At 38.7% G+C, this 56,451-nt stretch overlaps 8 protein-coding genes across 9 annotated transcripts; 2 read left to right on the top strand and 6 right to left on the bottom strand.

Annotated features, from left to right (window-relative positions):
* Window positions 1-12,527: 12,527 nt before the first annotated feature.
* LOC114529892 lies at window positions 12,528-20,366 on the bottom strand. Its single transcript, XM_028551466.1, has 4 exons — window positions 20,198-20,366; window positions 16,383-16,751; window positions 13,577-14,470; window positions 12,528-13,281 (listed from the first exon to the last, which is right to left on the bottom strand). The coding sequence occupies exons 2-4, from the start codon at window positions 16,741-16,743 to the stop codon at window positions 12,968-12,970; spliced, it is 1,569 nt and encodes a 522-aa protein (XP_028407267.1). The 5' UTR covers window positions 16,744-16,751; window positions 20,198-20,366; the 3' UTR covers window positions 12,528-12,967.
* On the top strand, window positions 20,007-26,878 carry LOC114529893. The gene is made up of 6 exons (XM_028551467.1): window positions 20,007-20,211; window positions 21,793-22,500; window positions 23,506-23,709; window positions 24,539-24,767; window positions 25,288-25,310; window positions 25,920-26,878. Exons 1-6 carry the CDS (start codon window positions 20,134-20,136, stop codon window positions 26,199-26,201), a joined length of 1,524 nt encoding a protein of 507 aa, XP_028407268.1. The 5' UTR covers window positions 20,007-20,133; the 3' UTR covers window positions 26,202-26,878.
* A 2,730-nt stretch (window positions 26,879-29,608) lies between these two features.
* On the top strand, window positions 29,609-36,866 carry LOC114529891. Of its 2 annotated transcripts, none has more exons than XM_028551464.1 (5): window positions 29,609-29,872; window positions 32,215-32,940; window positions 33,789-34,158; window positions 34,591-34,643; window positions 35,520-36,866. In XM_028551464.1, exons 1-5 carry the CDS (start codon window positions 29,795-29,797, stop codon window positions 35,865-35,867), a joined length of 1,575 nt encoding a protein of 524 aa, XP_028407265.1. In that variant the 5' UTR covers window positions 29,609-29,794; the 3' UTR covers window positions 35,868-36,866. The 2 variants fall into 2 exon arrangements, with proteins under 2 accessions (XP_028407265.1, XP_028407264.1); XM_028551463.1 differs by having other exon boundaries at window positions 33,789-34,224.
* LOC114529890 lies at window positions 36,803-41,485 on the bottom strand. Its single transcript, XM_028551462.1, has 3 exons — window positions 40,124-41,485; window positions 38,426-39,585; window positions 36,803-37,920 (listed from the first exon to the last, which is right to left on the bottom strand). The coding sequence occupies exons 1-3, from the start codon at window positions 40,774-40,776 to the stop codon at window positions 37,241-37,243; spliced, it is 2,493 nt and encodes an 830-aa protein (XP_028407263.1). The 5' UTR covers window positions 40,777-41,485; the 3' UTR covers window positions 36,803-37,240.
* Window positions 41,486-41,698: 213 nt separating this feature from the next.
* On the bottom strand, window positions 41,699-44,910 carry LOC114529975. The gene is made up of 2 exons (XM_028551551.1): window positions 44,226-44,910; window positions 41,699-43,966 (listed from the first exon to the last, which is right to left on the bottom strand). The coding sequence occupies exons 1-2, from the start codon at window positions 44,581-44,583 to the stop codon at window positions 42,654-42,656; spliced, it is 1,671 nt and encodes a 556-aa protein (XP_028407352.1). The 5' UTR covers window positions 44,584-44,910; the 3' UTR covers window positions 41,699-42,653.
* Window positions 44,911-45,415: 505 nt separating this feature from the next.
* On the bottom strand, window positions 45,416-47,972 carry LOC114529989. Its single transcript, XM_028551564.1, has 2 exons — window positions 47,528-47,972; window positions 45,416-47,161 (listed from the first exon to the last, which is right to left on the bottom strand). Exons 1-2 carry the CDS (start codon window positions 47,883-47,885, stop codon window positions 45,861-45,863), a joined length of 1,659 nt encoding a protein of 552 aa, XP_028407365.1. The 5' UTR covers window positions 47,886-47,972; the 3' UTR covers window positions 45,416-45,860.
* A 534-nt stretch (window positions 47,973-48,506) lies between these two features.
* Window positions 48,507-52,068, bottom strand: LOC114529990. Its single transcript, XM_028551565.1, has 2 exons — window positions 51,796-52,068; window positions 48,507-50,606 (listed from the first exon to the last, which is right to left on the bottom strand). Exons 1-2 carry the CDS (start codon window positions 51,953-51,955, stop codon window positions 49,240-49,242), a joined length of 1,527 nt encoding a protein of 508 aa, XP_028407366.1. The 5' UTR covers window positions 51,956-52,068; the 3' UTR covers window positions 48,507-49,239.
* A 370-nt stretch (window positions 52,069-52,438) lies between these two features.
* LOC114529988 lies at window positions 52,439-56,118 on the bottom strand. Its single transcript, XM_028551563.1, has 2 exons — window positions 55,738-56,118; window positions 52,439-54,689 (listed from the first exon to the last, which is right to left on the bottom strand). The coding sequence occupies exons 1-2, from the start codon at window positions 56,084-56,086 to the stop codon at window positions 53,326-53,328; spliced, it is 1,713 nt and encodes a 570-aa protein (XP_028407364.1). The 5' UTR covers window positions 56,087-56,118; the 3' UTR covers window positions 52,439-53,325.
* Between the last annotated feature and the right edge of the window lie 333 nt (window positions 56,119-56,451).

Here is a 56,451-nt window from a genome sequence, read left to right as displayed (position 1 = left end):
GACATTTAGAAACGTCGTGTAGAGGTCCAGTAAGAAACATCTCTTATTGATCCAGTGTTACTACAGGAGGAAACCTAAACTAAACTAACTTTATTTTTACTGGATAGCTCTATCAGTTCTAAACTGTTCTTTCTTGAAGTCCAGTAAGAATCATCTCTTATATTGATCTAATGTTACTACATAAGGAAACCTAAACTAAACTAACTTTATATTTTGTTTAATTAAGTTATAGTTCTTTTAGTTTTGCACTGCTGTATTGATCCATTGAAGTCTGTGAGCATCTACTCGACCTTTTTATATTGATGGGACATAAAAAAGTTTGTTGAAAGACTACACCGTTCGCATGTACAATTTGTGAAGTGCATGTAAATTTATCAAAGTTTGGATGGTAACTAAAATGGGAAAGGCCACTAACTGTTCTTCCTGCAACAATTTAGAAACGTATAAGTTTTAAAATTTACCAGAAAAGGCCCTTTGTCATTGAATTTGTCCGAGATTAGCAGTGACTGGCTGACTACTTAGTTAACATAAAAAATCGAAGGAAACAAACTTATAAGTAATTTGTGAAAATAAATCCGGATTTTTCGCCGTGCATCAATCAACAAGACGGCTCCCAGTGGACCAAGTGAGTGACAGATTTTGTCTTTCTTCGATGAAAAGACTGCTCGATAAAATAACAAGAAAATTCGTGCTCTGGCGGCGCTCTGGCGAAATTTTAACAGCGCCTTTAAAGTAAAAATTAGGCTTGTGTGGCAAAGTAATTGTTTTATTTGTGTATACGTGACAGATATTTATGCCTGTACGTAGCTGTGTAAACAAACTTTATAGTGCCCCATGGCACCCCATTTGCACTTTTCGCACGGCATAATTCAGTTTAGGTTTCGTACGAATATAATTTGGACCATGCATCTATATTTAGGTTTTCCAATGTTCATCATTCTCAATATTATCCGTACCAAAACTGAAATTAAACACGGATAAAATTTATATGGGTGATATTTGACTAGGGTTTTGCTCGGATGCATAACCATTCCTAAATATAGCCACGCAAATAGCACAAACTGTTGTATATATATAACGATGCTTCTCAACAGGACTATAAGTATAATCTCATTTACGTAAAAGTGTTTAATTAATGAAGTTGCCAAACAGTCCGAATATAATATCACTAATCATCTTGAATTATCCGGCTAAAACTGTTCAAGGAAACGAGTACTAATAGAACAAACAGCTATACGTGCGTCAGAGCATTCATATATTATTGATATAAATCTGTCTTGGGAAGCAAACTTTCCGGAATTCTTGAAAGAGGAAACCGTGTTCGAATTTTTCTATAAGCTTTGGTATATGACATTGACAAAACATGTAACGGAAGTTTGAAGTCTGCATGTTTTTACACGTTCTAAATTTTTAAGACTCAAGATCGATGCTCGATTTAATTGTGGTTTATTGGCTTCAGTAATGTAATATAACTTAAGCGCCTACGTCAAAGCCAAGGTTTACGGCTTACTGAGAGTTTAAGGCTTTGCATGCATACAAAGAAGAAACTATAGCTATTAAATTAGCTGTAAACACATCCTATTTAGGACACATTGCAAAAAATTGCATTGATCAACTTTAGTGATCTTCACTGCATACATGTAAGCTGATTCTCGTCTGTGATTTATGGGATTAATTTCTCCAATTTTCGCACTATTTATAGGCTTCCTGTCAATGATGGTAAATATTGTATTGTTTGCCGTTTGATGGTTTTTATATTATTTTTGATATATACAAAGTACTCCGATAATTGTCAATCATGTGCCTTCGTCTTTAGTGCAGGTATTTTATATATGTTTCCATTCAATAGTGATAAAGCAATCTCTTAGAAGAAAGACAGGCCTTTAGGCAAATGTAATAAACGAGTAAAGGCACATCACGATAAGTTGTATGCAATTATCATTCTGACGAATGCTAAAGAGAGCCTATGCCACAATCTTCATTCAATTCTGTTCAGGTTGGAATTTAAAGTGTCACGTTTGTACGTGCATGTTCATACGTTCACATACGCCAGGGTAAGAATCTTTTACGACAAATCACACAGTGTAAATGGGCCTTAACGAATAAAAACTAGCGTAAAGAAAAAAGGTTTGCAACCACAAAGACTTTAAAATTGGCGATTTCATAAGCCAAAAGACCGTGGCTGGCGAGTATGTAGCATTAGCTACTTAAAGCAGGCAATCGTGTGAGTATAAATTTAGATGAAGTGCATGGTGACCATGACTCAACCTCACAAGCCTGGCTCTCTTGTGGGCCGTGGAGCGGGAGTAAAAGAGCCTGGATTGCGAGGTTGACCGTGACTCAGCCAAAGCTCGAAAAAAGTTAGATTTACGGTAATACGTGCTTGAACACACATGAAAACGAGCATGGGAACTGTTTTTCGGATCGATTTTCCTCGGAAATTATCGTGGGAAAAGATTCGCGCGTATCAAGAAATAGGATGAATTTCGAAACGTCATAGGAAGTTGACTCCGAAAAACAACATCTTGCGAACCCAGGATATGAGTTATTCAAAACAAGGCGACAATTTGCTGTGATATTTAGACTTTATTTCAGTGTCATTCTAAAACCAATGATGTTGATTGATTTGAGAATTAGTCGATATATCACCGCAAATTGTTGTCTTGTTTTATACAACTCCTGTCTTGACTTGTCACGCATGGTTGTTTTTGTAAAGAAGGTTTCTTCGAAGCGATATTTCATTCAAGTGTAGGCTGACAAAGGTACTTTTAAACGTCATGTACACGTACGGCAGTTTTCAAAAAACATCGTGCTCGATGATTTTGCTTCTGTTTGCTATGCGTTCTTTTGTGAAGTGCGTTCCACCCGTAAGAACTCAAAAACGTGCGTGGAACGCAGAGCTCACCTGCGATGCAAAAAAAGCCGACTTTTAAAGTATCATGGAAAGAAAGCTTTGCGGAAAGTCGAAACATTCCAATTCCACAAAGATTATAATTGCCTTCAAGATTGTGGTTATTCTATCTTGCTAACAGATCACCGCACGCATTCAAATCGAACGTTTCCGTCCAAATTCGTCACACGTCACGCCACTGCGCGAGGTCCTGTTTGCAAAGATGCAAAGGCACTTGAAAGTCTACCAAAAGGCGCGCCCTTCGGCAAACGCCTTTGAGTAGACCGTCCTGAATGAGTGTTCGTGGGCTTAAATATTTTTTATGTACGTCAATGAAAACTTATAGCAATCACAGACAGTCCCGAACTCTGCGCGCGATAGTCATCTACAGCAATGAGCAATCAAGGAAATTAGCGTTTACATTAAATGCGCGCAAACGTGTTGATTTACATTAAATGCGCCATAAATGAGATATTTAAAATGCTTAGGTATTTCAATACATTCGCACCTGTATATTCGATGCTTGTATAATGCACATGCTTATTTGAATGTATCGCGTTCATTGAAATTTGCGCAAATCATGGAGGCGTACATCTGCAATTTGTTATCGAGCGCTTTTCTCCCGGCTGTAGATTGACACATGCGCGCGGACACAATCACCTGATTTGCTTAAAGCGCGCGTGCTCTAATTATTTTCTGGACATTTGGTCTTAATTAGTAGCATTAGTTTATCACGAAATTCACTTGCGGAAATAGACGACACATTTGCAATATGGACACGTTTGAATTACGCTGTCATGCAACTGTTTGTTCGTCTCGCCGAGAGAACTGTCCACAGCAGATAATATCTTATTGTCTCTTGTTTGGAAACGTGGATTCCTACCGTGTTACCAAAAGGGGAACCTTCCTTAATTCGATATGCGCAAATTCCATTTGATGACACTTTGCAAAAACACGATAGCTATCGTGAAAAATGCTTAGATAGATGTTTTTGAAAACGAAAGCGCCATGAAGCCATCTCATTCCTTTTGTTTGAAAATGCGAAACGTTTTTGCCGGTTAACGAGTCGAAATGGAAGACCCTAAATTAATACCTTATGCTTAATAACTTTGAAAAGTAAATCTCAGCGATTGACCTTTTCTTGACTTCACCCCGACACTCTATACTTTATTGAATTACAAGTGCACGTCTATAAATGCACATATATATTGTTTTGAAATACGAAGCGTTTTTAATTCAGTCCAACGTAATAAGCTAAATCTCTGTATAAAAGTCTCAATACACTGGACGCCATGTTTTAGCTATAATGTCATAATTTACTCCTTATTCATAACTTTTACAGTTTCACATTGCGCTAAGTAACATCGGCATAATAACGGTAAAATTGTTATATTTAAACTACAGTATAAATCTTTCCTAGGCAAATGGTCTGTGAAATAAACGCTGTCTTGTGCTGTACATTCCAAGACTATATTTATATTTACGATTTACGAACGTGCCATCTCGAAAGCGTCCATATTATATCTTACAATACAAGGTAAAACTCGCATATCTTTCGACCATAAATCGGCAAGATGGCATAGATTCAAAGGACTTATTTTTTAACGAAGTGCCTCTTTATGTTTTTATCAACGGAATTTGAAGCACGTTTTAACTGTCGGTGAATTGAGTCAACACAAAAATTTTGTAAAAAATTCAACTAAAAAAGGACAGTCAGTCATAACATTTTTCACTTTTAAGCCATTCACATTTCGACTGTATTTTTAGCCATCTTCAGAATAGATAGTAATCTATCCTGAATTAATCTATGTTAAAGATGACTTTAAAATACAGCCTAAACTTTAGATCGTTTAAAACTTCAAAAAATGTTACTTGGCATTACTGTCCTTCAGTAGCTATATATTCTCTTGAAATAGCGGTTCCCGCGATTATAAATGTATAATTCACGGCGTTTATTTATTTGCCGTATTTACACACTACGGAAATTGACTTATATTTGAGCTGAAGAAAACTTTTAATGAGAGCAAATGTGTCATTTTGGGGCGGGATTTTACATCGTTATCGTCGTTATGGAGAACAATTTGCTCGATTCAATTCATCTGGGGGTTCTTTATGTGTAAATACGTAACATTGGTTCTCATATTCGAGTTTTACCCATCTGAAATATTTTAATAAGTTTATACAGAAATATGTATCAAAGTACCAAAACAGTGATAGGGTAATTAGCTATCAGTTCAAACTAAATAATTTACACCACGTACCTAACTGCTTTGCTATAACACGGATTATTTGATTAAGCTCGTACAGTCCACTATAGTCCAAGTGTACCGTTAATATCTAAGAGTGAAATTACCTCATTCGGCCGTTAACAGTTTCAAGGAAGACGATCTTTCTCGAGCAAGCAAACTAAAGTCATCGGCGTCATCTTCGTCGAGATTCGAGCTTTGAAAACATCCCCACTCTGCTCCGTTTGCTTTCCCCCAGGGTAGTTGAATCTTCGGCAGGCTTTGGCTTCGATTTCGGTTCATCTCTTTCTGTAAAAGCACCTTCGCCAAAGGCAATTTAAAGCTCGTACCATTCTGCGCAAACAACGTTGTCGATTCTTTATCTCGGATGGACAATCGTTCGGGATAGCGTGTTGGGTTCTCGTTATTGACATTGTTATTGTTCTCGGATTCGATACAGGTGTTCCTCTCGCACGGCAACACAATTCCGCACGCAAACTCACCGAATCCATTATTGTTCGAATCAATTTCATCGTGCGCGTCGATTTCCCCGGCAGAATTGTAGTTCTCGTCTTGTTCGAGTTCGGCTGCTCCCACTTGATATCGATTAGCGCTGTGCTCCTTTTTCAGCGCCGAGCTGATCAGACCGTTTCCCCAGCCTGCGCGGTCAACTCGCTTGGCTTGAAACAGATCCGAACGTACTTTGAAAGCCTCGTGCATCGCAAGGCATATGTCGTTGGCCTGTGACGGGCCATCGCAATGAACGACGTGCGTGCGAAACGCACCGGATTGCGAATCTTTCACGACGAACGCAAACGCGCTGAGGTTTTCGTCGCTTGTGTTGCAGAAGGTAATGTTGACCGTTTGGGATTTAAGTATGACGGCGTGCTCGTTGCTCGCGTACAACGATACGCAATTCGCGCTAATGAAAAGCTCCCGTTTCGCGAGGCTTTTCACTGAGTTCCTCGTACTGTACCGGTTGTATATTTCACGCACGGCCTGGTCCGTACAACCCTTGCCTTTCCCCTGAAGGATCTCGTTCGAGCCGAGGTAGCGAACCTGAAAACTTCTGCCGGCTAAAATTTTGTCCTTCTCATCGCATTCCTGGCCCGTAAGACGTACATGACCTCCTTTTGGCATTTTTTGATCCGACCCTCTGCGCTGTTCATGCAAAGCTTCTACTCGATATCTGTCCGCTAACTGCGCTTTGGCTTCAATTTATGCCAAGTGTTCGTAAACAAAAAACGGAAGTTGCGCTAATATTTGCTGAAGTGGGCGGATAAAAGGACAGCCGAAGATCTGGAGTGTTGTACGCGCGGACTCCGGCTAGAACGTGCGCATAAACTCTGAATATTTCCCCCGTTCACTTTTAGGCAAGAAATTGTTAGGCTGGCTATATTTCACTCACACAATTCACCATTTTGTAGATAATCTTTCCAGTTTCCAGCAACAGTTTTTTAACAACCTTTTTTTCGAATTTCCTTGCTTGTAGACCAGTTCTAGATCTTTTGCTGATTGGAGGTCCAGTAAGGATCAACTCGTATTGATTCAGTGTAACTACAGGAGGAAATCTAAACTAAACTAGCTTTATCTATCATTTCTAAACTGTTCTTCCTGGAGGTCCAGTAAGGATCATATTTTATTCATCCAGTGTTACTACATGAGGAAACCTAAACTAAACTAACTTAATTTATACTGGATAGCTCTATCAGTTCTAAACTGTTCTCTTCAGAGTCCAGTAAATACCCGGTTATACTGGATAGTTCTATCGATCAATTCTCAACTTCACTTCGTAGAGGGTCCGATATCCCTTAATGATCTAGTGTTACTACCGGAGGAAACTCTCGTTGTGCTAGTCAGATATTCCTCTATCAGTTCCAAACAGTTCTCTCAAGCCTGATTATCTCATGTTGAAATATTTTTGACTATATATAGGATGAAACCTCTAATCCTATAAACTGTATTTATATTCTTATCTGAACTAACTATGTATGCACATGCAACTCTATCAGTTTAAAACTGTTCTCTCAAGGGGTCCAGAAAGCATTAAGCTGGCGTGTTACAGTTAGATAAAGCGTCACATCTGGTATTTAAAAGCCTGGTATGCGGAATATTAATCGGGGCGCCAGGGCTCCGGAACTCAGGAGAGAAGTCCAGTCTTTTCTTCGTGCGTATCACGTTTTTACCCGCGTGTTTACGTACTGTCAATCAACGTTGGTCGTACGCAAGGGGGTTGCCCTTTCGAAAAGCTCCTCCTATATTGTTGTCCTATTTTCTGACGGTCGTATAATGACCCACCCATTCTTAAAGATAATCGTAAAACTATTTTGTTCCCTGTTTCCTTTTCAGCAACATCCTGCATGATATTAAAGTTATTTAAACTCTGCCAATAAGATTAATGTTTCTGGGAAGTTTATCCAAGATATTACGCAAATATACACCACATAATATTCACTGCAGTTTCGTTTACACCAGTAGAGTTAGGTTTTATCCCGAACATCGTTGTGTCAATTGGGTTAGATCGTACTGTGTTATGTGTCCTTTGGTTTTGTTTTTTTTTCTATCCCTATTATCTGCGTCCAGATTTAAATTAGTCTCGTCATTTCACAAAAACTATACTAAAGAAACTTGTGTTTTCATTGTGGTCATTTGTACTGGACTATGGACATATTTGACCGAATTAATTTAAACATCGAATTGAAACTTCAATGATTGAGTTACAATTACAAGTTTTTACTTAACAAGCGAGTACGTTGGACTTGCTACTTTGCCATGGGCAAATTATAATCTGAGAACAATCGTTGCCAATAGCGACGATTAAAGTGCAATGGTCAGTGTTTTTTTTTGCACACGAGTCGTCTAAATGTTTCTATTGCAAACATTGACATTTTACAAGAGAGTAGCCAACGTTTCGGTTTACATCGAGACAATAAACAATGAGATTTGGCTATGATATTTATCTGGTTGAGAAATATCGATTGCGTGCATGTTATAACCTATACTATCCCGAAAAAGAATTTTTACTTTGGCTTTATACTTAGAGCTTTAGATGTGTTTCAAGGCTCTATATATGGTTGAAAATCAATATTTATAGATCTTAGATTTTATATATACAGTTAATCATGAATTTTTAAGGCCGAAACTGTTCAAGTGCGATCTATAGCTCTTTATTCAATAGATATGCAGACAGTTGATACGCAATGTCTGAATTTTTTTTCGGATGAAATAATGGGGAGAGACCTAAAATTATACGCCTCTGCGATTCTTAAAATATACGAAATTCTTCATAGCTTCGTGACCTAAAATATCTTTCATATTTGTCTTATGAAAGCGTTGGAGGTGAATCTTTTCAAAGTGTTCTTGCAAATATCTTTCAACTTTCAGGGCGTTCATCTAATGGCGTTCAGGAAACGGCGAATCGTCTATATATGAACTCAATGCCCGATGATATTCGGTGAACAAAATGATTGATTTCATCACGAGATACGCTGAAATGAAATCTACCAGCTTTTCTTAATTATTTACATTGTCTTATTTTGACAAAACTAATACGCTGATAAGTTTTGCAGAGGTCAGCTGGGCAAAACAACAGATTTGATTCAAGATCTACCTGCATTTCTTTGAACAGAAAAAAAACTGCCAGGGGGCTTGATTCTACGTACGAAGGACCCAAGCGACAAACATATCCGTGACTAGGCGGTGCTATTACGCAAATGCATCAAGGGCCAGATTTTTTCAATGATTTTCCGCGTTGTTGACGCAAGTCACGAGATCACCTGACCGCGCACGGATATTGTTACAATTGATTGCAGAAATGTTGCTAAGATCAACAGATTATTCTTAAAATAATACAGTCCTTGTGGATACTACTACATGTCTGCACTAAACTGCACTGGATGCAGCCGATGCGGTGCCGGCTTTCAAAACTCGTCGCATTTATAGATAAACGGTTCAATTTAACTACGACAAATTGTATTGTTTCCAATTTGAATTGCCAAACATATGCGACCAATCAACCATGGCCATGGAAGCACGTTTCAACTCAGAGTGTCCAGACTGTGTCTGCCACTATATCCTTCCAAATTGATTTGGTCATAAAAATATCGGTTTAGGGAATAAATTCATGCAGGGATAATCCTATAGTGGGTGCTCCATCTGGTTTTGCCGCTTATCCAGGTAGAAGACGGGGCCGACGGGTGCTGTTTTATCACGTCGCTTATATCAGCATTAGTTGAACAATAGGATAAGGTCGTTGATAAGGTCGCGAGATTAACGAGTCAATCGGCGAGAAATTGAACTTTCTAGAATTTGGTAAATCACATGAGACTCACTCCCCAGTTCTGGTGTTTACATTATTTTACTTTTTTTTTGCTTTGTTTGCAAATTTGCCGAATGGAGAGTTGAACTGTAGCATGGCGCAACCCCATCTTTGTATTTAACCAGGAGGAAGAGGATGCATGGGGAAACGATTGGCTTACGTTTTGAAAATTGTCTTGCAATGTAGAATATTCTCAGCAATCTTTGGGTCGATATCGCGTATAAAGTTACTTCTGTAACTGAGAGAAACGTACGAACTTCAAAAGCTGGTGCATGGTGAAGAACCATCCAGACACTCAACCATCCAGACCTGACTTTGACAATCAACCATCAAATATCGAGAAAAACTGAAAAGTTCACTTCGTTATTTTGCAACGTACTTATGCTTTATTCCTAGAGTTCGCTTTTACAAAAATCTTCCCATCCCTCCACTCTGCATCGTTCCGGCGTTCCGCCTCTTAATCCATTGAAAACCACCCATGTCATTGACGTATTTCGCCCGTGAAACACGTCAAAACAATCGCGAGCTCAAGAGTTATCGAATCTAAGATTAGGATGTAGCTTGAGGAAAAATATCCACCCAAACAGCTTCACTAGCGTGGAATAAAAATTATAATCTGTACAATTGGTAAATAAAGTTAGGGCTGGCTTGTCTCATCAGTTGAATACCGTGAACAAGTTATTTTAACCGATGTAAAAAAATAATTTGTAAACGATTTGTCTTAATTTTCTCTATGTAAATTATTAATCATTGCTGACTTACATCAACCCATTGACTAGTTCACGACATTTACTATAAAATGAAAGCTGCCCTAACAGATGCACCTAAAACAAAGTAAACTCGTGTTTCTAACAGTATATAGCTTAATTTTCGATGAAAATACATATTTAATGAATAAAATCCAGGTTCAGTCATTCACAAGATGTATGCGAGTAATTTTAAACTAAAACGTCTTTCGAACAACCGACTCCCCATCAAAGAGTGGAAATATATCATTTGAACTTTAAATTATTGATTTCCGTTTCATGGTGAGAAAATGCATCCCTGACCTCAAACCACATTCAAATTAGATCATGCTTTTACGATAAGATATAAGATATATAAAATGAGATTGTTTTACGAACCTTTTGCAGTTACAAACAGCTAAATTATGTGGTTATCTACACATAGTCTTGTTTACGTTTTGTGATCACGGTTGAAATTATGTTTAGGTAGATTCTTGAAAAGTTATAAGTTTTATCAGGGTTGAATAGCGCAGGTGTATCATGGTTTTAATTCCCCAAAAGAATACCTACGGTTTGATAATGTAAAACCGAACCATAAATTCTCGTACAGGATATCTTTTATTCAAACACGGAAACTCAAAAACCACACAATAAACGGTTTATCATATCCAATCATCAAAATATCGTTTGTTGACAGATTTTTTCTAAAAAACAACGGGTAAACCTATTATTAAATTAAAGAGATGACTATGCTGTCTGCTAATTTGCATGTTTCGCGCATTATGTTCAACCAATCACAGATGATCCTGACTGACACGTGATCTATCTCACCTTTGACACCGCAAACTCGTGGAAGCAGAAGATGGCTTGTTGCAAAGTTATGGAACTGAGAATTTTTGTGATTGAAAAGTTGAATTTCTTCCGCGAATTGGCCAACTGGGTTTGAATCAACCGATGCAATAGCTTAGGTGAGTTTTAAACTTCAACTACTTGAAGTTTCACGTCGCTTATTTAACAAATAACAGACTAAAATCGTGTTTATTTTCCGACCTTAGAATGTCCTGGATGTTACAAAACAATGTCGCCCGTGAGATTGTTCGAAAAGAAATGCTTGTACGAGATTCAAATATGTTCATCGCTGCTCCAAAGGTAAATTTACAGTTTTAAACTTGTTTGCACTTTCTTATCAAATAGCCTGAGTTATAATACACTTAAAAGTAGAGACGGGCTGTTGATTTGTGCAAAGCATGGAACGGTTTTCGTATTTTCCTCAAGGGGGTGCCAAAAATTCAAGGGAAGATGCACATTTCATTCGAAATATTTAGATTTTAAAATGTATTCACATTCATTTTGGACCTTTGAAAATGGTTCATCTCGACAATTGATCAAATTTTTCTCTGCCTTTTTACAATGAAATATTAAGTCATGAGAAAACATAATTTTGATCTTTTATAAAGTATTCAGCTTGTAATAAATGTTTCTTCGACCATTAGCTTTTATTGAGTGGGTCAGGGTTGCAATTTTCACCCTTGCACTGCACCTTTGGCCAGATGAATGGCCCCTTGTGACCATTTATTGGCACCAAAATTTCCAATAAACATCTTGTGAAGTTTTTATATTCTGCATTTGTGCAGAAAAATTGAAACATGCAATTTTGAAATTTGCGGTTCATGTTATTTGAGAGGTGACGACTGTATTGAAGAGGTGTCGCCTGTACTTGAGATGTGTCCCCATTGGGGAGATGTCCCTATTTGAGAGGTGTCGGTATTGGGGGGATGTCTCTATTTGAGAGGTGTCTGTATTGGAGAGGTGTCCCCACAGGGGAGATGTCCCTATTTAAGAGGTGTCCGTATTGGGGAGATGTCCCTATTAGGGAGGTGTCCCTATTAGGGAGGTGTTGCCTGTATTGAAGAGGTGTCCCCTTTGGGGAGATATCCCTATTTGAGAGGTGTCCATATTGGGGAGATGTCCCTATTAGGGAGGTGTCCCTATTTCAGAGGTGTCGCTTGTATTGAAGAGGTGTCCCTTTTGGGAAGATATCCCTATTTGAGAGGTGTCCATATTGGGGAGATGTCCCAATTGGGGCAGTTACCCTCTTGGGGAGATGTTCCTATTGGGAGATGTTCCTATTTAAGAGGTGTCTCCATTGGGGAGATTACTCTATTAGGGAGTTGTCCCCATTGGGGAAATGTTGCTATTTTTGAGAGGTGTCCATATTGGGGGGATGTCCCTATTAGAGAGGTCACCCTATTGGAGAGGTAGCCATATTAGAGGGTTGCCCCTAAGATGAAACAGATAGAACCTGATGCAAACTGAAACTCTAACCATTAAAAGACAAGTTACCCGTTGCATAAATACATCAATGGGCATTCCAATTCATTAATTTTGGTTTCGACAATAGTTGCTCAATCCATTGTATTATTAAATCAGTTAGGTATTCATGTAATGAGACTTTTATAACTTTATCATAGAGTTGGCCACATTGAGAAGGTGGCCTTTGAAGACATGTTTAATATACCACAAAAGTCTGTGCCCAGCATAGGCCAGGCTTCAGCATAGTTTTTTATAATTTGAACGCACTTAAGCACCCAGACGAGGGTCATACATAGTGTAAAAAGTACAGTTTTGACCTGGGCATTCATTATGTGTTAACTCTACCCTGGCTGTGGCCTGGCTATGGCCAGAGATAAGGTCCTATAATCAATATTTGATGTACCCTCAAAGGGTTCAACTGTTTCTATAAATTAATTTTCACTTCACCTAAATCTATTCTCTGCGACAAAAACATGATCTATTTTGCCATTGTTCACTAAACCCTGGGTCTCCATCCTTCCAGATATTTCTTCAGTTTCATGCAGTGCAACTTGTTCATTCCAAAATCAGCCATCAGAATGTCATTGTCCAGACACATCAGCATCTCACCGTCAATCTTCTCTGACTCAAACTTAACAATATATCTGTCCATACCCAATTCTTTCAAAATCTCGCACACTTGTTTCACAGAGTGCTGCGAGATGTCGACACGTTTTGAAGCAGTACCGCTGTCCACTCCGGACACCTCGATTTTCGCAATTTCGCTATCGTCGCTCTGAGAGGAAAGACTGCTGCTGTCGGTCTTGATTTCTGATTGTTTTAAAAAAGATGATTAAACAGCTGTTTATACATGAGATTTTTGCTGCGATTTTCAGATTCCTTCTTTTGATAGATGTGAACGAGTGGGCAGTTACAAATGCTCTGAGGTATATGAGCTCTTATTTGAACATACGTAACTAATTCACTCGTTCGCATCCATCAAAAGAAGAAAACCATGTTTATATGCCCTCACGTATTAAAAAAAAGTAATACAATTCTCTGTCGGCTTATCCCCATGGAAAAGCCCACAGTTAAAAACAAGTTTTCCAAGCATTAAGAAACCTACCTTCACCATCTTTTTTGATGTTGTTCACCAATCTCTGTGGCTTCATCGGGGGTGTCATCCTCCCTTTTGATTGGCACCTCACCTTCTCTTGTACCCAGTCTTCATTCTCGTAGTCATGCGACTTGCTCGCCTCAGGCCCTTCGCTCACGACCGCTCCATTGGTGCCAACCGCTTTGTCGTCGCTTGCGTCTGGAGCATGCGTATCAGGTTTGAGCTCTTTGTCCGTCGGTACGGGATTGCTCTCTACGGGCTTTTTAACTTCCGAGTACGTGTGAAGGCCTTCAAATGTTTCCAAACCCGTCTCCGGGACATTTGCGAACATCGATGGATCGATCAGTTCTCTGTAAGGATATTCACGTACAGAATTCCTTGGTCGAAAAGCGCTTACGGTGTCGATGAGGATCAGGTGGTTTAAATCCATCCCGCGGTTCAATGCCTGGCAAATCTTCGCGTAGGCCACAGTGTTTTGCAACATTCCCTCGCAAACGGCCAATCTGATGTCGATCTCACGAGGAAAGGTCACCACAGTTCGGCGTCCATCTTGGCTGATAGTGGACGCGATAATAATGTCTTCGGTGTAAGAATTTTCCAGATAGATCGCGCCTAACGACGAGTTGAAAAACGAATCGGCCGAACGATTCTGTTTGCCCACGAGTGGCGGATCGACGAACTGAACATACAAGGGCATCGGAAACTGCGTTGGGATCTCGGCGAGAAAGTACTCCTTTCCATCAGTCAGAGGTTGAAAGCCCGCCACACAATCTTTCGGCAATTCGATAGTCTGACCATTTTGGTTGACGCAGATCAATTTCTCTTCTTTCTTATCGAAACTTTTCAATTGCAATTTATCGCCGACGTTCAGAATTTCTTCATCTGTTGTCGCGCTGTAATATCCTTGAAAAAACAACAACAAACATTTTGCTTATCCTCTGAGATTTCATCAATTTTGAATCATCTGATTTTCGTAGATAATGGGGTATAGGTGCCATATTCAGTGTATTGAGAGATCAGTAGCTGGATAGGGCCAGACTTGATATAACCTGCCCGGGATGGGATAGTGCACATAGCGCTCACAATAGACATGATTTTCTCTGTGGTATAAAAACTTCCTGAATTTGTTCTCGGGCAATGAAAAGCATCCCATAAACAATAGATTTCATCGCCTGCCTCGTTTCCAAGCTATTGTTTGTGTGCACTAAAGCATGTTCGGAAAGTGTCTATTCTAAACTATTTTTCTCGGAAGACATTACTGATAAAAAACTCTGTCATTCCTTATTCTTGACCTGCAAGTTAAGCCGCATTAGGGGCAGGATGGGTGTACTAATTTCCTGTTTTAAAGTTGACCTTATATAGGTCAAAAACGTTTGCTATTTGTACCACAGAATTTTTTGCCAAACCGTTTTACATCAGCGCTGCTAGAGTTGTATGAAATCCGCATCGACTTTTGACGTAGTTAAACCTCGTAGTTCACTTCACAATACACGAATCTGATCGTTCATACCTCTCACTCATAGAAGAGCTGAAATAACTTACCCTTAATAGAACTAACTCTTAGAGTGATTGACAGATACATTAGAATAACGACAGCCAATGACGTAGCATAGCCATCGAGCATGATCTCTTTTATTTTTTTTATTTTTTTACACTTTTTAACGGCAGACAAGTTAAGAAAATTCTCGTATGTGATTATACAAAAAACGCCAAACAGCACGCTATTCAGTTATACACTATATTTTGGTCTACGTACACTAAACCAAACCAACGATTTCAAGCAATATGTAGATGTACTTTGAGGGTCATACAGGGGTATCTTCAAGACACGTGATTGAATCGTGTAATTCAGGTGAAACTTGATATTAAAATGAAGTGTTGATGACGCATGTTTTACATAAGGCACGTGAAGATTCCTAACCAGTTATTCCCCGTGATTTCACCGTTATTTTCAAAGGCTAAAACCTGTCTTCGGCAGGTTTTCATATGCAAATATATCATCCGCGGTTTTAATCGCGATTTTCTTCTTTCCACGGATGCAAACGAACGAACAATTAAAAATGCTTGGGGTGAAAGTCGAAGCTATCGAAGGAAGAAAATCCATCCTTACAAAATCGCAAAAGAATCGCCGAATTTCTTTAATTAATAGACCTTATGCATAACGACATAACAAGCCATGAATTCCTGCAATCAAGTCAAGCGCCTGCAGAGAATTCTGGTCTCAGTAATCACGGCGGGAAATTTTGAAGTTTGAATTTTTCGCAGTGACTACTAAAACCAGAATTCCCTGCAGGCGTCACGGCTTGAGAAGTCATTATGCATGCATGCATAAGGTCTATATAAACGAAAATTATGATGTGATATTTTTTGATAATTTCCTTTCATTGGTTATATTTCTTGTCGTGCTTTCCGGTCGTCTTGGCTGGATATCTGATATAGGTAGTTGGATGCCATAGATTTATTACTGCTGGTTAATTCACTTGTAAGAAATATTGTGTCATGAATTTGTGATACATCAGGAAATTATCAAGAGCGCGTTTTGGCAACCGTTTGACAATCGTAATTTGCACATCTCTTGTATGTAAATAAAACCGCGCTAAAACTCATGTCACGTGTATTGTCTGTGCAATTAAATGGTTTTACTGTCCACTTATGATTAATACTGCCCACGACAGAGCCTATATGTAAAGTAGGTAATTGATGTCGTATTTCAATTTTTTCTACATACATATACACACATTCATTCAAGGAGTCCGCAGATGTTTCATACTTAATGCACCTCGTAACTTTCTATGTAAAATATATTAATCAATACCTTGTGATATGCGCACAAAACGAGGAAATGCTGAGTTGAGCTCTTCGACGCTTTCATAAACATCTTTCAAGTTAGATGGCCGAACTTCGACTTTGTTCTGGCATTGCAAAGGGATATTCACTTCTTTGCCGCGATAATCTCGCCCGACTACTTTATCCGTGGATTTGATACAATGCAGGGAGAGTATTTGATCGGCGCCAAGACTCGAATCCTCATCGTCGCCATAATAGCCTTCGATTACTTTAACAACTTGCGGTAGTGTGAATTTCCGTAGAAAGTCTGAGACTTTAAACGATGTTGTGCTCCACTCTAGTTTGTGAAACTCGAAATCCCTCGTCTCGTTTGAGTCGTTCGTCGACATAACTTGCGCTGGAATGTCAAATTGTGAATTATTCAAACCACACAACGTTACGCCCTTTGGATTTGAAAATTTGTAACCTAATCCTCGCTGAATCATTGTTTACCTATACTACAGTTCCGGTGTGAAGTAGATTATGTTTCTTTCGATTTTCCTTATGCGCGAGGAAAGCTCTTGAACCGTTTTAAAGTTCTGTTTATATACGAAATAAGCAGCTATGTGCTAAGCGAAAGTCTGCAAGGTCGACGCAGGTGAACGCAAAATCAGTCGGACAAATTTGGCATTTTCAACCGAGCGATTTTTAATTATATTTACTTGCTTAATCAACCTACCTATACCTATAGAATGATGTTTGAGCCTATACACCTCAATGCCAAAAATGGCATCTATATTTGAAGAAATATATGCCTTTAGATTTTCTATGAACCGCAACAACAATATCGAATTCGCCGTGACAATTTTAACACGCCAAAGCTACGCCTTTTGTGCCGTTGCAAAACAGCAAAGTTTATAAAAAATATGGCTTGAAATGTTGGCTAAAATCGCAACAATTCACGGTGAGTGAGGTATTGTTTTTTACGGTATAATTAAAAATAGAGACTTTAGCGATAGACACTTTAGCAATAGACACTTTAGCGTAAAATCCCCAGCCTTAAAAGTTTAATATTCAGAAATGCTAGACAGGAGTATTTTTGCATTTCCTTACACAAACGTTTCAACATGCATCAGAAGCTGTTTGTGTGAATCCGTTGTTGGGTTGTTGCGTATAAATCTTAGTATTTATTTATTATTGAGGATCCTCTTTAACAATTGTTGGTTCCAAAGCTTAAATTTTATTGCTCTTCAAGCATTTTTAGAACGGTTGAAAAAATCCCTATCCGGCAAATAGCGCTATATCCGGCTCAGTTCAGTCATACAACCATATCAACTCTGTGATAGAGTTGTCAATTTCCTTACTCGAATAGTTCATTATCTTTCCCAACCATGTGCATTTTCGACTGAAAACGAAGCGAACATGAGTTATTTAAACTTTAAAAATCGATGGGATTCTTGAAAAATTTTTTTTAATTTTTGAGTATATATGTGGAACTGTTTGGCATCAGGTTTTTGAGTGTAATAACACGTTCTTGAATATTCAGATGACGGTTTCTTTTGAGGAATTGCTCAGTCGAGGCGAACGTAGGGGAATCTTTGTTGACATCGTAGCATAACTGTGCATTGGGGTTTCGGGACGAACTGTGTGTCGAAGCAGTCTTGCAAAGTATTGCAAGGCGACCTGGCGAGGTTTTTCCGGAATCTCGATCTTAGAAACGCGGAACATTCCGTGACGTTTTGATATTGGTCATATTTTAAAAGCTTTTCCAACGGCTTTATTGTTTCCGAGTTTCCAACTAAAGTTTAATCGTAACAACGTAACTTGCTGTATTGTCGCTAGACTGACTGGACAATCACTTGCATTATGTCGCAATTTTACTTCTCCGACGTGGGCTCAACGCGTCCAGGCATGTTTTTGAGTTTCAAAACAAGCATTCTTAAAATTCAATTATTTCCTTCAATTATTTGCGTAGCGCTAATATTGCCAGTGTTGGACTTCATGATGCAAATATCCTTTGATTTTATAGTGCTATCATTTGCCGTTTAAACCTTGCCTGCATGGTCTCGCTGGTATTGTGTGTTAAATACAGCACATGACAAATTTATCATTCTCTCGCTTGGAAAAAAAACAGCGCCTGGTAGGAATAAAATCAAATAATTACTCTGGTTTATTGAGTTACCAAGTTTTAACTCATTTCATTTCAGAATCTTGAAATGAATTGAATTTGAAACATTTGAGACATTTTTGACATTTCTCGGAATTCCCAGTCCGATGAAACTATAGTTGTTTTGAGCGAAGAACTGAATTTTTTTATTTACTCTGGTTTATGGAAATACCAAGTTTTAATTCATTGATTTCAGAATCTTGAAATGAATTGAATTTGAGACATTTTTAAAATTTCTCGGAATTCCCAGTCAGATAAAACTATAGTTCTTAGTTCCGTTGTTTTACGACGGTTAACGATCGCTGAGCGAAGAACTGAAATTTTTTGACAAACTTGACAAAGTCCTCTGAGATCACCAGCTTCATTATAACTCACAGTAAAAATCTAAAACGTTCGTGGCTAAAAAGGATTGGTTGATACCAGTATTATACCACAATGCAAACTGGCGGCATGAGTTTTTTGAAGCCCAGTTTTTTCGTCACCGCGGAAACTCGTAAAACCGCTTAAACTTTGTTGTGAAAAGAAGGATTTATAATTATAAAATAACAAGTATATAACGCGTGTTCTGATTGGTCGAGGCCTGATCCAAACACGGAAATTTAAAGTTTTAAAGAATTTAAATTTGAATTCAAGCCTTGTCGTTGTTATTTTATAAAACAATTAATTCATGGTTTCCGTGTTTGGATGGCCTTAATTGTACAAAATATGTCTTGCACAAAAGCTTGCACACGGCAAGAACGAATCGTCTGAATGATAACCTGGAGTATACTTTAAGCCTCAAAATGGCCATTTCACAGCTATCAGTTGTGTATGATGAGCTGTCAAAAGATTGCAGAATGCGTATGCGGAAGAAAAATTGAACTTTTTAAAGTTATTCAATAGTTTTCTCTTTGATAGCGATACAGAGATGCACAATCGTGGACCAGTGATTAGGGTTTCGGGTTGAAACTTCATAAACACCAATTTCTGCGGTGTTTGTTTTTTCCCACGTCAACCCACATTCGTTTAAATTTTTTCACGTTATATGATAATTCGTTTATGCAAAAATTTCACATCAAATCGTCCATGAAATAACGACTTAACGCGCTATAAATATAATAGCGAATAACAGCGAATCACTTCTTGATCCTCTTGAGTTAAAAACATGAAGACGGCCCAGGCTGCTTCTTACCCAAATCTCCGAGAATTCCTTTTTGCATTAAACAGTGAATCATAAATGATCGATGGACAGCCATTTGGCAAGAATAATTATTGTGTCAGTTATATAACACCGTAAATCGAGAGTCGCCCATTTCTACGGAAAAAAATACTGTCCCCGATCGCCTTAAGCTTGTCATTTGTTTTGTCCAAGATGCCTTAATACAGTAAGGACTTACGTTTTATACGGCAGAGGTCGCTCCACGGAGCGGCTTTTTGATGGAATTTTTGGTATGCAATATGATAGCACTGCGGAGACAATGTCTTCGCGGGTTGTCTTAATCCAGAATGTAAATATTATGAAATACGCGGAAGTTCGCAGCACTTATTTCGTTTGGAAGAGGAGTTTGAAGATTTTCAAAGACAGTGGTCAAGCCTAGAGACTGTTGATTTTGAAGCGCCGGAGTTGTTTTAAACAGTATAGTTGACGGACTTTATGGAGTTGGCTTGGGATAAAGAAGAACAAGATTTGGATTCGTTTTTGGAACGGTTTGACTTACCTCAAATTGTGCAGGTAAATGTTATCCCCATTCAGTCAATGTCAATAAAAGTAGTTAATAGCCTTTCCTTTACAATTTTGTTGCTTTGAGCAAATGCTAGGACTCGTGCTATAGCTTGCTAAATAATTTCACGAACAACTTCGCATTAAATGTGCTGCAACAAGAGTTTGAACTAATAACTAGCTCTTCAGACAAAGACCTTTACTGCATAGAAACGTCGATAAGTGTTTCTGTCTATATAAGGCAACTGTTATACCACGTATTCTACACGCTTTAGCAGTGACTACGAGTACGAGATTCGTCACTTTTTTTCCCGCGTTGTTTGCCGCTTACGCCATCTGACGAAACTCGTAGTTGTTGGGCTTTCGAGTACGAAATTTAACAACAAACTTCGTACTCAAAAGCTCGGCGACTACGAGTTCTGGCTGATGGCGTAAGCAAACAACGCGCGAAAATGACGCCATAATTTCGTAGTCGTATTCGTGCTCGTAGTCACTGCAAAAGCTCCCTAATATAGACTTCAGGTTATCAAAGTTTGGTCTAACTATATGAGGTATTAATGTTCTTCAGATATTCACGATCTTCGAGCATGCAATAGGATCGAGCGACGTAGTTTGTTTAGCGCTTTGCGGAAATTGAAACTGGCTTGTCAGAGCAAGCACTGCAAAATTTGGTGTTGTTAGGGCCCGTCATGCCCCGTTATGATTTGGGCGTAATCTAGACTGATTTCCGTGTAGAACACAAGAGAAAACGAGTTGGATTCTATCATATCGTATAAATGGCTTAATTTTGTTAACGCCAGTTGTTAGGCACTGCCATGATTGGGGATTATAGTGCTTGTGATTACTTTACATCACATTCATCATCATTTACTGGTGATGATTAATCAGAATTCACAAGTGCAGTATGGAAGAATATACAACGTATAAAATAGACTAGTTGGGTTTCCAAAAGTTAAAGCATGGAAAATACGAGTGAACAATGTCAGTGCATGGCCAGTGGGATATTCTTAACGCATTATTTATATATATTAGTAATATTACCCGTCTTAAAAACGTCTTATATCTGACTCGCATTTGTCAGTGCTTAAGTTAAACTGAAGCACGGAGAATCGTGACAGTATAATTACACATGAGATTGAAAAATGCGAAAAGAAATTAAAATACTTGATAGGCTATATTAGATTGCCATGCAGCAATCTTATAGATCATGATCATGGTATGCACGTACTACCGTAAACTTACCACACTTCCTATAGTAGTAAAATAGTCTTGCATTTGATAAGCGAAAACACCCTGACATGCATTAGAGTAAAGTTACATACGGAATGAAATAGGCTTAAACAAGGTAAGATGTAGAAGTGCATTTTTGCATACTGTTATAATGACAGATTAAGAGGTCCATGAGCATACACAGTTAAAAAATTCTAAGTTTGGAGACTAGAAAGGAGTACATGCACTTATTATCGTTATCTATCACTAACGTTTATGCAAGATATTGGTTCATATTTCGACAAACGTCTATATGTGTTTTCGTCCAACTAAAAAATAGCCATGTTTTTTGCTGAGAACTTCAACTGTGATTTAATTCAACAGATTGCCGAAGGAGTGTATGAATCCAGTGAGGAAACGACTCTTAGTCGAGGGCAAGTGCTCAATCTTCACGCTCTGAAAAAGACCGAATGTTACCAGGGAGTCACCGATACAGGGGAAGAGATATACATCCCATTGAACTCCCCCAACAAAGTCCATGTTTTTTTTGACAAGCGTTTAGAAAACTGCAATTCGCCGGATCAGGCGTGTGCAATCTTTTCTAAAAAAAAGAAGCACGTCCAAGCCGAGGGGTCAGATGAAGAACTGGAAGCCTCGCATTTTGACATCGATACAATGCAGCTCATCTGTATTGACAATCAAGGCTGCGAAGTCACTTTTGAATTGGCTCAGTTGAACAAACTCATCGTTAGAGAAGATTACAAGGATGTTTTCGTAGCTGAAATACGTGCTAAAGAAATTTCGCCTCCATTCACCGTACAGTTTACAGCACCGCATAGTTCGTCTGCGTATCTTCCAAGCGGTTGGATACAAGTAAAGAAGGTTGTCACGAAGCTGGCGGTCATCGCAACACCATATAACGTTGAGTTCAAGTCGATTTTAACGTTACCCAGCACGCTTGAGGTGACAGTGTTAGCCCCACGACAAGCATTGCCAAATGAAAACCATCCCGAGTATCGTAATTTGCGGGAAACGATTAACAGGGAGATGAACTTGAAAAAAGTTGAAGAAAAGATTGAAAGTTACGACGGGGTTAGTTTCATTATATTAGCTTTCCGAAAACATTTTCCGTGTTTCTATACAGTTATTGAAACACGCGTGGGAGTTTGGGAGAACGAGAAATTATCAGTGGGAAAACGAGCCCGTAGGGCGAGTTGGACCACGTTATTTCGAGTTCTCCCAAACTCCCACAAGTGTTTCTGTAACTGTGTAGGAACATAGAAAAAAATCTTTTCTATTTCTTTTATAATATAACGCAATAAAAAGATTTTATACAAATATTATAATTCGATTCAATTACAAATTCTCATTACATCGCTTCGCTTGTTAAGTTGGATGGGAAAATTCCCGTGTTTCTATACCGAGTTATAGAAACACGTTCTTCGACCAATCAGCACGCGCGTACTATAAATGTTATATTATAAACATATATATTACATAGCCACCATAGACTTGAGTTGAAATTCGTTATAATTTGTTGCAAAAGCCTTGTTTCCATTCATTCGTAATTATCATGGACATGCAAGTCGTCAGTTTACGCCGGTGAGAATTCGTCCGGATATAATTATGTCTATTTCTGTAAACAAATTGAAATAATTATTCTATCACATCGGCCACCTTGACATGTTCACGAAATGGAAACCAGACCAGCTAGACTAAAGTAAACACTTCACTAGCTTTTTTGTCGTACAAATTTCCCAAATGACAGTAAACAGTGTATTGAAAAGCTAGTATGGAATATGCAATTTATGTTTTTTGAAATTTAAGTGCTTGTGCATGTAACAAATTCCAACTTAATTCTAGTTTAAATGCAAGTTTTTTACATCGCATAGAAGTTCTCACTGCCTTTGTCATCTTCACTAATATATAGCTGAATGTTTGTAGTCTAGTATTGCAGACATTTTCCTTGGAAAAACCATTTTGGCCTGACCAATATAGGCGTGTTTTTCACTGTTTAACAATTCAGTTTATTTATTGCTGAATGGTTAGAATCAGATAAAGTTTGCAAGAGTAAAACAGGTCTGTTTCGTTTATTAGATATACGACGATGTGGAAACGGAAGGCGTGTCGTCCATTCCATACGCAACGACGTTTTTTGTCAAACCTGCCGCAGACGATGGTAGCGGTGGTTTTGAAGAGCAAGCAAGTGAAAATCATCCCCGGTATAGTAATTTACGGGAGAATGTTAACAAAAAGATGAACTTGAAAAGAGTTGAAGAAAAGATTGAAAGTTCTGACGAGGTACGTTTTATTATATTAGCCTATATAATTTATATAGCCACCATAGCCCTGAGTTAAAATTCGTTATATAATTTGTTGCAAATGCCTGGTTTCCATTTAATTATAAATGTCGTGAAGAAGTCATTTTCACCGATGAGAAATAGTCTGGATGTATTTTTGTCTTTATTTCTTCCCACGCATAGAAATACTCTATCACATCGGCCACCTTGACATTTCACGACACGCACGAATAAAATGGAAACCAGCCTGAAGTAAACACTTTAAGTAGCTTTTACGACAAAAAACGAAGTACAAATTTTCCAAATGAGAGTAAATAGTGTATTGAAAGGCTAGTATGGAATAGTAGGAATACGCAATTTATGTTTTTCGAGGTTTAAATGCTTGTGAAACAAATTCCAACTTAATTCTAGTTTAAATGTGAAATTCTCACTGCCTTTGTCAATATAGCCAGGGGCCGGTTGTTCGAAAGGCATTTAGCTTAAACGGCGGATAAGTTCAAAATGGAAAACAAAATTTTCTTATTATTCCGCAAATGAACTGAACTATTTCGATGTAAAGAGCTTAATTGTCAATGGAAGTACATATTTAATGCATGAGTTGCAGGTTCAGGGATTTACAAGATGTATGAGAGTATTTTTAAATTTTGGCTTATCCGTCGTTTAAGCTAAACGCCTTTCCCAGAACGTTTTCATTGTACCTTTGAAAAACCAACTTGGCTCTAACAATTTATTCGCATGTTTTTCACTAGTTAACAAATCAACATCGCAATCCAGGCTTTTCTACAACAACTTAGTTTGCAAGAGTAAAACGGGTCTGTTTCGTTTATTAGATATACGACGATGTGGAAACGACAGGCGTGTCGTCCATTCCATATTCGTCGACGTTTTTTGTCACACCTGCCGCAGACGATGGTAGCGGTGGTTTTGAAGATCAGGCAAGCTCAAAAGCAATGCCTAAGGAACGTCCAGCAACTCCACCGAAAAGCACTGGCGGTTTGAAACAAAGAGTTGGCCGATTGTTCAGCCGAATATTTAGAAGGAAAAAAAACACTATCTCAGGTTTGTTCTGGTTTGCACTTGTAGTAAGTCACCCACTTGCATCTATAGCCTCTTTTTTACTACGGTTTTAGTACGGATGAAATTTTGGACCATCTATTTAGGTTGTCCGAATTTCATTATTCTCATCATCATCCGTGCCAAAATTGAAATCGAACATAATGTAAACAGATCAAATTGGTACGAGTGAAATTTGACTGGTACCATTTTTTAGGTATCGTACCAAAAATTGAACGTAGTGTACACGGGGCTTAAAACGCTGTTTATGTCACCTCGAGTACCAGGGAAGCCCTATATGTACCCTCCGAGTCACAGTGGTAGAGATGAATTCATGCATGTTCATTTTGTAACAGTTAAAAGGGAAGTGTTTAAACTCGCTGATATGTAAATAGGGTCACCCTGGGGGGGGGGAGGGGAGATGTAAATTCGGCTGATATGTATATAGCGTCACCCTAGGGTCTATAAGGAAGGGGATTGTGTTTGGAAGCTTTTCATTAATCTAGGTATTTTCCTTCTTTACCAGATAGCGAAACTGGACAGGAAGAGGTACGTATTAATTCGGGTATATTCGGGTTTATTCGGGTATGCAAAATTACCTCTAGTCGATATAGAGGTATAAACATACGCCATCATGCAGTAGACATTTTGATTAAATGAAGTATAAAACATACTCCCGAATAGAACTTTAATCCGTTCACCGGATGAGAATGTATAAGAGAATGATAGTACAAGGTTCTTTCGACAGCATATTTCAACTTTTATTTGCTACTGTAAACATGCATGGTGAATTCAGGCATGTTTTGCATGTTTAAGCGATCGCTAATTTCCTTCTCATCGAATTGCCTGCAGCGGTGGAACGAGAGGCCGACAGCACAAAGCTTTTCAATACTTTGAGCAGTTTGTACCAGCAATGAATATATGCGTGTTCAACAGGGGAAACCCGCGATGAATATATTGCAAAGTCTCAAAGGGCTACAAAGGGTATTCAAAAATCTCACACTTGCGGCTACATTTTATTCAGTTCATTGAGGTTATTATTCCATGAAAATATGTTCTTAGCAGCGTGACAGCGTCCCTTTGTGAAAAACATTTACACCAGAACTTTTGCATTGAATTGTGTTAAAATTACTTGATGAGATTCATTTTGCAATATAGGATGTTTCGCCAAGGGTATACTACGAGACGCTCTATGCTCCGCGACAGCTTCTATGGGACCGCAAAACAGATGACTTGAATGTGAAAGAGGTCAGGTTGTTCCTGAACTACCTTAACCTGGGCCAGTATGGAGAGCTTTTTGAGCGAGAGCAGGTGGATGGGAAATTGCTGAAGAGTTTAACTAAAGAATTGCTTCAAACCCACTTCAAAATGATCGAATCCCATGCACGTGATTTGGAAAGAGCTGCACGTCAAAATTGGCGGCCTGCTATCCAAAATTGAAAAGGAAAACGGTGGCTATTCCTAAGGCGACCGGTTTTTTATTTTCTCAGATGGAACTAAACTATAAAAATTTCTACCAACCTGTGTAATTATATATAATCATTATATATGTCGTAATTTTATATAATTAATGATATAATAATTATTATACATTATATATAATAAGATATAAGAAGGATCCATTCTTAGATATGTCGTAATTATATATAATTATTATATACGTCGTAATTATATATAATTGATAATATAATAATTATTATACATTATATATAATAAGATATAAAAAGGACCCATTCTTATATGTGTCGTAATTACATACAATCGATTTAAAGAAGGAATTCGTGCTCAAAATTTGCAACTGCATGAATGAAGCTTTTTGTAATACATGATTTATTATGCTTATTGTACTATAACGTATATATGAATAATTATACTGATTAATGGGGTTAGTGGGAGTTAATAATATTTATAGTATATTATATTGATTCAAGTAATTATTTAGTAGACGACCCTCGTAAAAATCAGCTTTCATAACTTGATGAGGGGGCTATAATATAGCGTGTAACTTTTAAATAAAGATTTACTATATATTAATAAAAATACTATCTTATTGTAGCAGTCGTATAGCTGTGCTTTATATATAAATACTAATGAAATTTGTTTTGATTACACTTGTTATTCTACGGTATTTGTTGTAACTTTATATCAGTACCATAGATTCATATCTATATTTGCATAAGTTTTATGTAAGTTTTTAACGCTTTGGTAAACGACTTTCGGTGACTTTAATTAAAGGTGTATTTTTGACAAAAATTTTAAGCGATGTTGCACTTCTTAAATGGAGGTGAACTATCTCATATGTATTATATTCGACGCGTAAACCTTTTTCAAAATATTGTTGCGATGCGAGTTGATATTGAAAGTTGTCTCGTGTGGCATTACCTTAACTCTTTATGCGAGCTTCCGGGCGAGCTTTCTAGAAGCCGTCTTGCAAAGTGTTGTAAGCCGACGAGGCAAAGTTTTTCGTAAACTTGATGAAAAAAGAATGCGAAAAATTTCGTCACATTCTTATATTGGTCATATTTTGAAACCTTTTTCGACAGCTTTATTATATTTCCCATAGTTTCTAACGGCAGTTGGTTATAACGCGTAATAAACTTGCTATATTGCCGGTTTTCCTGAGTTTCCACTCGGACATACTGGGCAAATTGAACTGAAGTCCCATTGGCTGATATTATAGTTTTTATGAAGTAAAAAAATCATGAACTCGTTAAATTTGAGAGCTGCGGAACTAAACATGTTTTCCTGAATTCCATTTTAGGGATACGAAACTTCGCATGACACACAAAGAAATAACACGGAGGCTTCTGCTGGCGAGAAAAGCGTAGGTACGTTTATTCATTTTCTCACGCTGCCACCCACGTGTTCTCGACCAATCAACAACGTTGTTACGTCCTGCAACGGGCTGTGAATTTCTGTGAAAATTCCATATATGGTATCTTCAACGCCGAATGGAAAGTAATCTTTTCAGCTAACCACGCTGTGACCAACCACATTAGTTTGCTTTAACGATAAAGCAAATCATTAAAAGGCATTTCGAAAAAAACACCGCCAAAATATAAGTATGACTAGAAATACAAGAAAATTTAGCAGTGTAATCATTTGAAATATCACTGATATATATGGCTGTCAAATTTTCGAAAGTAAACGAAAGTGAATATAGCTTCGAGAGCGACTTACTGCGTAGGCGACGTAATAATATAGACTACTGAAGTTCAATATTGATTCATTGAACGTTTCTTTGATGTAAATATATCCTGTACAACATTTATTCACCTATAGCTCCGACGGGAAAAACGTCTAACCTACGAGTACGCGGGCAACGAATTTATTTCATTTCCCATTCGAAATGAAATGAATTTGTCGGTCCAGAAGTAAATTGAATTCCGACGTGACTACATGTTTAAATGACGACAACTGATCAAAGAGTCGCACGGCAACGTTTGCACATTGCCGTTTCCGTGAGAAAGCGTTTTTTTGTATGTTTTCTCAAGCAGAACTACATTTGAAAACGAATTAAACTTTCCCCGAAAATGGGGAACTTAATAGATTCGTTACGCGGTCCCGCAAACTGATAAAACACCGAGATTCTTTCGACGAGATGTCTGCTTCTATGAATATATAACAAGCTGTCGGTGCGCCAAAAGAAAACGAAAGAAACTTCAAATGCACCTGCGTACAATTTGAATCAAATTTGATGCATATTCATCGGGCCTGAATTCGGTTTTTCTTTCGCAGAAGGCATCAAAAACATGTATTTTGCTTTCGTTCTTTCGAGCGAGCCAAAAATAGAAATAACATAGAACCTCGTGAAATATGAAGGTGACTATAGTTTCATTGATGTCACTATGGTTTCTTTGGCGGGAATGTCCTGGAAACGAGATTCACCACGGCCGTATTGGTAATTAAAATTCCCTGCGTACACGCAGGTGCCTCGCCAGTCATAAATGAATACGTTATTAAGAGTTAACTCATATCCGTGAATCGCTTATAAAAACTGTAACTTTTGAGCCGAAAGAAAGTGTTACTATACTATTGCCCGCGCACCAATTTCCAGCGGTTATCCGTTCTCGCCGTGTACCATCTAGCCGGGATAAGAATTTTTCACAATTTCCATCATCGTCACAGCAGACACAGGAATTGTGTGTTTAACAATAAATGTTCAAATTTCCGTTACCATCATTATTCGTATGTGTTCAAGTATATCCTCAGGTGAAACTCGACAAAATGAAAGTCGGGAAATGTGGGAAATTGTTTGCCTACTGTAATCTTCAATGCAAATAAAATGAAATAATTCATTGCAACCCGTCCACTGAAAAACATGTTGACACAACGAATCAATAATAATTCGTATAGTAACCCGTCCATGAAGAAATATGTTTACACAACGAATAGCGATTCCATAGTAATTGGAATTGCAATTTGCTTTGAAAGAACCGTACGCGAAGGAACATAGAGAGATCTTGCCTCTAGAATAGTTTACAAATCGTTCAACAAATTGCTTTTGAAAGACATCTTGTGAGTTGTGCCTTGTGCAACAGTATGTTCGGCAACTGCTGTCAGTTGTTTATCACTTAGCCAAATTCATTGTTAGTTTGTTACGTATGCAAAATGTTTTTGGTCGGTCTTTGTGAAAATAAAGTACTTTAGTACTCGAAGATCGTAGACTGCATAAAAAGTCTTCATATGTATCGCATATACTTGTCGCTTGTTTATTTCAAACACTCTTTAGACATTCAAAGACTCTTAGACATGCTTTATATTGCTCGAACTCTACAATGTGACCTTCATTGTTTATATTTCATTCGTGAACTGTCGTCAAACCTCGACGCCTTGGAATGCAACAAGTGTCGGCGTAGACAAACACGTCACGGGTTGTCCTGACTTCTCGGGGTTTCGTTAACTATGGCAAATAAGGAAGTCCATGGCACATAAGTTGCTCGCAAGACAACTTTGAAGCTTCTGAAAAGCAAACAAACTTGGAAATTGCTTTTTTTCGAAGCTGGGATTCAAGCGGTAATCTAGGAAGTCAAATGGCGCTTACTTGGAGCGACGCCGAGGTTCCGTTGACATTATTCTTGGAACGGTTCAATCTGCCACAAATTGTACAGGTAATGACAACAGCAATACGATGTACTTTATATAATACGATGAATACTTTATAGCATAGGTCATTCTAGTCTATACGCTTGTATTATTCGAATGAAGCGCTCAAGCAAGGTTCTAGCTCGTTCGATTGCTGCCATGGTGTAAGATCAGCCATTCATGCTTAGAAATCATAAGATGTTTGGATCCAAACCGCGTAACTCTGGTTACATTTTTGAACTCTTTCAAGTTGCGTATCTACCTAGCTCTACTCCACAACCGCTTTGCAACTTTTTCTCGCACGGCGCATCAGACAACAACAGACGCTGTGATATTATGTACCTTGAGTCGTCGAAGCTTAATCTCAATGTGTTATATTAATCGTTCTATAAATGTTCGGCGGCCATGGTCAAATACCTTCGTGTATACATAAGTTGCTATTTCTCGCTGCCTCCTTTGCTTGCGACATCTACTTCTTCATCTCAGCGCTCGATTTTCGTCAATACCAACGTTTCTTTCAATGTGGAATCGACGTACACTGCGTGTTTTAGATTTGTCGTACCAAAATAGCAGGAAGAGATGCATTGCTTGCCTTATATAGCTATAGGTGCGAATTCTGTACTCGTTCGAAGTACAAAATAATACACTTTCGTTCTTATTCTCGACACTGTCTGGACTCTGAACCACTTTCTTGGAAAGATGTCTGTAGTATTGGAAACAATGGTGAAATATGTTCATAATTATCCGTTATTTATAGCTAATATGTTATGCTAAAGTCCCGGTCAAACGAAAACTAGAGTTCATGAGAGTTGCAGCTCTCGTACACTCTTGTGCACTCTTGTCAACTCTCATCCTCGTTCGACCATCGCACGACAGTTTAGAAAACTCTCGTGCAAACTCTCGCTTCTCAACTCACATCAACTCTCGTTCTCGATTGTCCAGTGCTTTAGTAATGTCGAATAGTTGTGGTATAAAGGTAATAAGCCTGTAAATTGGGTTTAAATATTGTGGTAACTGCATGACCTAGCTTGTGACTGACATGTCAGGGTATAGGCGCTGTATTGGTTAGGTATGGTGTAATTTCGTATATCCTAGTAGATATCGCATTTGAAGATCGTACAAGGAAACGATATAGATCTAGACTATATCACACCGTCGGAAATGACTTGTTTACGACACTTATCACTTATGGAAATCAAGAAAGTGGCGATTGTACAATTTCTCTACAACAAATTTATCGTCACCCCCTACACAACCTTAATCAATCAGATCGTATCGATTGTCTTTTTATATAAGTTGTCTTATCATGCAGAATATATTTAGAGTCGTGAAATGAAAGAGTGTACATGATTTTATAAAAATACGTCCAGACTGAAGAAGTGATAGCAACAGAATGCGAATCAGGAATCAGTAATATTATATACTATTTACAATGTTTAAAAAAACTACAGACCTTTCGACTATCATCCCACGTCCCACGTATATTTATCATATACCTTATAATTTAAATCTTCCTAAACCTTAGTGGCTCGCTGCTTTTTACAAAGTAAAAACGTATATGGGCTTAAATAAAGTATAAAATATGGTCATTCTGGCGCATGAAGTAGTAAAATTGGCTGGCATTTGACAAAGTGAGATAGCTTGACTTGGCGCAAAGTTAGACAAAATAAATTGGTCTGGCTTTTGACTGAGCAAAAAATTCTGGCATTGAAAGGTTAAAATGGGTCAGACAAACTAGGTCTGACATTGAACAGAATAATATTCTGGTAAGGTGCAGTTTGAATGACATTTGACAGAGTAAAATGTTTTTGCGAAGGGCAGAGTGAAAAGGTCATAGTCTACCACTTGACATATATAATATGATATATGATTCTGAGATTCTAAGCAAAGCTATTCCAGTACACATGAATACACATGTATTCCATATTTATGATAGATAATGATAGATAGAAATAGAAATCAATTTATAATAGATAAAAATAGAAATCAATTCTGCAATATTTAATAGATAATACCGTATATCATTACTTAGGAAACTAGTCGAAATTTTGTGATTTTGTTTAGTTATAAAAACTATAGCTCTGACATAAATTTGAAAACCAAACTAAAGAATAATTCAAGAATATAGGGATATTACATCAGGTTGTTTCAACCGAGTTATAGATTTTCATTTTAAATACTATTCCCAGTCCCATTTTAGATCACCCAGATAGCTTTATCGCATATATTGGGTGTGCTTCTATGTTGACACATCGCACAGGTCTCTCTGGGCACGTAACTAGTGATAAATACTACCATAACATCACTTGAGTGATCGCAAAACCTTTATCCAGAATTGTTCAACTGTATCTTTTTCCTTCGGCAACAGATTAGCGAAGGAGCGTATGGAGCCACTGACGAAACAACACTGGGTCGAGGGCAGGAGCTCAATCTTCACGCTCTAAAAGACACGCAATATTATCTGGGAATCACCGATATAGGGGAAGAGATATACATCCCCTTAAACTCGCCCCACAAAGTCCAGGTTTTCGTGGAAAAGTGTTTGGATGATTGCAATACTCCTATGAGGGCATGTTCAGTATTTCCGAGTAAATACGCATACGTTCGCTTACCAAACGGCAATGGAACAAAGGGAGACGAGGAGGGGGAAAAATTGAAAGCATTGTATTTCGACAAGGATAAGATGAAGTTAATCTGCCTGGACAGTCGCGGTTGTGAAGTCACTTTGGGTTTGGATCAGTTGAGCGAACTCATTGTTACAGAAAAGCACAAGGATACTGTTTTCATTGCTGAAGCACATGACAAATTTTCACTTCCTTTTACTGTGCAGTTTATAAAGCAAAGCAGCTCGTCTGGGTACCTTCCAAGAGGTTTGATACGGGTGAGGAAGATTGTCTTAAAACAAACCGTCATCGCAACGTCTCGTGACGTGGAAAGCCAGTCGATATTAACGTTTCCCAGCACGCTTGACGTGACTGTATTCGCCCCGCTTGAGGCGACTGGCAGCCATTCACAATATCGTAGTTTATGTGAGGATATTAACAGCAAGATGAATCTGACAAAGGTGAAAGAAAACATCGCGAAAAATGAAGGGGTAAGTTCTAATACGATGCATTTTATGATACTAAGAACCTAGTGCAATAAAACTCTTGGAAACATTGTTTCTTTACTTAGTTTTACCGAGGAAATTACTCGCCATATATAGGCATGAGCTCTATCGTTCATGAACTATATATAATATCAGAGACTCCTCCCTTCTCAACTATCATCTCATAAAAATCTCAAGGTCATAATCTAAATGTATTATTAGCATCATAAAATTGTTGCATGGATGTTGTTGATTGAGAGGAGTACATTTATTTCATTAATTGTACTGCATTACAATTAATGATTTTGCCAAAATAAACAAAATGGCGGAATTTACTTGCACACAAATTGAACAGTCCTGGAGGAACTAAAAAAGGCCAGAAAGTTGAACGAAAATACTAGTTTAAATACTAGTACGAAATATTGGATAGAATGTTATAGGACTGTATTTTGACAAGAAATTATCGTGCTTGCATTGAATAATTATTATGTTCTAAAAGATTTCGACTAAGAGCCTGTTTACATGGAACGAGTTATCGGAAGAAAAAATGAACTTTTTAAAGTTATTCAATAGTGTTCTCTTTGATAGCGATACAGAAATGCACCATTGTGAACCAGTGATTAGATTTTCGGGTTGAAACTTCATAAACACCAATTCCTACGATGTTGGATAAAACCATACAGCATTTATATCATAACAAGAAACTATCGTGCTTGCATTGAAAATTATGCCCTAAAATATTTGCTTCAAAAATTTTACGATTTTATCATGTTGATGCATGGTTACCGTAATTTATATCGTAGTTTCTGCGTGGATTGAGATTACATGGGTAATGCTTGTTTGTCGTTTTCTAGATATACGATGACGTTGAAGCCGCCGTCACGGCTATCCCATATGCAGAGTCATTTTTCGGCAAACAACCCGCGGTCGAAGCTAGCCCCACCGAGGAGGAGGATGAAGATTATCCCTTGGACGATGGAGGATATATTGATATGGAGTCCCTATTCCAAAAGAAGGACGAAAATGATGAGGGGTACGAAAAACCAGCTGAAGGAACGTGTAAGCTAGAAAGCCCTGTTGGCGGGAAAAAAAGTAGCACGGTTCCCAGAAACCCGAAGACTCCTTTTAATGCAAAGTTTTCTACGTTGCCCGTTACATCACGTTCTCCTGGTTTGCCAAAAAAAGATGCCGCTGACAGCACAAGCCCCATAACGTCGCCCAAAGGTACTGGGAAAGGCAAAGTAATCGGTTTCATTCAAACACTATCCAGGAAATTAAGCGGTAGCTCAGGTGTGTTTTGGTCAGCACTTGCTTGCACTCGCGCATGCGTGCGTGTCTAAGAGCCAAGGCAACCTTGAACCCAGGGCCTTTGCATGTTCCCTCACATCGTTTCTCAAAATCCTCGGTTCGAGATTCTTTTATTTATTCCTGCACTTTGCCATCATTTTACAACATAAAATTTACATGGATTTTTCCGCAAACGACAAATTAGGCAGGAACGGCACGACGGCTAAATGCCAATGCTGCAATTTATAATACATGTCATTAAAACAGATTAAAAAAAACTAAGGCTGTGTTCAAATTGAGTTCATCTAAATCTGTGGATGATTTTGGGGTGAGGATCTATTGATGAAATTGGATATTTTGATTTTCTAGGGCTGTCATACTCTACAACACCTCCGGCAGACACCGAAAAACGTCAGGAAGAGGTAGGGTAATATATTATGTATATGTACTTCTGGTTGCAAGATTGCCCACGCTTCGTAGTAGGTGCTTCGAAACCCCAGTTTGTAGAACTAACGGCAAACATAAGAGTTTCATACCCCGTCTGTAACAACTTTATATGACGCAGAAGAGTTTCAGTTCCTAAATTAATATTTTTGAACTATATAGGCTGTTATACTTTGCTGGTATCTCTGTTTTATGTAGACATGTTTCATGGTATATTTCTGTTTGTACTATCCCTAAACCGTACCCTAATCTTTTGTAAAATCATTGTAATTCAGTTTTTAACTGCAAGATTGCATAGTTATTAGTCTTTTTCCCGTATAGGTTTCGGCCCGTATTTTTCGCAGATCTCCGAAGTACATAAATTTCCAATAAAGAAAATTAATATATTAAATTGGAAACTTTAACGACATCGAAACAGTTTAATGTCCAGGTTGCTAATAGTTTGAAAAACTCTGCATTTCAATACCATCGGCGACTTAACCCTAAAGTCGTCTTTCTCAAAGCGTCTTGTTTCTAATAAAATGCTTAAATCCTATATCTAAACCATTGCCCTGTTGTATGAAAGCTGGATAGCGCTATACACCGGATAGTGATTTTTTCAACCGTTTTAAAAATTCTGGAGAAAAAAATATTCTTATTTGGAGCTAGCAGTTATTGAAGCGAACCCCCAATTTAAGAATACCAAGGTTTAATTCAAGTTGTACCGAACAACGGGCAATTATAGAGCGATTGCAAAAGGCCCTTTCCGGTGGATAGCGCTATGCAGCTTTCGTACAATCGGAAAAGGGACTTTTGAAGCACGTTGGTTAAATGTGTGTTTCTCTTGAGGTTTATAAATGTTTTTTTTTGTTCAGGATGATTACAGTGACGATAGCGATGGTGAGGTTTATGAAGCGCCACCAGTCCCTGTTCCCCCCATTTCCCCTATCGATTACAACGACCGTTTTAAACAAACGCGCCAAAGGATTATCCAATCTAGCCGCAAGACAGAGGATTTGACTGTCCATGAGGTCAAGACGTTACTGGATGACCTAAACTTGGGACAGTATAGCGAAGTTTTTGAGAAGGAACAAGTGGATGGTAAAATCTTAAAAGAGTTGGACAAGGAAATCCTTCAGTCCCATTTTAAGATGACACCGTTTCATGCTCACAAATTGATCAAAGCTATCAGCGAAAACTGGCGACCCACGATCACAGATTGAAGGGGAACTACAAGATTGCCGTTTAGGTTGGGACTTGTCAAGACAATGATGACAACACAATAGGGACCTTAAGCATGTAGGACGGCAACACGACCTTAAGCATGTAGGACGGCAACACGACGACGACGTGGTTGGAATACTCCTTTGAATTAATGTTATGGCAAAGCGTTGTTCTATATTATCAACTGTACCAAATTAATGAGATATAAGACGTTGAAAACATCCTGTTTACGTTTAGGGACAATTCTATTGAGTCTAATTCAGGGTAGCGCTCACTGAGTCCCGAAATGCAGACGTTTTACATAGGACGTAATAAACGACGTTTTGCCGTTCTAAACCGAACTCAGATCACGTCTAAAATTCCCATAGGTATTTAATAATTCATTTCTTCTCAATTAAGCATTGTATTTATAGCTGCCGTCGTCGTGTTCCCGTCCTATATGCTTAAGGTCCCTAACAGCAGAAGTAGAACGACAACAACACAATATTAACAACAGCAACACAACAACAACAATAGCAACAACAACAACAACAACAACACAGCAACAACACACAACATCACAACAAACACAAAAGCAACATTCTAAACTTTGTGTCCGTGTTGCACATTTCATCTGTATGTAAATATAATTTCATGATCAATAATTCACAAGAATAATCACGATACATTTAGAGAAATTTAGGCGCAAGCATATTAAGATCTTTAGTCTCTCTTTATATCTAATGGACGATAATTATTATTGTAGATACGTCCATTGTTTGTGTATTTTCGTCCAATGTATACCATTAATCACATTAATCCGCTTGGTTCTTTAAAGATTTCTCTAACTACAATGTGCCTAAATATTCTTCGTTGGCGTATAACGTCATTAGGCACCGTCCTGGTTGATTCCACAGTCGCTTCTGATGAATGTACCTGTTTTAAAAATCAACCAAGCTGACGGTAATTGTAAAATTATTGTACGTGCGCTTGTGCTAATTTAATGTAAAAAAAATCGATGAGACACTTGTTTGATGTTGGGTATAACAACTGTCAGTCGCCTTACGCTGGTTTAACACACATTCATCCATCAACGCGATGAAATTCGGACTTTTGCAAACAAAACCAGCTCAACCTTGCTTTTTTTTGCGATGCCACCTACACTTCGCCTCTTTTAGCATTTGCATTGGCTTATTGCGCGAATTTCGTGTATTATAATGCGCGAAAGCCACCTAATGAACGAAAAAAAGTTATTACCGATATTGACAGTTAATGTTTCTATTCTATTCGGTTCTCAGTGAAAATTATCTCTATTTTTGTGTCACCTGAACTGTATATTTCATGCACGAAACTGGAGTTTTCCTGTGAAATAAGGGCAATGATATTCCATTGATTAGGTTTTCCGTTTGTCTGCTGCTAATTTCGGCCGCCAACCGTTGATAAAATTGAGCAACTTCGTGCGATGAAAAGAAGTCATTTGAAGGTCTGTCAATTGGCTCTCCTTCATCTCCTTCAGCAAACACCCGTCTATCATTTCATTCTCAAACGTCTCTGCATACTCGGCCATGTTCAAATTCTTCAGCAAATCAGAGACCTGGCCAATGCTGAGGCCAGATAGATCTAAGGGAATCCTAGCCACCAAGTCGTATGGATTTTCATCGTGACCTGGGAACTTAGCAGTCGTAGGAGAATTCTTCTCGTGTACCGTCGGCATTGCTACGGGTCTTTGAAACGGCTCTTCGTACACGCTATCTTCATTCCCTGTTTGTGGAACAGCGTACTCGTTGTTTTGGCCGAATTTAAATTCTCTCGGTAATGTGTCAGAACGTTTCTTTCCCCACTTGTTCCCTGGACGGGGACTAGAGGGTACTGCAGGAGGCACGGAGGGCGATTGAGGGTAATTGCTGGACACATTTGGCTGTATTGGGATAACGTAATTGGGATTTTCTATGGGATATTTTTCCGGCCATTTGGGGGATTTCGGGGGAAGGTTAGGGATATAATCTGTGCCAGGTTGGTGATGGTTCTCTTCGTTCTGACTAGTTGTGCGAGCTTCTTCCGCCATAGAACCACCTTGAAAAAGCAAATATTACATTTAGACAGGCACTAGTCAAATGTGAACAACAGAACTTCCATGTTTGTCGGTAAACCTATAAAGCCGAAGCTACAAGGGCGATTTTCGTCGGCGGTTTTTTCTTTCTAGCGTATGTTATTGAGTATATTATATACAAAGTTGCATTATCTTAGCGAAGTGAAGTAATCTACGCTCTTGAATACATAATCTGGGGGCGTGTATACATAAAATATCATACAATACGATGCAATGCAATACAATGCAATACAATGCAATACAATACAAAGGAAGGCTATACTACGATGCAACACCAGTGATTTAGTAATAATTTCATGTGCAGTAAATCCCAAATACACGAATTCAATTCTTGAGATTATATACGAGTAGAGTTGGACCAGGCAGTCCAGGTCCAGGCAGGCTGGTGTAAACATGGCATAAATTTCTGCAGGTGTAATTTTCATGTCGCGTGCACTTTCAGAAAGATAAATGACTGCATCAGCTTACCTTGGTCATTGTTGGGCGTCTCGTGCAACTTTGGCCGTCCGTCACGCGGCGGTAATTTCGGAGCCGCAACAGCTGGTTCGTTATTTTGCAGATTTGCCTGTACGTCGGTTTGTGGAGCCGATGGTGAACTCTTTGTGATGGTTTGTTTAGCCTCGACTACAGGAGCATCTGTTTCATCGAGTGCCTTATCAAGGGGCTTGTTAGTCGTAACTGCTTTAGGCGGGGGTTCATTCGTTTCGGCTTCTTCGGGTTTGGACTTTTTACCCGGGGGCAGGGAACGTGGGGGTCGAACAGGGATCTTAACACGGCTCTTTAGTTCAGCCACCAGCGGTGAAATTGGTTTATTTTTTATGGTTGACACAGAATCTGGGGCGGGTTTTCGCAATTCCACCGGTGGTTTGTTACTCTTCGAGTCCGCGTGATCATTGGTGGTTGCTGGTGGTACAACTGGTAGTGAATTTGGGGTATTTATAGGCGGTTTCACAGGTTGTTTAGCCTCCTTCGCTTTTGGCTTTGGGGGATCATCAGGGTTACTGGCGTGTGCCTTCGGAGTAATTGGGGTGTTTATTGGTGGCTTTACTCGTCTCACCCCAGGACCTTTAGGGTTATTTACATCATCTTCAGTTGATTGCAGTGTAGCTTCAGATAATGTTGCCGATGCATCATCTTCCCCCCCTGGAGGAGAATCTATAGCATCGTGTTCAACATGAGATTCAGAATTTGACCGGAGGGGGGCGGTTGGTGTTGGTTTCGGTGGAGTTGGGGGCATACTAACAGTTCTAGGCACTTGACGCCTCGGTGGTAGCGCTGGGGCGTCCGTCGCCTGTTCCACGAGGACAGAATGTCTGAATTTTTTCACGATACATTTCCTTATTGTGTCGTAGTTATATTGTCTTATTGCGTTGCGACGTCGTATCATCGTCGGCTCGAAGCTGGTCATGAATTTCGCAACGTCAAAGCGTTGGTTGAGATCGTCAACGACATCGGTGTAGTGCTTGGCACCATTCGCAAAGCCCTCCGCGACGGCGACCTTTATTTCCAAATTTTTCGGGATTTCGTAGCAGAATTTCAACTCTGGATCGCTCGCTACTGTTGTGCTGATGATTGTAATATCCTGTGTCTCGTCTGTGATGTTGATGACAGGGGTCTTCGAAATTATCCTGTTGAACAAGATTTAGATGTGTAAGATTTCTACAGCGGCGTGTGTGTACGAGAGACTGTCAATTAGCGTCAGCTATACCACGTAGGTCTAAGGAAGAATAGACTCGAAGAATCGCCCATGTATTTGTTGTGTCAGGCCCTTTAAGGTTCGTGAGAAACGCCTTGGTTTCGCCGTTTAGGGATTAATATCAAATTATCTCTCAACACACGATTTTATAAATAAAATATTGTAGTCTGTATTTGATTTGAAATCGTGTCGCCGCTTGCATGAGCTAGCAACGTACAAAACTCGAAAGTCATAATAATGTTTAGAGCCTATAGTAATTTCATTTGGGGGAAAATTTTTTTCGACTTGATGTTTGTTTTCTTTGGCATTAATCCATTAAACATCAGTAAATGTTGAATACGGACATGTCATTTTACATACAAAGACTATGAAATATATATTTATTGAAGGGTATTGTCTGAAGTGGTACGTTTAAGCGACTTAAATCAATCTTACAGTATTACAAAGCAGTGACAGTAAATCCTGCCTACCTCTGACATTCCATATCTTCACGAATCCAATCGGCGTTTTCTGCGAATTTCACTCTTATTGGAAACCCATACTGATGCGTCTTCAGTTCGTTAGCTTTGTATTTTTTCCAATCGAGAAGCGGTCTAAATCTCGCCGAGCACGTATAAGTCAGCGTGGATTTCTGTTCACTATGCAGATTAAGAACGTGGACTTTTGCCTTATCGGGTTTCTGAGGTTTGACGATGTCCAGTATTTCCAACAGTTCCCCTTGCGCCGAGGAGTTGAGGTCTTCGTCCGTACCATAATGCGCTTGAATCACTTCCAAGTACTTCACGGTTTGGTAGAATGATGCTAAATCGGTCACGCCGCACGAGTCGAGCTTACAGTCACTCGTTTGAGGTAGAACCTGAAAGTCGTCCGGATAGTTCAAAGCGACAGCGAACTCGTTTTCATTTTTGTCCTCACCGACGAGTGTTCGTGATTCTCTTAAGGCGTGCAGGGTGAGCACCTCGCCGAAACCTAAAGTTGGGCTGTTTGTCATCGTTCCATCGTGACCACGCACGATTTTAACCACTTGTGGTAACGGAAATTCGGTCAAAAATTCCGACAAGATATACGAATCATCGCTCCAAGTTATCGTGTTGAGCAGATCGTCTTCCCCACGGGATACCATAATATACAAAACAACGGTATCTAACTTACTTCACAATTAGCTTCACTGACAGCTATATAACGTAATTTTTGTTTCACACTTCCTCGTAGCGAGACGTTGGTGTGTTTGTTTATGGATCCTTACAGCGCCACTTGAAGTCGTCGTGAATTCAGATTGTTAATTTAAAAGCCTAATCCTTAAGAAGTTGTGTACGGCAAACCAACCGTATTTTCTTGTTTACTTAAAGAGGTCGAGCTCAATGCTCGTCAGTACTTTCCAATTTATGCAAAACCTTTGGATGATTTGAGTCCGGAGTTATTTTAGGCGGAAGTTATAAATGAAATCTTGAATCACCTGCTTACTGGTAACTCTTTTACCTTTTCATCAATATCCTTCGCGTGAGCTTGTATTTTCAATTTCTCTTGTGTTTACCATGTGAAGACTTCGCATGCCGAATATACTCCGACAATGTTCCACACAAATCGCAGAGATTGTGAAATAATTGACTACATAGGCAAGTCCAAATCTTTATCGAAACAATTAAAGTCGCCACGTCTTCCGTGCTTGGCAATGTTTCGAATCAGTAGCTATTTCGGCTTTGTGATTCGCTTCTGCTAAATCTCACAAGGCTTCACGTCGAGACAGCAAAATATATTGGATGCCAAAGGTATACTCGGTAAAATGTCAGTGTACATAAACAGCTAGCTAGTCAGTTGAGACAGTATTCTTCTCACACGGTTTTGAATAATTTAATAAAATATTCAAAATGATAAAACGAAACCATGCTGTGTGATTTCAAAAGGTTCGAAACCCTGGCACAAAACACATCCTTATCAAACCTGCTGTGCAAGATATGTCAGCCAGGGCAATTGAATAACAACCGGTCTATGCTTTTGCCCTAATATTATGATATTTTGCAAGCAATTCTGTAATATCGTCTTGTTTCTTTATATATAAAATTCAACTCTATTTCACTCAATATAATCTCTCGATGTTTAATTCAAAAAAATAAGGAACTAAGTTACACAATTATACGACAAAACAGGATAACAACTTGGATTTAAACAATTGTCTCAAACGACAAATTGGTAGTATCACTTCCGAATATGTTTTAAGTCATTTCAGAAATTTTGAAAATAACTTCACATTCTTGAAATGAGCGGGTGTTATGTAAAAGCTACTAAATATACTGGTTCATTTCACGGCTCTGTTTTCAGTGGTTGAAAGATTATCATTAAGGTTCAAGGATAGTTATATCTACTTTACGTGCACGAGACTTTACTTATTTCATACCTCCATTCAAAAAAACCATAAGTTGCATGAGAGTCTAATATGTAGCTGGTCAATATACAGCATATTGCATCAAATGCGGGGTAATATTTCTGGCATAACATCGTTGTTGCGTATTGAAACGTCTGCCATTAGAAAGTTGTATGCAATTGAACAAATCATGCAATTATGGCAGCACTTCGTGATTAAAATGAATGCTGGTGGTTTTGTAAACTGCCCTTGGTCAAAATATTATCTGAAAGTGGGCATATACAGTGTAATAGAATATATTTTATATATCCAAAAGCACAGTCGTATTCATTGAATGTGACAGAAAATGTGTGTGTTTCTGATCAGTGTGCTTGACCTTTCTGAAACAATTTAAAGGTTTAACAATGAAAATCTAACTCTTTTCAAATGAAATGTGGTGCTTTGACTGCTTTCTGAAAATGTCGGCGTTCATTTGTTTTCGTGATATACTGTGTTTCCGGCATGAAAAATTGCATCGACTTTATTGTGCGATATCAAATGCTTGTCAAATTCAATTTTTGTGTTTATATTCTTGCAAAGTAAAGGATCAGACGAGATTATATGATATATTGTCTACAGGTATGTCTGTGCAAACTCAGTCACATTTTAGGACGCCAACCTCCAATGAACCTCAACAGTTTCTTGGCATGAAACGGATCAACATCCAGCGAGTGCAAACTCTCTCTGTCCATACAAGCCAACATCGAGCCGTCGACCATCTCTTTCCTAAATATTTCAACGTGTTTTTTCATGCCCAGGTATTCCAGTAACCTGCCAACGTCTGCAACCTTCAGGTTTGACAGATCTAATGGATATTCTGCGATGGCGAGGTAGTTCCCCTCATTTTTGCTCTCGGGTTCAACTACAGGATGTCGACTTAAATGGGGTGAAGAGTGTGCATCAGGTGTTCTGGCGGGACATTCAGGTATACTATGAGGATTTTTGGGGTGCGTGACGGGCGGTTTCGAAAGAGTTGGTTGGTCTGGCTCGCTGTACAAAACGTCAGGTTTATTACACTTTTTGACTTCAGATGAAACATTGGTAGGTATTTTGACTGCTTTCTTGGGTACGGGAGGAGGTTTCTGAGCCATTTTAAGTGGGTTTCTAAAGCTTTGAATTTGTTGTTGTTCCATAACAGGTTTTTCATATTTTTGACTGGAGATATACGTCGGATCAAGCGCGGTATATTGCGACTCTTCAATGACGGGTTCGCGTTCATCTTTTGTATTCAATCCAATCTCTTCATAAGTTGGATCCGGGTCAGCGCGCGCCAAAGTCAAATTTCTTGGCTTCGGCTTCGGTGATACGACTGGTTTTTGCTTTTGAGAGGAGCGCTTAACCGATGGTTTGGTAGGCTTGCTTCGCGTTATATTTCGGATCGCATCATCAATATCTTCGTACAATTGTGCGTTGCTATCCTCGCTGGGTGTTGTTGCTTGGTTGAACATCTGACAAATTTTAGCATAATCAGCGTTGTTTCGGAACGAGTCCGCGCAAACCACCAACTCGATATTCACGTCAGGGGAGATTTGCATCGAAAGCTTCTGACCGTCAGCAAGTATCGTAGTCGCCTCAACGACCTTCTCTTTGGAGATTTTGTCCAGGCAAATGATTCGAAAGGGTTCACAAGGCGGTCTGTTATCCGACCGGGCATCTTCACCGATTCTGTCAAGTTCTACGAATTGCACTTTTAACGGCATTTTGAATTTTTTTAAAGCATCCGATAGGTAGTACTCTTTTCCATCGACCAGGGGTTGGAAGCAAGCGACACAGTCCTTCGGTAGTTCAATTTTTTGGCCATTTTGGTTAATACAAACCAAATTTTCTTTCATTTTTCTTTTATTATTACCTTTCAACTGCAATTTATCTCCGACGTTCAATAGAGCTTCGTTTGACGACTCTCTGTGATAGGCTGAAAATAGAATAATAGATAATAATAATAATATTGGTTACATGATCTGGGCAAGATATTACTCATTTTCTGCTCGATACTAAAAAAATAGATACTAGCCAGGATAATACGACCATGGCAGAACTCTTGTGTGAAACGAGGGCGAAAGAAACCAAGTATAACAAAGCAGGAAGTGACTTTGTAATTATTACTAACGTCTTAAAGCTTGTAATTCAATATTTCTTTAATTCTATAGCTATAAAGTGCAATAGCTATTCACCTTGGGAGACACGAACGTATTTTGGAGACACAGAGCAAAGCTCTTCTACGCTTTCGTAAACATCTTTCATATTCGATGCACGCACTTCGACTTTACTTCGACAATCGAGTGGAATTAAAATCTCTTTACCGGTGTCACAACCTAAGTGACCGTAAACCTTTTGGACCGTTCTGACTGAGTGCAGGCATAATATGGCATTGTTACACAAAGTGGAATCGTTCCTTTCACCGTAGAAGCCCTCGATGATTTTGACAATTTGTGGCAAAGGATATTTATCTAGCAACTTTGAGAGCGAAAGGTAGGCTGGGCTCCACTCGATTGACTCAAATTTCGCCAATTCCAGTTCTGTGCTGTCCATGATTCCTCGATCGCAGGTGTTGAGGTTTATATCAGAGCTAATTCAAAGCCAAATATCCTTGAATTTGCCTACTGCGTGCCGTTAATTCCAAACAATTCTCATCACAAAAACCGATTCAAACAAACAACATCCAGACGGATTAGCAAAATCCACTGTTTAGCGGAATAAATGCCTTGACCAATTAACTTTTTTAACATTCCGAAACCGATGTCTGGTCGTCACAATTAAGAAATACGTGCTTGGTTTAGAAACATTATCGATGGAATATTGGTCAAAAATATATACGTTTACTGCAATTGTGTACAATCAAAACAAACCTTATGGAACCTTGCTGTTCCGAATTTAATTGCATAATTGCACACTGGTTAATTGCACAATTTAATTCGAGATTCAATTGCACAATTTTCTCCAGGAAGTAATGAAATATTTCTGTTAGTAAGTCTTCCGTATTTCAACGTTTTCTTCATATATAAGATGTTTACCTTGCAGTGCATGTGTCAGTGACGAATAAATACAGCAATTCAACCAAAAAATTGATCTATACTAAAATAAATTAGTCGTGTAAAATCTTTATTGGAACAAACTGGTACTGAATAAACTCACAATAAGTACATTCAGTCACAATGAGTGTATTTTGCTGTATTTCTGTAAAATGCTCCGTGGCGAAATCTATTGTAGTTGAAATTTATCCGTAGAGTTGAAATGTTCAATGTAGTTGAAATGTTCAATTGTATTGTATATAGCTAGGTTTACAGAACAAACGTTGATAACAGTTGTCGCACTGTATTTTATTGTATAAATATTGTGTAGAAACTGAAGTTTTTATCCTGTATAAAGATTTAGAATAATAACAATAATAATCGAGACGAAAAGTATATTTAGGAAAACAGCGTTATTGCTCAATCCGAAAGTTCACATAAGGAAGTCCAGCTGAGCAATATTATTTTCATGCGTTCCGAATAACTTGATGAATTAAATATGGAATATGCATGGAAGGCGGAACCCACGCTGTTTGGTTTCGAAAGCTTCAAACGTCTTTACAAAAACATCTTTAATACAATTGTTCGGTGAAATTTTTCACGTCCAATATTGCAAGTAAATATTCATTGAAAGAGGCTTCGAGGGCTTTTCAAGTTTCACATTGCTTCCGAGTGTGTTTTCATCTTCTGTGAAACGGAAATGAAAGTTCCACACGAGATGACTGTGGGCTAATTCATGTAAGATTGATTCCGGTGTTGTTTTGTCATCTGCACTTGTCATGTCTGTGGGAATATGCCTCAAACCTTAGGTCGCCATCCATCGATGAATTTCAACAGCTTCGTGACATGGAATGAATCTACGTTCAATGATTGTAAACTTTTCCTATCCATGCTCGCCAACATTGAACCGTCTATCAGCTCATCGGCGAATAATTCAACGTGTTTTTCCATTCCCAAATAGTTTAATAGTCTGCCGACAGCTCCAACATTCAAACTTGAAAGATCCGATGGATATGTGGCGATTGCTTGGTAAATTTCTTCTTTCATGTATTCGGACGTGGGGTGTACATCCGGTGTTTTAGTGGGACAATCAGGGATAGTATAAGGATTCTGAGGGTGCGTGTCGGATGACGTAGACCAACTCTCGACTAGTTTTGCAGCACGATCTGGCTTGGTGTTAGTATCTTCTGATCTATTATTAGTTATCGGGTGTTTACAATCCCCGACCTTAAATGTAGCTGGAAGTCTAATGGGTAGTGAATCGCGTGGTTTGTTCAGATGTTTTTCTGAGCTCTGTGAGAGCAGATTCTCAGTAGGCTTTTCATACTGGTGGTTAGAAATATCTGTCGGATCAAGGGCAGTACATGTTGAATCTTTGATGACAAGTTGGCATTCGCTGTGTTCTCCCTCGTTCAATCTAATTTCTTCGTAAATGGGGTCCTGTTCGGCGTGGCTCAAATTCGAAGTTCTGGTTTTCGGCTTTGGGAGAACAACTGGCTTTGGCTCTTTCGCGCATGGCTTAAGGGCCGCTGGTTGGGTAAGCTTGGCTTGCGTACTTTTTTGGATCTCGTCAACATTACCAGACTTGTGGGGTTGTGTGTTGCTATCTTTGCTAGTAGCTCCTTCGCTTAAGATCTGTAAAACCTTAGCATAATCAGCGCTATTTTGGAACGAGTCCTCGCAAACAACCAACTCGATATCCACGTCAGGGGAGACTTGCATCGAAAGCTTTTGACCGTCAGCGAGTATCGTAGTTCCCTCAATTACCTTCTCTTTGGAGATTCTGTCCAGGCAAATAGTTCGAAAGGGTTGGAAAGGGGGTCTGTTATCCGACCGCCCATCTTCACCGATGCTGTCAAATTCCACGAATTGTACATTTAATGGCATTTTGAATTTCTTCAAAGCATCCGATAGGTAGTACTCTTTTCCATCGACCAGGGGTTGGAAGCAAGCGACACAGTCTTTCGGTAGTTGGATCTCCTCGTCATACTGGTTGATACAAACTATCATTTCAGTCATTTTTTTGTTCTTATTGGCCTTCAAATGCAATTTATCCCCGACGTTTAGTAGAGCTTCGCTTGACGATTCTATGTGACAGCCTTGAAAATACAACAAAAATGTTATTCAGCGCTTGGTGTTCGCTTTCGCTAAGGTACTTTAGTTTCATGTTGACAGAAAGACCACCGTGTAGCCCTATGTTATGTCTGGGATTAACTATGCTTTGGGACACAGCAGTTTTCCTTAAGTCAGATTATATCATGTAGTAAAAAATTTTAACCGAGGCTACAGGACTGAGGTGTATGAGCAGGATACGCCATTTTGAAGCAAGTATTTTTACTCTAAAACAGGGAAAATCAGACTTGGCAGAGAAGGCTGACTGAAGTGACTATAGTAACAAGTCATATAATGACGCCACCAGCTCGCATTTCTGCTATTTTTGCAGTTTGTGTAAAGAAATCTTTTACCTTGTACGACACGAACGTATTTTGGAAACACTGAACAAAGTTCTTCGATGCTTTCGTAAACATCTTTTAAATTCGATGAACGCACTTCAACTTTGCACCGACAATCGAGAGGAATCGAAATCTCTTTACCTCTACCCCAATTCAAGCGACCATGCACTTTCTGAATAGCCTTGACGGATTGCAGGCATATTATCGCACCACTGCACAGGGTGGAATCGTTGCCCTCACCATAGAAACCCTCGATGATTTTGACTATCTGCGGCAAACGGTGTTTCTCTAACAACTGGGCCAGTGAGAGGTGAACCGTGCTCCATTCAAGGGCTTTGAGTTTGGCCACGTCCAATTCTACGTTTGCCATGAATGGTGATGCGTCGCCTGCGAAAACCGCCAACTAATCGTACTTCATTGTAAAGCTAAAGCCTTAGATGAAGTAATGCATATAAAAGCTAAGTTGAAGACCCGAAGTTTGTGCACTCCTTGCATTTACTTCACGATATTGTTATGGTGAGAAGACTATTCAAACAAAATCGCACTGTTTTGTGTCTCAACCAATCAGGAATGTAAAGTATGAGGGCGAAAGAATTAATAACTTGTTACGCAACCCTTGTGTTTACTTATATTCTGTATGTGATAAAGATGTAAAAGGAATATGTAACTGAAGTGATTGACATGACATTTTGTCATTTTCGTGAGCCGGAAGTATTAGAGCTATATGTGTTGATAATTTTGCCTAAAACTGTTATTTCTTGGTAAACGATCTCGTGGTCTTAGTGTTGCAATGTTTGTCATAGGAACAAATAAGCCAAGCCTACCTTTCATGAACCAGCATAGAACTGGAACGAGCGAATAACCGCCGAACCACAAGTTCTAACCCTCCACGCTGATTGGCTAGGTATGAATCAATCCCACATTGCAATGCGCGTGTGGACGTTACAAAAGTTTAGAAGAAACCTCAACTTGTCAAAAACATCTCACGAAGACTTAGTTAAGTATTATTGCAAAGCTTCTCAATGCAAAGTTCAGGTGTTTACTATATGCAAACATATATTCAGTTGCTATAGTTCAGCTGTTAAGGTGTTTACTATATGCAAACTGCTCCTGACGAATAGCCTAGGTAAATTAAAAATAAGTACAGAGTTTGCTTCATTTAGCTGAACCCGAAATTAAATTCTTTGTATTCCAAGTTGCAACAATTTTTGTCCGCAAAGCACATTTCCAAACATCCAATATACTTTCTTCTAGTGATAAATTTACAACTACGGCGTCGCGAATTTAGCAGTCAGCTGAGCAGACAACTAATTTTATGAAATACTGAATCATATAAAGCTGAACACATGCTACATGCGCTTGAAGTACTTGAGGTTTAATCTCTGACAAACACTGAAATTGCCTGTTAATCCAACAACATTTCAAAGCTTATGGACTACGAAAATGTCAGTTTTACAGAGGACAAGTGACTTGTACTATGTACCTACCAAGAGTTATTTGAAAAACTGAAGAACTCGTTTTGAACACTTCACTGAATTTACTCTGATCTCGCACAATGCCGAAAGGACGGGTAATTGTGGGAATACAATATAATTCAATGAGAGAAAACGCTGGTTGAACTTGGATTGTTAAGTTCCTACTTGTTCCCAGCAAGGCCACTTAATCTTTCGACGGTTGATCTAATTTTCCAGACCTATTACTACTTTATGACCTTTTAAAATGCATCAGAATTTGGAAGATTCCACATGTAGTTTAGGTCGCCATCCACCGATGAAACTTAACAGCTTTTTGACATGAAATGGACTTACATCCAATGACTGCAAACTTTCCTTGTCTATATCAGACAACATTCGTCCGTCAATCATTTCTTTCTTGAAAATTTCAACATATTTCTCCATTTGCAAGCATACCAACAACTTGCCAACAGCTTCCACATTTAAACCAGACAGATTTAATGGATACTTTGCGATTGCTTCGCAAATTTCTTCTTTTTCTTGTTCAGACGTAACAGCGGGCTCTTGACTAGCCACTGATTTGTCACTGGTCTGGAGTGAAATATGTGGATCAGCTAGGTTATTGAGGGATAAATGCGGACTCTGTGGTCCGTGGGGAGCATCAGGGGAAACAGCAACTGCACATTCGGTCTCGTGATCTTTCTTGACCTTCAGATCACCTTGAGATCTTCTGGGTAATGGAGGCGGAGGACCTTCGACTTCTGAAGGCGGTGGAAGTCTGGTAAGTAATGCAGTTGCACCGTCAGCCATTTTCGGGTGGGCAAGTATCTCAGGTTGGTTATTCGTGCTCGGCTCGAGCTTTTGGACGACGATAAGTTCTCCGTATTTTTGGTTGGAAACGTACGTTGGATCAAGTGCTGTATATGTTGAATCATTCCCAGCACCTTGGAATTCGCTGTGTTTATCTTCGCTTCTAATCTCTACATAAATAGGATCTGGGTCCGTGTGGACGGTAGTCTTTTTTTGAGTCTTTGGTTTCGGCGGGGGGATAGTTGGTTTTGGCCTATTGAGAGGTGGGTTAGGGGCCGGTTTGGCGGACTTTGTTGGTCTGATTCCTATGATCGTAACAGGATCAATGTATTCGTAGGCGTTTGTCTCAGTTTTTTCCCTGCTTTGGTTAAAGATTTTAGAAAGTTTAGGGAAATCTTCGCTAGTTGTAAACGTCTCTTCACAAACACTCAATTCTACTTTCAAATCACGGGAGAATTGAATTAGATTGTGTTTACCATCAGCACGTATGGACGTTGCTGTAACCACAGTCATTTTAGACATTTTATAAAGACAAACAACTTGACAGGGTTGGCGGGGGGACTCGATAGCCGACCGGAGATTTTCACCAATACCCGTGACGAATTGAACGTTCAATGGCGGCTTGAATTTTTTTACAACATCTGATATGTTATATTCTTTTCCATCGGTCAGAGGTTGCACACCAGCCACGGTGTTTTTTGGTAACTCGATCTTCTGACGATGTCGATCGAAACAGATTAATGTATCTTGCTTTTTGTTAACGCCTTTCAAGTGCAATTTATCCCCGACTTCCAATAAAACGTCTCCTGGAGGCTCAGAATAACAACCTTGAAATAAAATAACGAAAACTTTAATGCAAATGAATCAGAAATACCACGCAACTCTTAAAAATTCTGAATGATTTCTACGCAGTTTTAAATTCATGGATATCCTAGTAAAATATTTCGTCTGGCATTAGTGTATTCATAATGTTTGGTAAAGCCAAATAATGAAAATATTTCACTGGTTGAATGTTGTATTTTTAAACACTTGAGGCATATATCGCAGAAGCGAATAAACTCGAAATAGCGTATTCACGGGAATTAAGAGGCGAATTTTAAGCCCCCAAACCCAGCGAAACAATTTTCTGGTTCGGTGTCGTGTTTCGTGTTTTGACAAGCGGTCAGGCATATTAGTAAACTGAATTAAATACGTTCGTTCCATTGTCAGTTTTTTGCGACTCTAATTCAACCGAAGTTTTCACATATCTTGTAAGATACGCAGTTCATAGTGGTAGTGCGTATAAACTTGCAAAACAAAGGTCGCGGGTTCGCTTACCACCGTATGATCAAGCTAATTTTTTCAGCTTGTCAGGAGTGGTAATTCAAAGTAGCGCCATCCCATTATGTATATAGTTCATGTTTGCAGATTGTATTTTCATAAGGCTTAAAATTTAATCTGCTTTCAAAAGATCAACGTTAGTTACGCATTCCAAAGTTATCAAAGTGAAGGCCAGCAGCAAAAACGTTTCGAAGTTTCGATCTGAAGGCTTTAACAAGCGAGTGTATTGCGCTCCTTTTTTAAATCTTTAGTAATTTCTCCAAACTGCATCAATTTCAAGTTAGTTAGGTAGAGAGAATTAGTTGGACTCCACGAATCTCTATATACTTGTTATTGCATTCCAAAGGTACCAAAGTCATTGACTGTGTAGCAGCGAAAACGTCTCGAAGTTTCGACCTAAAGGCTCTAGCCAGAATTGCCTCACTTTATTGAATCTTTAGTAATTTCTCGTAACTGCAATAAATAAGTTATTATAGGAAACGTACGGTTGAAGATGGCAATGTTGACATAGATGGCCAAAATAAACATTGTGAATTAGTCTTATCAATTCAACACTGTTTGGACTTAGTGAACTCAGGAAATCTATAACGTTTTGGGAAGTTCTGTATGAATTGAATGACCCTGTTTTATACTGGTTTTTTTTATCAGCCGTCGTCGTCCACATTGCTGACCTAAATCTTTAAGTTTGCTATTTACCTTGTGAGACAGGAACGCATTTTTGCGACGCTGAACAAAGCTCTTCGACGCTTTCATAAACATCTTTCAAATTCGATGGACGGATTTCGACTTTGGTTCGACAATGGAGGGGAATCAAAATATCTTTCCCTTTGCCCCAATTCAAACGACCATGAACCATCTCACCAGATTGGACGAAATGCAAGCATAATATTGTACCATTGCAGAGTGTTGAATCATCTGATTCGCCATACAATCCCTCGGTAACTCTCACGATCTTTGGGAGGGTGTGTTTATCCAACAACTGTGCCAAAACAAGGGACTCTGTGTCCCATTTAAGTTTATCCAATTCCAACTGTAAGTTAGGCATCTTTTATCTCGATACAAACCGAAAAAGCCAACCTATAACTACTCTGTAACGTCTAACAGAGTAATAAGTCAATCTCCCAATCAGAATAATGAAATCAGCGTAGCTCATCTCAGGATGACGTAACTCTAGGTGACGTCACCCCAGGGGCTCGCTCTGGGTAAGGTATTCAACGATAAATGTAATTATGTGGAAATTTTTTGAAATATGAGTAATGTGTTAAAATCATACAAGAAAGTGCCAATGATTTATTTCAAAGCCCTATAACTAAGCAAATGTCAGTTTTACAGAGGACATTGAACTATGTACTAACATAACTATGCATGTCAAAACTAATCCTAAAAGATCTTTAATATGTAGTTAATATTTATGTAGTTATCTTTAATATTTCACATCCGTGCATAAATAAAAATTCTCCACAAATTGCAATTTCTCCCGAAGTAAAAAAACCCATTTGTTGTAGGCATTCCGAACCTAATCAAAAACGAATTTCGTAGAGGAAGCAATACACAAAGGCTTGTCTGTTAAGGTGATTACTATATGCAACAGCGCCTGACGAATAGACTAGGTAAATTGATAGTAAGTGCAAAGTTTCCTTCATTTAGCTGAACCCGAAATTAAATTCTTTGTATTCCAAGTTGCAACAATTTTTGTCCGCAAAGCACATTTTCAAACATCACAATATACTTTCTTGTATAATGAGAATTTCTACGACGTCGCGAATTTAAATAGATTTAACCGTCAGCTGAGCAGACAGCTAATTTTATGAAATACTGAATCATATGAAGCTGAACACATGCTACATGCGCTTGAAGTACTCCAGGTTTAATCTCTGACAAACACTGAAATTGCCTGTTAATCCAATCTATGGACTACGAAAATGTCAGTTTTACAGAGGACAACGGACTTGGTACTATATATGTACCTACCAAGAGTTATTTGAAAAATTGAAGAACTCGTTTTGAACACTTCACTGAGTTTACTCTCATCTCGTACACTGTAAATGTCAGTGATATAATTCAAGAAGAATGCAATATGAGAATGCAATATAAATTCAATGAAACAAAACGCTGGTTGAACTTTAATTGTTAAGTTCCTACTTGTTCCCAACAAGGGCACTTATTCTTTCGACGGTTGATCTAATTTTCCAGACCTATTACTACTTTATGACATTTTAAAAAGCATCAGCATTTGGAAGATCTCACATGTAGTTTAGGTCGCCATCCACCGATGAAGTTCAACAACTTTTTGACATGAAATGGACTTACATTCAATGACTGCAAACTTTCTTTATCCATATCAGACAACATTCGTCCGTCAATCATTTCTTCCTTGAAAATTTCAACATATTTCTCCATTTGCAAGCATACCAACAACTTGCCAACAGCTTCCACATTTAAACCAGACAGATCTAATGGATACTTTGCGATTGCTTCGTAAATTTCCTCTTTTTCTTGTTCAGTCGTAACAGCGGGCTCTTGACTAGCCACTGACTTGCCAGTGGTCTGGAGTGAAATATGTGGATCTGCTAGGTTATTGAGTGATAAATGCGGACTCTTTGGTCCGTGGGGAGCATCAGGGGAGACAGAAAAACACTCGATTTGATGATCTTTTTTGATCTTCAGATCACCTTGAGATCTTCTGGGTATTAGAGGCGGAGGACCTTCGACTTCTGAAGACGGTGGAAGTCTGATAAGTAATGCAGTTGCACCGTCAGCCATTTTCGGGTGGGCAAGTATTTCAGGCTGGTTATTCGTGCTCGGCGCGAGCTTTTGGACGACGATAAGTTCTCCATATTTTTGGTTGGAAACGTACGTTGGATCAAGTGCTGTATATGTTGAATCATTCCCAGCACCTTGGAATTCGCTGTGTTTATCTTCGCTTCTAATCTCTTCATAAATGGGATCTGGTTCCGTGTGGACGGTAGTCTTTTTTTGAGTCTTTGGTTTCGGCAGGGGGATAGTTGGTTTTGGTCTTTTGGGGGGTGGGTTAGGGGCCGGTTTGGCGGCCTTTGTTGGTCTGATTTCCATGATCGTAGCAGGATCAATGTACTCGTAGGCGTTTGTCTCAGTTTCTTCCCTGCCTTTGTTAAAGATTTTAGAAAGATTAGGAAAATTTTCGCTGGCTGTAAACGTCTCTTCACAAACACTCAATCCTACGTTCAAATCACGGGAGAATTGAATCAGATTGTGTTTACCATTAGCACGTATGGACGTTGCTGTAACCACAGTCTCATTAGAGACTTTATCAAGACAAACAGCTTGATAGGGTTGGCAGGGGGACTCGATAGCGGACCGGAGATCTTCACCGATACATCTGACGAATTGGACATTCAATGGCATTTTAAATTTCTTTACAACATCTGATAAGTAGTACTCTTTTCCATCGGTCAGAGGTTGAAAACCAGCCACGGTGTCTTTTGGTAACTCGATCTTCTGACGATGTTGGTCGAAACAGATTAATGTGTCTTGCTTTTTGTTAACGCCTTTTAACTGCAATTTATCCCCGACTTCCAATAAAACGTCCCCTGATGGCTCAGAATAACAACCTTGAAATAAAATAACGAAAACTTTTCATGCAAATGAATTAGAAATACCGCGCAACTCTAAAAAATTCTGAATGATTTCTACGCAGTTTTAAATTCATGAATATCCTAGTAAAATATTTCGTCTGGCATTAATGTATTCATAATGTTTGGTAAAGCCAAATAATGAAAATATTTCACTTGTTGAATGTTATATTTTTAAACACTTGAGGCATATATCCCAGAAGCTAATAAACTCGAAATAGCGTATTCATTCACGAGAAGAGGCGAATTTTAAGCCCCCAAACGAAATACTGAATTTTCTTGTTCGGTTTCGTGTTTTGACAAGCGGTCAAGCATATTAGTAAACTGAATTAAATACTTTCGTTCCATTGTCAATTTTTTGCGACTCTAATTCAACCGAAGTTCTCACATATCTTGTTAAGATACGCAGTTCATAGTGGTAGTGCATATAAACTTGCAAAACAAAGGTCGCGAGTTAGCTTTCCGCCGTAAGATCAAGCTAATTTTTTTAGCTTCTCCGGAGTGGTAATTCAGAGTACCGCCATCACATTATGTAGTTCATGTTTGCAGATTGTGTTTTCATATGGCTTAAAATTTAATCTGCTTTCAAAAGATCAGCGCGGGAGAATCCGTATTCTATCAACGTGATTTTACGAATCGAAACTTGTTATTGCATTCCAAAGTTACCAAAGTGAAGGCCAGCAGCGAAAACGTTTCGAAGTTTTGATCTGAAGGCTTTAACAAGGGAGTGTATTGCATTCCTTTTTGGAATCTTTAGTAATTTCTGCAAACTGCAACAATTTCAAGTTGGTTAGGAAACTTACGGTTGAAGACGGAAATGTCAACATAGACGGCCAAAATAAACAACTTCATATGAAAGATTGCGAATTAGTCCTATCAATTCAACACAGTTTGAATTTAGTGAACTCAGAAAATCTATTACGTTTAGGGAAGTTCTGTATGAATTGAATGACCCCATTTTATAGTGGTTTGTTGTCAGCCGTCGTTGTCCACATTCCTGACCTAAATCTTTAAGTTTGCTACTTACCTTGTGAGACACGAACGTATTTTGGAGACACTGAACAAAGCTCTTCTACGCTTTCATAAACATCTTTTAAATTCGTTGGGCGAATTTCGACTTTGGTTCGACAGTCGAGGGGAATCAAAATATCTTTCCCTTTGCCCCAATTTAAGCGACCATGAACCATCTCTCCAGATTGGACGGAATGCAAGCATAATATTGTACCATTGCAGAGTGTTGAATCATCTGATTCGCCATAAAATCCCTCGGTAACTCTCACGATCTTTGGGAGGGTGTGTTTATCCAACAACCGTGCCAAAACAAGGGACTCTGTGTCCCATTTAAGTTTATCCAATTCCAACTGTAAATTAGGCATCTTTTATCTCGATACGAACCGAAAAAGCCAACCTATAACTACTCTGTAACGTCTAACAGAGTAATAAGTCAATCTCCCAACCAGAATAATGAAATCAGCGTAGCTCATCTCAGGATGACGTAACTCTAGGTGACGTCACCCCGGGGGTTCGCTCTGGTTAAGGTATTCAACGATAAATGTAATTATGTGGAAATTTTTTGAAATATGAGTATTGTGTTAAAATCATACAAGAAATCGCCAATGATTTATTTCAAAGCCTATAACTATGCAAATGCGGTTTTACAGAGGACATTGAACTATGTACATACCAAGATTGGAAAAATTGAAGAACCCGTTTTGAAGAATCGTACTTTACTGAATTTACT

This window comes from Dendronephthya gigantea, unplaced genomic scaffold, assembly GCF_004324835.1.
Source record: "Dendronephthya gigantea isolate DGI-Jeju-01 unplaced genomic scaffold, DenGig_1.0 000058F, whole genome shotgun sequence".
Taxonomy (NCBI): Eukaryota; Metazoa; Cnidaria; class Anthozoa; order Malacalcyonacea; family Nephtheidae; genus Dendronephthya; species Dendronephthya gigantea.
This window is presented reverse-complemented; position numbering and strand designations above follow the sequence as displayed.

What these genes read in the sequence shown, in the direction of transcription:
- LOC114529892 (XM_028551466.1), bottom strand. Translation starts at nt 16,743, where the DNA reads ATGTCGACGAACGACTCAAACGAGACGAGGGATTTCGAGTTTCACAAA. An exon ending in TTTTGTGCGCATATCACAAG is followed by an intron (nt 14,471 to 16,382) that starts GTATTGATTAAT and finishes TGTTTTTTCAAG; the next exon opens with GATATTACAGCGCGACAACA. An exon ending in CATCAAAAAAGATGGTGAAG is followed by an intron (nt 13,282 to 13,576) that starts GTAGGTTTCTTA and finishes TAAAACAATCAG; the next exon opens with AAATCAAGACCGACAGCAGC.
- LOC114529893 (XM_028551467.1), top strand. Translation starts at nt 20,134, where the DNA reads ATGGAGTTGGCTTGGGATAAAGAAGAACAAGATTTGGATTCGTTTTTG. An exon ending in ACTTACCTCAAATTGTGCAG is followed by an intron (nt 20,212 to 21,792) that starts GTAAATGTTATC and finishes TTAATTCAACAG; the next exon opens with ATTGCCGAAGGAGTGTATGA. An exon ending in GCGAAACTGGACAGGAAGAG is followed by an intron (nt 25,311 to 25,919) that starts GTACGTATTAAT and finishes TTTGCAATATAG; the next exon opens with GATGTTTCGCCAAGGGTATA.
- LOC114529891 (XM_028551463.1), top strand. Translation starts at nt 29,795, where the DNA reads ATGGCGCTTACTTGGAGCGACGCCGAGGTTCCGTTGACATTATTCTTG. An exon ending in ATCTGCCACAAATTGTACAG is followed by an intron (nt 29,873 to 32,214) that starts GTAATGACAACA and finishes CTTCGGCAACAG; the next exon opens with ATTAGCGAAGGAGCGTATGG. An exon ending in GAAATTAAGCGGTAGCTCAG is followed by an intron (nt 34,225 to 34,590) that starts GTGTGTTTTGGT and finishes TTGATTTTCTAG; the next exon opens with GGCTGTCATACTCTACAACA.
- LOC114529890 (XM_028551462.1), bottom strand. Translation starts at nt 40,776, where the DNA reads ATGGTATCCCGTGGGGAAGACGATCTGCTCAACACGATAACTTGGAGC. An exon ending in GAAGATATGGAATGTCAGAG is followed by an intron (nt 39,586 to 40,123) that starts GTAGGCAGGATT and finishes CTTGTTCAACAG; the next exon opens with GATAATTTCGAAGACCCCTG. An exon ending in GACGCCCAACAATGACCAAG is followed by an intron (nt 37,921 to 38,425) that starts GTAAGCTGATGC and finishes TGCTTTTTCAAG; the next exon opens with GTGGTTCTATGGCGGAAGAA.
- LOC114529975 (XM_028551551.1), bottom strand. Translation starts at nt 44,583, where the DNA reads ATGGACAGCACAGAACTGGAATTGGCGAAATTTGAGTCAATCGAGTGG. An exon ending in ATACGTTCGTGTCTCCCAAG is followed by an intron (nt 43,967 to 44,225) that starts GTGAATAGCTAT and finishes TTCTATTTTCAG; the next exon opens with CCTATCACAGAGAGTCGTCA.
- LOC114529989 (XM_028551564.1), bottom strand. Translation starts at nt 47,885, where the DNA reads ATGGCAAACGTAGAATTGGACGTGGCCAAACTCAAAGCCCTTGAATGG. An exon ending in ATACGTTCGTGTCGTACAAG is followed by an intron (nt 47,162 to 47,527) that starts GTAAAAGATTTC and finishes TGTATTTTCAAG; the next exon opens with GCTGTCACATAGAATCGTCA.
- LOC114529990 (XM_028551565.1), bottom strand. Translation starts at nt 51,955, where the DNA reads ATGGTTCATGGTCGTTTGAATTGGGGCAAAGGGAAAGATATTTTGATT. An exon ending in ATGCGTTCCTGTCTCACAAG is followed by an intron (nt 50,607 to 51,795) that starts GTAAATAGCAAA and finishes TTTTATTTCAAG; the next exon opens with GTTGTTATTCTGAGCCTCCA.
- LOC114529988 (XM_028551563.1), bottom strand. Translation starts at nt 56,086, where the DNA reads ATGCCTAATTTACAGTTGGAATTGGATAAACTTAAATGGGACACAGAG. An exon ending in ATACGTTCGTGTCTCACAAG is followed by an intron (nt 54,690 to 55,737) that starts GTAAGTAGCAAA and finishes TTTTATTTCAAG; the next exon opens with GTTGTTATTCTGAGCCATCA.